Here is a 50,857-nt window from a genome sequence, read left to right on the forward strand (position 1 = left end):
AAACATTGCTTCAAGGGTTAAAAACCTTGCTGCATGATGCCAATCTTCCAGAGAGTTATTGGGCTGAATCTTTGGCCTGTTTTGCTTACAGTTATAATCGGAGGTTATCATCATTGATTGGTTGTACCCCCTATGAGAAGATGTTTGGCAAGAAACCATACATCAAACACATGAGAATTTTTGGTTCTGACATGTGGGTACACACACCACAAAGCTCCAAGTTAGGCAAGCATGGATTGCATGGTATCTTTCTAGGGTATCAGAAAGGTTCTTACAGAGTAATGGTGACCGACTCTAAGACAATTAGGCTCACAAGAAGTGTTGAGTACAATGCCAAGTGGGGGGAGAATGTGGGAATTTTCCAATATTATCCTGATGACAGTGATGAGACTGAGGATAGGCAACAGCCACAGCAACAGCAGCAGCCAGAGCCACAGCTGCCGCAACAACCCACACCCACTGATGAAGGTCCTGAATCTGAGACTGAATCAGATGATTCAGAGGATTTCAAGAGTGCGAAAGCCTCTATGCGACCCTCTGAAGGCTCTGATCAAGAATTGGAGGAACCATTGCTCACAATAGGTCACTTTTCTCCTAAGAAGGAAGAGGAGAGTGTTGAAGACCTACAGCTAATTCGCAGGTCACAAAGAGCCACTAAAGGCAGACCTCCAAAGAGATTTGCTGATGATTTTGCTAAAACAGCAGTAGCAGCTGTTAAAAGCTCCAAGAAGGTATTTGAACCTTCAAGTTTCCAAGAAATCCAGGCTTTGGATTCAAAGGATGCTGAGCCAAGGTTAACTGCCATGAAGGCTGAGTTTGATTCCTTAGAGAGGAACAAAACATGGGAGCTAGTTCCAGTAGTTCCAGGAATGAAACTGCTTGGAAGCAAATGGGTCTTCAAAGTGAAGACAGATCAAAATGGCAAGATAGTCAGACACAAAGCCAGATTGGTTTTTCACAGGTATCAGGTGAAGACTATCACGAGACCTACTCACCCACTGTGAGGTATGAGAGCATTAGGCTTATGCTCAAGCTTGCTGCAGAGGAGAATCTACACGTTTCTCACCACGATGTGAATACAGCATTTTTGTATGGATCTCTAGGTGAATCACTGTATATGCTTCCACCTGATGGTGTACAGGTAAAACAGGGATTTGTTTGTTCTCTGAAGAAATCCCTTTATGGTCTCAAACAAAGTGCTCAACTGAATTATGAAGGTTGTAAGCAAAGCACGAAGCATTTGCAATTGGAATTGCAACATGCTAGGGAATGTGTTCAGAAGGGACTCGTAATGGTGTCCTATATGCCAGGTAATGAAATTCCTGATGATGTATTGTCCAAGGTTGTATCAAGGGATCAACACTGTACCTATGTGCAGAAGTTGGGTTTGTACTGATATTGTACGAACATGCTGCCCGGTGATATTCACAGAAAGGGGGAGGATGTTGGTTTCTGTTTACAACTACACACTTGGGCTAGGTAATCACTTCACTGATTTACCGTTCCCCCTCCAGGTGTATTGTTTTCCCCAACACAGGCGTCTAGACCCTGTGCCACCACTGTGATTGCTTTCTTCGCTGCCACCAACCCATTTCCCTGTTGGTTTCTGTTTCCCTCACTGTGCAGCAAAATGCTTGTCACAAGACAATTGTTTACATTCCACAGTCAGAGTTCTGTTGGGTTCCCGTGGGAATGGGAGACTGGATGTGAAGTACACTGGTTTCCTGTATTTCAGTGTTCTCTCGGTTCTTTGTTTTGAGAGGAGTTGCAAGATGTCTGTTTGTGTGTTCTCGGTATAGTTGAGAAATAAACTTCAGCATGTAGCACAAATACCTGCTTATCCTTTCGTTGCCGGAACGCTCTGCTTGGGCTCAAGATAAGGACGAGCCTGTGCCAGTTTCAGATGGGCTGAAGCTGGTCGAAATCTAACACATGGAGTCCAGACAGTAGTTAACATTAACTAATAATCAAGTTTATTTATAGGCATGAACAAGCTTATGGTTTCAGTTAATTTTTCTTGGCAGAGTCTTAATCTTAGTTCCTTAACTGTCCTATGCATTCCTAACAACTTCAAACTGATTATTCCAACTATCTATCTGGCTCCACCTAACAATTCCTCTCATTCTCTCACCACACAACTCAACCAACCCACAGACTATTCTCCCTCCTCCTTCTTCAACTCCCAACTCTCAACTGACTTTCACACAACTCCCACTCTAACTCTAACCCCTCCTATCAGTTTCTCTCTGGCCAATCACATCACACTCATTTAACCCTTTCCTTATGACCCATCTAGGAGGCAAACGCCACAGGTGCAAACCTATTACACTCAACTTGATTATTGCTCCTGCTCCAGCAATTCCAGGAACTGTATTCATCTGGTTATGAGAGTTTATGGTTTCTACTGCAGCCTCGTTGGCATTTTATGGAACCTTTTGCCCCAGAGAATTGATGGCAAGCTGCAAGTCTTTGGCACTGCTTTTTGGAGATGTGATCACCTGTCAGACTCAAAGGGTTCTCTCCTCCCCCGGCAGCATCAAGGATCAAAGCAGAAACAAGAAAGTTCGTATTTTGTGGGCGTTTTATTCAGCAATTGTAGAGCTAGACAAACAGCTCCGTCTTAACTCCATAGTAACGTTGCTCACTCTGAGCCCTCCCCTTCCTTTCCCAGCAACAGCCTGTGGTTCTATAGGAGGCTTCAGGAGTCCATTGTCCTTGGGTCCTTTGCTCTTGAATTCTGAGTCAGTGACGAGTGCAAGCTTCTATGCTGTCCAGGGAACTCTCTGTTGGCAGTTCTCCAACTCCCCCTCCTTTGCCTAAGACAGGGGTCAGCAAACTTTTTCAGCAAGGGGCCATTCCACTGTCCCTCAGACCTTGTGGGGGACCGGAATATATTTTGGGGAAAAAAATAAATGAATTTCTATGCCATAATAATAATAATAATAATAATAATAATAATAATAATAATTTATTATTTATACCCCGCCCATCTGGCTGGGCTTCCCCAGCCACTCTGGACAGCTTCCAACAAAATATTAAAATACAGCAATGCATCAAACATTAAACGCTTCCCTAAACAGGGCTGCCTTCAGATGTCTTCTAAACGTCTGGTAGTTGTTGTTCTCTTTGACATGTGGTGGGAGGGCATTCCACAGCGCGGGTGCCACTACCGAGAAGGCCCTCCGCCTGGTTCCCTGTAACCTCACTTCTCGCAGTGAGGGAACCGCCAGAAGGCTCTCGGCACTGGACCTCAGTTTCTGGGCAGAACAATGGGGGTGGAGATGCTCCTTAAGATATACTGGACCAAGGCCCAGAGATGCATTTTTAATAAAAGGACACATTCTACTCATGTAAAAACACGCTGATTCCCGGACCATCTGCGGACCGGATTTAGAAGGTGATTGGGCCGGATCCAGCCCCTGGGCCTTAGTTTGCCTACCGACAGCCTAAGATCTCAAAACTTGGCAGCTCAGCATTCTGCTGTAAAACAATCCTGACTCCCTCTTCTCTGGAAACTACATGGGAAGGGGGGCTGATCCCCCCACTCCCACTCCTTCTCCAAGGGAAGCAGAGGAGAAGGAGGGGCCAGTTCCCAAGCCTCTTCTGCAGTCCAGTCCCTGGCATCAGCCCACAGGGGGGCGCATTGGAGGCAGTCTAAGACCAACCAAAGGGGTTTAGGGGCTACTGTTGAGTAAGCCAGTTTCCCACACCCTCTCTTTATAGAGTGGCAACCATTAAGGGATACTTGTTAACTCAGCCTGCAGGCAACTTAATTCATGTTTATCAGTCCCCACTTCTGCAGTATCCTTTGCTGTCTCCTGTTACATGTGCAAAGAATGTTGTTGCTGGTCTTTATGCTTTTAGCATTGCTTATTGTGGAGCTTGCATTTATTTTGCCAAAGTTTGTGTCCTTTCTTCTTCTCCTCATTTGGATGGGGCTTCCATGTTCTGAAGGAAGACTTCTTTCTTCTGATAGCTTCTTTGAATCACAGAATCATAGAATTGTAGAGTTGGAAGGGACCCAGGGGTCACTAACCCCCTGCAGTGCAGGAATGTCAGCTAAAGCATACACTTTGATGTCACTTGTTAAGCATGCTGGCAACTTCTTGGCCCTGGTGGTACCTTTCCTGATCTGTGGTATACATTCTAGCTGAGTGTCTAATATTGTGGTTTGGGGGGGGGGGCTCCCCAGCATTCTGAACATAGTATTTGGCCTTATGCCAGATCAGACCATTGGTCCAGCCAGCTCAGTTTACATGGACTGGGGGTAGATCTACACTCATGGTTTTTAACACTAAAAAAGAGAGTTGAGGAATGGTTCTGATAACCATATGGCCATATGATGTTCTTTTTGAAACGTTAATAATGCATTATTAACATGTGACACCAGAGGGCACTGCAAGGCAACCCTGTCCAGAAGCTCAGTAGACCTTGTGGAAAGGAAGTGAAAGGAAACCATAGGTTTTATAATAGGTTTTTGAGACTTGTCTGTTTTTTGTTTGTTTGTGTTTGTGCTATAACCTGCATTTGGTTGACCAATAAAATCTGACGATGGTAATTATGAGCTTCTGCATGTCATGGAGAAAAAGGATAGAGAATTTGTCTTTTTCACAGCTGCAGCACACTGGGTCAACATCTTCACTGAGCTATCTACTGAGACCCTAAGGTCTTGACCCTGATCAGCCATCACCATTTCAAACCCCATGAGTGTATGTGTGAAATTAAGACTGTTTTACCCCAGCATGCATCACTTTTACACTTGTTTGCATTGAATCCCATTTCCCATTTTACCACCCATTCACTCACTTTGGAGAGGTCCTTTTGGAGCCACTCACAATCTATTTTTCTTTTAACTACATTTTGAACAATTTATATAAATCCGGAGTGGAGTCCCTAAGGTGGTTGGATAGTGTCTTGTATGCCTCCTTCTGGCAACTCCTGCTGCAAGGCTGGTGCTAAATGTATTGGTTTGGTCTTTTTAAAACCACGTCAGTGAGGCCGAGAGGGAGGTCTTGTCGTCTGGGGAGCCCAGGACCTCTATACACACTACCCAGGCTTGAACAATTTAGCAGCATCAGCTAAGCTTACTCCACCCCAGATAGTTTTTTGTTCTATTCCTAGTTTTCTCAAGTTTGTTATTAAACCTTTTTTAAAAAAAAAGTATTACTATGCTTTGAAATAATTTGTAAATAACCTTCCCATTGATTCTGTCTCTATTCTGTTACATGTTCACTCAAACATGCCCATTACATATTAATTCATAATAGGCTTATTTTGCCCTAATCTAATCCAAATATGGTGCTGGAGGAGACTCTTGAGAGTCCCATGGACTGCAAGAAGATAAAGCCTATCCATTCTTAAGGAAATCAGCCCTGAGTGCTCACTGGAAGGACAGATCCTGAAGCTGAGGCTCCAAGACTTTGGCCACCTCATGAGAAGAGAAGACTCCCTGGAAAAGACCCTGATGTTGGAAAAGATGGAGGGCACAAAGAGAAGGGGACAGCAGAGGACGAGATGGTTGGATAGTGTTTTCGAAGCTACCAGCATGAGTTTGACCAAACTGCGGGAGGCAGTGGAAGACAGGAGAGCCTGGTGTGCTCTGGTCCATGGGGTCACGAAGAGTCAGGCACGACTAAATGACTAAACAACAACAACAATCCAAAATAAATAGTATCTCAGAATTGACAAGGGCTTGAATATATTGCAGAAACCTCTAAAAACTAACACCCTATAGACACCTACACTGTGCAAGTATTTCAGCCTTATAAATGCACAGGCATCTTAAATATACAATTGCTCATAACTCGCTATCTAAACACTTTTTTAAAAAACCTGCATAACATTAATTCCACACACCTTCCCATAATTTGTTGAAACTGTGATGGGAATTTTATGGTCTTAGATATATGGTAATGTTCATAACTGCACATAGATAGATCAACACAGGAAGACCATCCTGGAACCATTTTGATTCCTAAACTGACCAAATCCTTTCTCTGCAAGGTTAAACTGGAAAAGCCTCCCCATTGTCTCTTTCCTCACAAATCCTGTCTCAAGGATATGTCTGTTTGAATAAGGTGTGAGCCTGTGACCTGGCCCAGGAAATAAGTATTTTACCACTACAAAAGAATGGCCAGGCTCCCCAGGAAATCCAATCAAGCAACTTGCCAGACAGGAGAAAAACTGTGACAGGAGAAAAACAACATTTAAATTTCGGTGATGTAGGTGGGATGTATCTGAGGGGTGGTCTTAGGTTACACCCCTTCTGTGATGTATGCATAATGTTTCTGGGGGTGGTCTTGATCTAGAGGATGGGAATTTCAAAAGTCTTTATAAGCCCTTCACAGCAATTTTGGGGGTCCTCTTCCTCTCCTGCGTGTGAGGGGAGTACCCTGTTGCAACAGATCAATAAAGATCAAGCTTACTAGCTGCTTTGCTTCTCAATATTCTCTGGTTGGCCTCTGTTATTTTCTCCTACCAATAGGGAACCTATGTAAGGACTCTATATGGGCTCTTGGATACCCCATAAGGGAAAAGGGCATATTTTTATTTACAACAAAACTAAAATAAATTGTGTAATTCTATAACTACTCAAAGTCCTTAATTGCATATTATAATTGCAACACACACTTAGTGACACTTCTGAGCCAATCTTATAATTATACTAGACAATTCCAGAAGCTCCTTGTTCATATTTGTTCATATTTTGTTTAATATTATAACCCACACATTACATGTGATTAAATAAAATTCCAGGAACTCTTTTTTTATTTTAACCCTCCTATTACATTAAAATTCAGATCAGAGTCCATATTATCATGGTAATCCAAATATACTGCTGATCTCCCAGTTTAACTGTATCCTGGTTTAGCTCTCCTAGTTTATCTGCATTATTCAAGCTTTCATAGAGAATCATGGAGATGGAAGAGACTTGAAGGCAGAGCTGGCTCTGCCATTAGGCAGACTGAAGTGATGGCCTTGGGCAGCAGAAGGCCACAAGGGGGCAGTCAGTGCCCCACCACTAGTGCAGAAACTGTGCTGGTATTGGTGTCAATTTCAACCAAAATTGGATGAGATCTTGCAGAGCACACAAGATCTTGTATGATTTTGGTGAGATCTCACCCAAATTAAGCAAACTGTCACCTGAAATTCGTACTTATGTCAGTGCCATTTTTTTGCCAGTGGCAGAGGCAGCAGGGCTGGCAGTGAAGTGGCACCATAATCAGCAGGTATTGGCAGCAGGGCAGGACTTGCTGTTTTGCCTCAAGCAGCGAAATGGGATGCACCACCCCTGCTTGGAGGTTGTTAAGTTCAACATCATTTGGAGAGATAACAGGTCTGAAAATTAACAAAGATAAAACCAAGCTCCTGGTAAAAAACATGAATGATGAGAGTAAAAATAAATGACAAAATATATCAGGTCTAAAGATCAAAAAGAAGGTTAAGTATTTCAGTGTATGGTTAACAGTGAAAAATACAAATCTATATAAAGACAACTATTTGAAAACCTGGGAGGATATGGGGTAGAATAAAACTTTTGTTGCTGGGAGGAGAGTCGACCATAAAGATGAATGTATTACCAAGAATGTTTTTGGTTTTTTTCAATCAGTACCAGTGATCGGCAAGACAGATTGCTTCAAAAAATGGCAAAAAGATATTTCTAAATATATCTGGCAAGGGGAAAAAACAAGAATGAAATATAAAATACTGATAGACACGAAAGATGGAGGAGGTTTTTCCCTGCAGGATATGAGATTATATTATGAAGCATCTTGTCTGTGCTGGTTGAAAAAATGGTTGCTATTGAAGAATCCGCATATTTTAGATTTGGAAGGTCACAATAATATTTTTGGTTTATCTGTGGTATAAAAAAGTGTAAGTATGTAAAGGTTTTACAAACCATATACAGTGGTACCTCGAGTTACATAAGCTTCAGGTTACAGACTCTGCTAACCCAGAAATAGTACCTCAGGTTAAGAACTTTACTTCAGGATGAGAACAGAAATTGTGCTCCAGCGGCGCAGCAGCAACAGGAGGCCCCATTAGCTAAAGTGGTGCTTCAGGTTAAGAACGGACCTCCAGAACGAATTAAGTACTTAATCCGAGGTACCACTGTAATTAGGAAAAAATGTATAGAATATGGGCCAGATATAAAAAATTTATTGGAAACTAAAACACCACTTTGACTTTCACCTTTGAAAGCCATAGCAATGGGTGGGGGGGCATGATGGAAAGTTGGGTGACTTATAGAAATTTATTAAGAGAGGAGGGTGGAGAATTTAAATTAAAAGAGTTTAAGGATTTACCAGGAATGTTAACAACATGGTTACAATAGCATCATGAAATATTTAAAAATGATATGAAGCGGGGGTTGGGGGGACAATTATCACAATTAGAGAGAGACCTGTTAAATTGTAATGTTAAAGCAATGTCTAAAATGTATAAGATGTTATTGGAATAGGAGACAAAGGATGAACAAGTGAAATCTTCAATGATACACTGGGCAAGAGATGTTGGTCATAATATTGAAATGGAAGCATGGGAATGATTACGGAATACGGATATAAAATTTACAGCATGTTATGGTTTAAAAGAAAATTATATGAAAATGCTATATAGATGGTACCTAACACCTAGTAGATTGGCAAAAAAAATGTATAAATCAAAGTCAAATAAGTGTTGGAAATGTAAAGAGAAAGAAGGCACCTTTTTCACATGTAATGGTATTGTAATAAGTTTAAAGCTTGCTAGGAAATAATATACAGTTGTAGCCTGGTTCTCAAACGTAATCCATTCTGGAAGTCCATTCGACTTCTGAAAACATTCAAAAACCATGGTGTGGCCTCCGATTGGCTGCAGGAGCTTCCTGCACTCAAGTGGAAGCCGAATCGGACGTTCAGTTTCCAAAAAACGTTCGAAAACCAGAACACTTACTTCCATTTTTTTGGGTGTTCAGGAGCCAAAACGTACGAGTACCAAGGTGTTTGAGAACCAAGGAACAACTGTATAATTAATTCAAAAAGATGTTTAAGTTAACATTCATAAAGAAACAACAACAACAAAAGAAGCTTTTCTCTTGGGAATTATAGGATTAGAACTACCCAAGCAGTATAGAAATTGATTTATGCATGCGACTACAGTTGCAAGAATGTTATTTACCCCAAAGCAGAAGGATGAAGAGGTCCCGATGAAAGAAAATTTGATACAGAAAAGAATGGTGCATACAGAAATCGTGAAACTTACAGGAAGAATAAGAAATCAAGACAACAATTTTTTTTAGAAAGGAATGGTAGTTGTTTATTGAATATTTATGAACAGGCATCAGATGACCAACGCAAGAGCCCCAGGTCCCGGGGCCCAACGCACCAAGGCAACTCGACGGAGCTCACGGACTGCCAGGTACACCAGTTGCCCCACCCCAACGTAGAGAAAATTTATGTAGAGGTACAGATAGAGGGGACCCCATGCCGCATGGAGCTTGACACAGGTTCAACTCTATCCATAATCTCGGCAAAGACCTTAAGGGGACTGTGTCCTACTGGGGGTCCCAAACTCAGGCCGGCCCCATTCACCCTACGGGACTTCCAGAAACGTAAGGTCCCCACAATGGGGGTGGGGACCTTCAGAGTGCAATACCGAGGGCGGACGCGGCAACTGGACTTGCTCGTGGTCAAGGGCCCCTACATTAGCTTACTGGGATTGGCATGGTTTGGACCGCTGGGGCTAGCCATCACCGGGGTGAACCACACTACCTTACAAGTGGATGTGGACGCCATCTGCAAGGAATTTCCAGGGGTTTTTGATGGGAAATTGGGACAGTATACGGGGCCCCCCATTGCTCTACAGCTTGACCCCACAGTACGACCGGTCAGGCTCAAGGCCCGCCGGGTCCCGTTCGCCCTGAAACCCCGTATAGACAAGGAATTGGACCACCTCGTGGAGCAAGGAGTGCTGGTGCCGGTGCCTAATGCCCCCTGGGAAACCCCAATCGTCACACCCGTCAAGCCTAATGTTTCGGTCTGCATCTGCACAGACTACAAATGTACCATAAACAAGGCCCTCACGGCCCATGCATACCCAGTGCCAGTGGTCAGCCATGTCCTTGCCACCCTGGCTGGGTCGAAAATTTTTGGCAAGCTGGACTTGGCCCAAGCATATCAACAGCTGCCAGTAGATGAGGCCACAGCGGAGGCACAGACGATGGTGACTCACAGAGGAGCGTTCAGGGTAAAGCGGCTGCAATTCGGTGTCAGTGTGGCACCAGGCATATTCCAGAATCTAATGGACTCGCTCCTTAAAGGGATTCCTGGCGTCACCCCCTTCTTCGATGATGTGTTGATTGCCGGGCCCACACCAGAGGAGTTTGAGGACCGCCTCCGCACCGTTCTGCACCGTTTCCAGACGGCGGGTCTCAAGGTGAAGCGGGAAAAATGTCTACTAGGAGTGCCTCAGGTGGACTTTCTGGGATTTATGGTGGATGCAGAAGGGGTCCATCCAACTGGGGACAAGGTACGGGCCATCTGTGATGCCCCAGCACCCAAGAGCAAGACTGAACTTCAGGCCTTCTTGGGACTATTGAACTTTTACCATTCCTTCCTTCCCCACAAGGCGGCGGTAGCAGAGCCCCTACACAGACTCCTGGACAAGCGGGCCCCTTGGGTGTGGGGCCAGCACCAGGAGGCTGCATTCCAGGCAGTCAAGGACTTGCTTGTCTCAAACTCGGTCTTGGCACACTTCGACGAGAGGCTGCCGGTGGTGCTAGCATGCGACGCCTCACCCTATGGCATTGGCGCTGTCCTGGGGCACCAACTCCCGGATGGAAGAGAGGTACCGGTGGCATACTTTTCCCAGACACTCAACGCAACCGAGCGGAACTACTCGCAAATAGACAAGGAGGGTCTGGCAATCGTGAAGGGAGTAAAAAAATTCCATGATTTCTTGTACGGGCGGCCCTTCACCGTGGTGACTGACCACAAGCCGTTGCTTGGCTTGTTTGCCCCCGAAAAGCAGACCCCCCAAGTGCTGTCTCCTCGCGTCCTCAGGTGGTCAATTTTCCTTGCCAGCTACCAGTATGCACTGATTCACCGCCCGGGGAAGGCAATGGGCCATGCGGATGCCCTCAGCAGGCTACCACTACCGGAAACAGGCCCCGACCCAGCACCTGCACAAGAGGTTATGAGCCTGGAGCTGCTTCCCGACCGCCCCATTCAGGCACAAGAAGTTGCACGCCATTCCAAGAAAGATAGGGTCATCTCCCGGGTCCTGGACTGGGTGTGGAGGGGATGGCCCAGCAGCAGCCCTGGGCCAGAATTCTCTGGCTACACAACCCGCAAACATGAACTGTCGGCCCACAAGGGGTGCCTGTTATGGGGAAGCAGGGGCGTTGTTCCCCAGCCCCTCTGCAAAAGGGTCCTCACAGCCCTACACGAGACACACCCAGGGGTAGTAAGAATGAAGGCCCTTGCCAGGAGTTATGTGTGGTGGCCAGGGATCGACGGAGAGATAGAGGCCTGGGTCAAACACTGCCAGGCCTGCCAAGAATCCCGCCCAGATCCCCCAAGGGCCCCAGTCCAGTCCTGGGAGTCCGCCCGAGCACCATGGTCACGCCTGCATGTGGACTTCGCTGGCCCCTTTCAGGGGAAAACATTCTTCATAGTGGTGGACTCCTACACCAAATGGCTGGAAGTCGCACTGGTACCGTCCACTTCCACGTCCGCAGCCATCCGGGTACTACGCAGGCTGTTTGCAACCCACGGGCTCCCGGACACTCTCGTCTCAGACAACGGGACTGCATTTACGTCAGGAGAATTCCAAACCTTCACAGCGCAGAACGCCATCCGCCACATCCGTTCGGCACCATTCCACCCTGCCACCAATGGCCAAGCAGAACGCATGGTGCGGACCACCAAGGACACCCTTCGCCGCATGACGCAAGGGGATTGGGAGTACCGCCTTGCCACATTCCTCCTAGCACAGCACAGCACCCCCAGCTCAATGACTGGCCGGAGCCCTGCTGAACTACTAATGGGTCGGCGCCTTGCAATCAGATTGGACCGCCTTCACCCCGATAGAGCTCAGGATGAGGTAGTGGTGGGGGAAGGCAGGAACCCCCGGACCTTCGAGGCCCAGGACCCAGTGTACGCAAAGAATTTTGGGGCAGGCCCAGCATGGGTACCCGCCACAGTCACCAGGGTCACTGGCCCCGTGTCGTACGAGGTGCTAACGGATGGGGGGCAATGCTGGCGCCGCCACTGCGACCAGATACGGTGACGATTCCCAGGAGAAAACCAGGAGGAGGAAAGGTCAGAGGAGTCCCAAGGGAACAGAGGGGCAGTGAGGCCCATAGACCAGGAGGGGCCAGCAGGAGAGGCAGAATCAGTAAATACAGAGAGGACCCGTGAGGCCGAAAGGACACCGGAACCAGAACCATGACTGAGCGAGCCGGTTGCGCCAGACCAAACAGGCCCATCACAGCCAGCATCCTTGGCACACGAGCCAGAACCTGAACCCCGGACCAGGGAACACCACAGGCCGCAACGCACATGTAGGCCGCCGGCGTACCTCGAGGACTATGAGTGCGACCTCCCGGGCAGGACTGGAACTTAGAGGGGAGGGGTGTTATGTACTGAGTTGAATAGGATCCAAACTGCAGCAGTCTGATTGGTCCTAGAACAATAGGATCCAAATTGCAGCAGTCTGATTGGTCCTAGAACAATAGGATTCAGAATGCAGCAGTCTGATTGGTCCAAGAACAATGCAGCAGTATGATTGGTTGGCAGGAACCACCCAATCATGCTCCAGATATAAGTGAATCCACAACCTGATTGGCTTACAGTAGAATTCCAGAATTAACCAATCATGTGCAGCCCATTGTGCAAATAATGTATATAAAGCAGATACTCTGAGGGGACTGTCATTCATTCCTCCTCACCACTATGAGCTGAATAAAGAGCATGAAATCACTTTGCGACTCTGAGTATATTTCACAAACTGTAAACAGATCAAGACATTGACAGGACTATTTTAAAAAACCTGCAGCTTTTAAAATATATATGAGATATATACTAGAATAGACATATAAAAGAATAAGTTAAGACAATTTGGTGCATGCAGGAATGGACCAAAATAAATGAAAGGAACCGCAGAAAGAGGGGGGGGGAGTTGAAATTGAAAATGTTTAAACTTGGCAAAATAATTGTTGTGATGTATATAAATGAAAATTATAAACTTCTTAGCATCATACATTCACCCCAAAGGCACACTCCTTCAAGCTGCAGTGGCACAAGGGAAAGAATGAGCAAGGCATTTGAGGTAATGCAGCTTTGGTACTGAGACTTGCATCTTGGCTTGAACATGTAGGAAACTCATCTTGGGCATGACAAGGGTGGGGACAGGGTAAACTGCTTAGATGCAGAACTGGGAGTGTGCAGGAGGAGAAAGAGGAAGGCCTGAAGAGTTCTAATAGGCAGGAAACTTGACTGAAGTCTGGGTGAGCCCCAGCTGGCAACCCAGTTAGACTAAAATACCAGTTTGGTGTAGTGATCAGATGAAGCATTTAAGAGCGTGTTTCCATGGTGAAAGCACCACTGGCAGAGTTTAAAGCCCTGACCCATGTCTAGAAAGTGCAGGGCAAAAGTTAAGTGTGGATGAGCCCTCAACCATGAAAGATGACTTTCATGGTTTGTCTTGACTTTAGATCAGACACTCTCAGCATAACCTATTTTGTAAAATGGCAGTCTATTGCAAAGCTGATTTGGATATTTAAGCTGGCACATCCTACCTGAGAACCCCTTGCTATTCTATTGTATGCAACAAATAATTTTTAGGAGACGTGATCGTGTTTTATTGTATCTGCAGTGCCTGATGTTCTTATCATTTTTATTGCTTTTCTTTTTGTTCCCTTTGTGAATGATGTCATGGCCTTTGGCTACGTTTATTGTTTATAAACAATAAAGTTTATGATGATGATAACCTATTTTGCAAGGTTGTTGTGAGAGTAGTGTTGGAGGAGAAATTTGATTCAAATTAATGCAAATTTAGAAATAATTTAAATACAATACATCTCACTCTCCCGAAGGCATCTGTACTCTGTGGCATGTGTGCCCATTTAGTCTGCTTTCAGCTGCTAGTTGCTGATGAGCAACTTCAGCTCCCTGCCCTCAGTTTCTCAGATTATCTTTATCTGTTTAGGGAAGTGTTTAATGTTTGATGTTTTATTGTGTTTTTAATATTTTGCTGGGAGCCGCCCTCAAAGTGGCTGGGGAAACCCAGCCAGATGGGCGGGGTATAAATAATAAGTTGTTGTTGTTGTTGTTGTTGTTGTTAAGTGGATTTGGTTTGGAGAGCCCTTCAGAGGACTGTAAAGTAAGGGCATATGTCCACCCTGCCCTTGCTTCTTTTGCAGTTTCTGTATAAGCATGAACTTTTATCCAACTCAAAGAAAAATCCATTTTTGTGCTTTAAAAAAAATCATTTATTTATATATTTAGCCTTTGCTAAATAACCATGTCTACTTATCATATAGCAGAAGGTAGGGGATAATACATTTTCTATGATAATTTTTCCTCCCTAGAGAGATTGAAATTTAGTTTTGTAGGAAAGTTTTTCTAAGCAAGAAACAATGAGCAGGGGAGACATTAGTCGCCGAAGAAGAAGGTTAAATGTCCAGGCTACTATTAAGTTCCCTTAGCTGGCGACAGTGATAATTTTGGTGAGAAGAGATGTAACATCCTAGTCACTGAGATCCAAAACATAGATAAAACAGGCGTCTACAGCCCATTCTGTTGTGAGGATTAATAATAATCTCTCTACTCATGGAGATCTAGAACATAGATAAAATGGGTGTGAACAAGTCATTCTATTGCTGTGACTACTAACACCTCCTCAGATGTATCAGTTGGAAGCAGATCAAGAAAGATGCTGCAACACTGGAGCATTAACAAAACGTAGGTTTCACTCTCACACAACCCAGACACATTTGATAACTAAAGCAAAATAGGAAGATAAGAAGAACCCCACTGGATCAGACCAACCAGATGTCTAGGGGGCGCCCACAAGCAGGACATGAGCACAACTGCACTCTTCACACTTGGGATACGTAAGCTTGGGTCGCCATTATTCCGTCCTGAGACTTCTCTCTCAATCTGGATCGTATTCAGCAAAAGTCCACAAAGCTCTCATTCATAGATTTATTGAAGAGAATCAAGGCACAAATAGAAATATTAATCATATTCCAATAGGATGAAGTTCTCTTTGGAGTTCATGGGGTTATGTAAGAACAAATGAGTTCACCCTTCTTTCTAGGTATGCAAGCAGTAGACCAGGGGTGTCCAAACTTTTTTCAAAGGGGGCCAGATTTGATGAAGTGAACATGCACGAGGGCTGACCAAAGTTGCTGAGCTTTTTTTAGGACTGAAGAGATTTTTCTTGGGATTTTACACCAAAGTTCTTGAACTTTTTTAGGATTGAAGTTGTTGACCTTCTTTTACGACATCCCCCCAGGAAATTAACTGCCACAGGGGCTGGATTAAACCGACCAGCGGGCTGGATTAAGCCACCAGGCCAGACTTTGGACATGCCTGCACTAGACTGAAACAAAGGAAGAAGGGAGGTATTTTACCGCTCTGAGAGGCAGACCCAATAGGAACTAGAATATTGCTGTGCCTACATTTCTCAACCTGCCTTGAGGTTTAAAAAGTGAGGAAAGGCACTATCTTTTCTAAAAGGGGCAGTGTTGTTATTCCTTCTACCTAATACTAATACACAGATTAATAGCTGACCCTTGTGGGGGGCAGAACAGGCATAATGTTGCTGTTGTGACAGATCTGATGAACTGTGCAGTGCACCATATTACCCAGTTTCATGGAAATGGTTTTAGCTTTAATGGACCGAGGATGTGGACAAAACTCTTGCAGCAGTTCAGCCAACTCCATGCTCTGTTGACCCTTGCCCATCATGGCTTATTCTGGCTAGCCAACAGGGGTTGGCTGGGTGGCTGAGAGTGTGGTTAATGCATCATTAGACAAGAAAGGTAATGGTGTGACTACTCCTTAAAAAGGGGGTCTACAAGAACTACTGCCTAGTCACTACTACCCCTTTTGGAAGCAACGTGCTCGATTCTGACGCCAAACCATTCACATCGATAATCAACAAAGTTGTGTCCTGTTTGATCCCGATATATACTTATTGTCCCGTCCAGTTACTTGTTGCTACTGCAACAATGGGGTCACAGGGCTTTGGCCTGCAAACTCTACTACTGATAGAGAGCCTAAGAGAGTATATGCAATCTCCTACGAGCTGATAAAATAAACCATAGCAGCAATTTTATTCAATAAATAAGCATTCCTTATGTTCTTTGAAAAGCACAAACTGATAAACATCTGGTTTATCCTTGGTGTGTGGAGTGCCTCAGGGTGCGATTCTCTCCCCGATGCTTTTTAACATCTTTATGCGCCCCCTCGCCCAGCTTGTCCGGAGTTTTGGGCTGGGCTGCCATCAGTATGCTGATGACACCCAACTCTATCTGTTGATGGATGGCCATCCTGACTCGGCCCCAGACACACTGATCAGATGCTTGGAAGCTGTGGCTGGATGGTTACGTGGGAGCCGGTTGAAGTTAAATCCTTCGAAGACAGAGGTCCTCTGGCTGGGACGGGACGATATGGGATTGAGGGGGCAACTCCCATCTCTTGCGGGGGTGCAATTAGTGCCAGCTCCGTCCGTCAAGAGTTTGGGTGTAATCTTCGATACCTCCCTCTCTATGGAGGAGCAGATTACAGCTATAACAAAGGCGGCATTTTTTCATCTCCGCCAAGCTAAGCAGTTGGCCCCTTACCTCTCTCGCCCTGACCTAGCCACTGTGATCCATGCGACGGTCCCCTCCAGACTGGATTATTGTAACTCGCTCTACGTGGGGCTGCCCTTGAGACTGACCCAGAAACTCCAGCGGGTGCAGAATGCCGCAGCGAGACTCCTTACAGGGTCCTCGCTGCGAGATCACATTCATCCGGTGCTATACCAGCTGCACTGGCTCCCGGTGGAGTACAGGATCAGGTTTAAGGTGCTGGTTTTAACCTTCAAAGCCCTATACGGCCTAGGACCCTCGTATCTATGGGACCGCCTCTCCTGGTATGCCCCACAGAGGAACTTACGGTCCTCAAATAAAAACATCTTGAAGGTCCCAGGCCTCAGAGAGGTTAGGCTGGCCTCAACTAGAGCCAGGGCTTTTTCGGCTGCGGCTCCAACCTGGTGGAACGCTCTGTCACAAGAGACAAGGGCCCTGCAGGACTTGACATCTTTCCGCAGGGCCTGCAAGACAGAGCTGTTCCACCAGGCCTTTGGTTAGGGCACAGCCTGACTCCCCCCTTTGGCAATCCTTACAATACTTTAGTTTATGGTTGCCATCAATTCTGATTTTAATTAATTCTTATGATGTTTTTATAATGTTGCACTATTTTAGTGTTGTTAGCCGCCCTGAGCCCGGCTTCGGCTGGGGAGGGCGGGATATAAATAAAATTTATTATTATTATTATTATTATGGTTTTAAACATCACAAGAAATCTGTACTGAGTACTTGTGTATGAACAGCAAACAAAGAAGAAGAACTGTATTCGGCAACAGAAATTGATTTAGCAATGTATTATATCGTAGGTCTAATGCAACTTTTGATAGAAGTTCCACCTCAGAGCAGAACCGAGAGATTTATGGTAATAAATAGGCTGCTCAAACTGTGTTGATAGTTTATGATGCACTGCTGCGAGGAATGGCAACGAGTTTATAAGAATGGGGATAGGTTGTCAGTCCCACTTTGTGCTGTTCACTGGATTTTTTCACACCACTTGGCAGCTGGAAGATGAACGCCCCCAACAAATTGCTGAAGAAAATGAAGAGCTCAATTCTTGCAAGCTGCTCCTCCAAGCACACAGAATCCACTGTGGAAGAAGGAAAGGAAAGGCAAGAAGTGAGTATTACCTATGGAGCCTTATTCTCCAGGTACATCTACCATAGACAACAACTAGTTTTGACTCTGGGTAGGCAACACAGGTTGGGAGGTGAAGCTCCTTTGCCACTACCCAAAGTGTTCCATCAGCAGCTCCCCTTGTTATAACTCCTGCTAGCTCCACACCTCCATTTTCAACTTTGGGCTGCCATGGAGGAGGGGAGGCTTGCTTTGGCCCACAAGCTCATAGAATCATAGAGTTGGAAGGGACCACGAGTATCGTCTAATCCAACCTTCATGCAATGCAGGAATTTTTTGCCCAACACGGGGCTCAAACCCACGACCCTAAGATTAAGAGTCTCACAGTCTACAGACTGAGCTATCCACCAGTAAATGACAGACCCCTGGTGTATAGAAATGTGAAAGCAAATCTATATTGATAAACTGGGAGACTTGAGGCCTGAAAACACTATGGGAGACTCATAAGAGTAATTCAGTGCCCAACGATCATGAGCAGCATGACCCCAACGCTATGAGCAGCAAATAATCATGTATTCTTTGGAAATAATAATGTATTCTTTGGAAATAAAAACCTTACAGAAGCATCTGCCTCTATGAAACAACCCAGCAACTATAAAAATAATAATAATAAATCACTGCTACATTTACCTGAACCAAATAGCAGAAATTCTCCCCTGGCCACAAAATTCCCATCCTTGTCCAAAAAATGATTTGGGTTGAATTCTTCAGGCGTCTTCCATTGCTTATTATCAAGAACAGCAGAGTTCAGATCTGGGTTAATAAAAGTTCCCTGAAATGAATGAAAATTGACTTAGAATGCATCCAGGCCAACACTATTCAGGTTGTCCCTCTGTCCCAGTACAAATCTTTGTGCGCTTCTTATATACCCAAGCTTCATCTGCGTGGTAATAAAAAGCATATCCAGGGAGATTGCCAAAAAGCTAGGGAAGAAGAGTCCTGTTGTGAAACCACTATGGAAAATATTTCAGCAAGAATAAACTGAAAACACATTATTCGCTGGTCTGCTTCAAATCCTCATTCTTGAATCTGGCACAGATGCTATGGCCATCAGTGGAACCAAATGAAGAGAGTTCGATGTTAAGGCACTGTTCATGCAGTTATTCTTTTGAAGAATATGGGGCAGGGGGAGAGTTATTTTAAAAAGAATATTAACCCTGGGTCACTTCAATACCTTTTTCAGGGGAAGGGATATTGAATTGCTTGCCCTTCAGTCCTTGCGCTACACAGAAGCTTCTGCATTGCTCCTTACTCATGGAATATGGAATACAACTGTATCAATTTTCCTTACCCTGGGCATGAGAAATCCAAAGATGTTCACATCCTTTGCACATTGCCTGATGATCTTGAATAAGGAGGCATATTTTAAGCGTTGGATCTCGTGAATCACAGCACTGGTGAATGGCATTTTCTTCCAATCTTGATAGCAGACTGACCGAGAGGAACCCAAAACACCTTCCACCTCCTTGTGGACTTTCTCTGATGAAAATGGTGGGAATGGAAGCTTTATTCTGGACACTTTGCTAATATTGCCTGAAATTGTGCTCTCTTTTATGTATTGCTTCTAACAATTACATTAAAGAAACCTGAAAGGCAATTGAGCTACGGGGTGAAGTGGAAAATCCAGGCATCTTAAAAGGAAACTCAGCGGTGCTGAAATACGCTTCAAAATATAGTTGTGTTCCTATGGACATCAGTTCCCTGTAGATGCAGTTGGATTCCACTTTTACAGAACTGACTATAGATAAAACAGGTGTGTTTTTTACATACAGTCCAAAGCTTGGAGAAATTGGAAACATCTCATTTTCACAATACCTGTAGTCAGAAATAGGAGCGGAAGTTGGAAACTAGAGGGAGATTCTGCTACATGGTGTGGGGTTGAAGTGGGGAGAGAGAGAGCTTGAGTGAGGAAAACAGAAGAGTGGATCTTAGTTTACCTATCCTGAGTAAAGTGGAGAGAATTTTTTCCCCATTATCCCAAATCAATGGGCATAGGAGCAGGTCTGTCTGTGTTATGTACTAAGCTTGGATCCTAGAACAATAGGCAAGTAGGATCCTAGAATGCAACAACTGATTGGCCTGCAGGAGAAGACCAATCAGGCTCCAGGAGGGAAGCAGAATCAGCCAATCAGACGGGACTCATTGTGTCAATAATGTATATAAAAGCCTGAGGTTTGAGGGAAAACTCGGTCACTGTTTTACAAGCTGCAATAAAGAGCATGAAATCACTGCAGGACTCCGAATATATTTCAGTCTGGAAACTCCAGAACCAGGGCAAATTGCAGGGGACCTGGCAAAAAGGAAATCTGAGCTATCCCTCTTGTTTGTACATTAAACATGGTTCACTGTTAAGATTCTTAACTCAGCTGTTTCTCCATACAGATGGTTGAAAGTAGATAGAATCTTGTCATTTTTCTTCATATTTCATAAGGCCTCACACCCTTAACCAAAACATTGCTGCATGAAAGGCATCGCACAGGACTCACCTTGGATATCTGGATGAGTTGCCATGAGGAGCAGTGCCCACTGCAGAGTAGTAGCGGTTGTCTCTGTCCCTGCTATAAAGAGGTCAAGTATACACTGGGCCAGGTTCTCCGCATTATAGACAGAGTTGGGGTCACCCTGGCTCTGTTGATGGCAATAGAAAGATGAAAGATTATTTGTAACAAATTGCATCCTGGCCATCCCAGCATGACAGGTGAGCATGAAGAAATCCTTGTGTGCAGTTCTGTACCTTAATTAGTAATCCCACATTGACATTGAAGGGGTGGGTGGGTTAAAAAAAGGACATCTCAGCTATCCTCCTAAAACAGCAGACAGTAAAGCAGCAATTCTTCCCAAACATTTTGAGATTATGAGGAAGTAAGTGTGGAGTAGATTCATGCATATCAAATCTGGGTTGCTGAGGATCTTTATGCACACAACTCCCCCCCCCCCAATGTGCTGGGGAAACAGGGTCTTCTTTTTGCAGAAGCATGGAACAGAGTGGAAGCAGGAAAAATGAAATTTCTTGTGTTTTAGATTACCGTATTTTTCGCACCATAGGGCGCACCGGACCATAGGGTGCACCCAGTTTTTAGGGGGGGGGAATCAAGGAAAAAAATATTTTTCCCCCCCCAGCCCCAAAGAGCAGCGTACAGGCTGCACACAACCTCTCCCTGCCAGAGGGGTTGTGCGCAGCTATGGAAGAAGGCAAGGCAGCGAGCGGGATGGATCCCGCTCGCTGTTTTGGCTTCCCCTTTAGCCCCGTGCAGCCTCTCCTTGCCGGGAGACGCTGCGCAGGGCTAAAGAAGCCATATCCCTGTGCAGCCTCTCCCTGCCGGAGGGGTTGCGCACAAGCCTGCATTCGCTCTATAGGACGCACACACATTTCCCCTCAATTTTTGGAGAGGAAAAACTGCGTCCAATAGAGCGAAAAATACGGTAGTTCCTTGTAAGGTTGACATCAGTGTTTTATTCTCAAAGCCTTTTCTCTGGTTTTGTCTGAACTAACTTTCAATTTGGATCCCCCTGGACCCTATAAAGGGGATTCTGGGATCCATCTTTCTCAACTTCCCCACTAAGCCCACAGAAACCTGTCCCTATGGAGCTCTGCTTAAAGATCCTTCCTCCCTTTAAATTTTTTAGAACTGGTGGGAGTTCTAAGTGGAATTTGAGTTAAATAATAGTTAAATTTGCCGCTGTTTCTCATTTTCTCAACCTTAAGTTCGGTTCTCCACATTTCCTCACTAGTTTGCAAATTTCTTTTTTTTAAAAAAAAAGCTCACATGAAATTCCATCAGCATCTTAGTGCTAATTTCTCTTAATAAATAAGTGTCATTTTGCCTAATGTGCACTTTTCTGACATTTCCCCCCCCCACACTAATATATACATTTACATGCTCACTGTCCTAGTATATGCGTTTTTGTACACATTACTTTGCTGAAGAACTGCACTGTAAGATTCAGAGAAGTGTTGATTTTGAAGTAGGCTGCATTTCAGTTCGCTTAAACCAAGCGTAAACCAAGCCATGGTTTTATGCAAACGGAATCAAATTTCACCCCCATCTCTAAAGGGAAAGTCAAAATTGTAAGAAATAAATTCACATAATCAGAGTGAATAAAAAACATTACCTTTTCTGCAATCTCAGAACATGTTTTAATTTGGAAAGGAGACTAATCTTTAGTCATTTAAATATCATAATTACACAAAGAATGTATTTGAATGCCCTTGACCATTCAAGCACATTTGCCATCAAGCATACGAAAATATTTCTTTTCCTATTACAGTGGTGCCCCGCAAGACGAATGCCTCGCAAGACGGAAAAACTCGCAAGACGAAAGAGTTTTTCGTTTTTTGAGTTGCTTCGCAAGACGAATTTCCCTATGGGCTTGCTTCGCAAGACGAAAACGTCTTGCAAGTTTGTTTCCTTTTTAGGGGGCTTCGCCCTACCAGACATGAGACTGTACTACGAAGCGGCATGCCTATGCTGGATTAAAGAATGGATAAAGTTGGAGGATACAGAGCTATTGGATTTAGAAGGGTATAAGAACAAATTCGGATGGCATGCCTACTTGTGGAAAGATAAGATAAAAGTACATAAGGGATTTTGCAGCCATATCTTTAAGGGACCTCTGATAGAAGTTTGGAACAGATATAAGAACATACTAGAACCAAAAACCCCACACTGGTTATCACCAGTGGAGTTAATAAGTGTAAAGAAAGTCAATATGGGGAAAAAATGGGGTAGGTACGAAGAATTGGTATTGAAGGAAGGAGGGAAGTGGAAAATTAAACCATACGACCAGGTAAAAAGATATACATACGATTGGCTGAGTTACTATCAAATAAATGAAATATTTAAAAAAGAAGTGAAGGAGAGGGGCTATGATGAAAAGACATCGAAATTTCAGAAAGAGATAATAAATTGTGATCGGAAAAATCTGTCAAGTATGTATAAAATATTGTTAGAATGGAATATGAAAGATGAGAAAGTTAAAAAAGTGATGACTCAGTGGACAAAGGACCTCGGATATGATATTCAATTGGAAAAGTGGGAGAAATTGTGGAGAGTGAATATAAAATTTACAGCATGTGTACTGCTAAGGGAGAATATGTTAAAAATGTTATATAGGTGGTATATAACACCCGTTAAACTAGCCAAGATGTATAAAACAGATAACAAATGTTGGAAATGTAGACAAAAAGAAGGGACGTTCTATCACCAATGGTGGGAATGTGGGAAGATTAAAAGCTTTTGGGACGAAGTCTATAATGAAATCAAAAAGATTTTAAGCTATACATTTGTAAAGAAACCCGAAGCTTTTCTACTAGGTATGGTTGGAAAAGATATCAAAAGAAAGGATTGTAAAATCTTCCAATATGTGGTAACAGCAGCTAGAATGGTGATAGCGCAGAAGTGGAAGCAGGAAGAAAGCCCAACGTTAACAGAGTGGAGATTAAAATTGACGGAATATGCGGAGTTAGATAAATTAACAGGGAAAATTAGATATATGAAGGATCAAAAATTTATAGATGACTGGGGAAAATTTGCGGACTATCTGGAGAACAAATGTTTAGTAAACACAACACTAGCAGGATTTAAAGAGGCACTGTAAAACACTAAGAAGTATTGCTTATGGAAAACAATGTTTGAAAGATGGTACTAATGGCAGTACGAAAGACTGGAATGCGTTATTAAGAGATAAATACGAATGAATGTCAAGGACGTTGAAGGAAGTCCAAAAGAATGAGATGTATGAAACAAGGATTTAATGTATATACATGGAAAGATTAATAAAAAATTTTTAAAATGCAAAAAAAAAAAAAAAAAAAAAGTTTGTTTCCTTTTTCCTATGGGAAACCGTTTCAATGCATTCCTATGGGAAACCGTGCTTCGCAAGACGAAAAAACTCGCACAACGAATTAATTTCGTCTTGCGAGGCACCACTGTATTTTCAATGCATGCACATGTGGGGTTTGTAATCCACTTTACTAGCTAACAATAATCTCTGGGAAGTGCCATTGAGGGGGGAATGAATGCAAATATTATCAGCAACCCAGAAAATCCTGGTGGTTGCCTTACAATCCTTGCAGGGAATGTAATGGCTCTTTGAATTAACCATGTTCACATACAAAACAGATACTTACTTTCTCCATTTGAAGTAGATAGAAATCAGTGAAATCCTGTGGCTCACGTAGGAGATGGTGTTCTTTATGCTTCTTCATCTCCTCCTTTGCAAATAAAAGCACAAACTCCCTAGAGGACAGAGCCTTCTTGTGTGCCCCTGGAAGATGCTTCAGGACCCAAGGGAACATTTCACGGAGCTTTGAAGAATATAAAAACAAAATCCAGTAATTACCATGAAGAAGCCCAATAACATGTTCCATGACCCAACTTCTTTTGGACGCCTGTTTGGTATCATGGTTGAGATCAGCCTTTCCTAACCTGCTGACATCCTGGTATCTTGGAGCTCAGTGAGTGAAACACCTTTTTCTGATTCCCATATCCACTAATTTACTCTAGTAGAAGTTGTAAATGAAAATTTGACATCGGAACAAATCACCCTCTCCCATATTTCTGGTACAATAGTAGTTGTGGGAACACTGGTATTTGTGGCTTTCCCAAAACATGCAAATTATATTTATTAATAATATATAAGAGCAGGATTTTATTCTACAGGATTCCCATTGCATTTGGGCAGTACCAGCACTAACCCAAAATATCTTTATGGCTGTCTAACGAACATACAGAGAACCTAATCCATTTACTCTGGATTAATTCAGGATTATGAGGATGTAGGGCTGCCTAATATGGAAGGTATCACAGCTTCCCTCCCTACCAGCAGTCTTCCTGCCCATCTTCCACCTCCAAGGGAAAAGAATCAATGGAGTACTATCCATTTCCTAATCTCTGGGTGAGGAACACACAGCAGAATGTGATGTTATCCTTCTCCTTTTATCACTTTCCCAGAAGTTCACCTGCAGTATTGCAAAGCAATAAACTTGGTTTAGCAGATGGAGGAGGATGACATTACTTTTGGGGATGTCTCCTCCGCACTAAAGACAGGCGAGGCCTCTGGATGCACTATGGCATTTCTTGTCTCTGAGCTCCTCCCATCAGTCATTCCTCCTCTGGTCACTGCTGTGGATACATGACCTGACGGTCTCCAAGCACTGTGGTCATTTGCAAGGAATTCCTACAAAGGGTGTGTGTGAGAGTGATGTTGCTAGCCTTCATGTCTGATGTTTGCAGATATCTTTGTAGCACAGAGTTGGTCTGCCAGATGGCCTGGTGCCTGAAGCCAGCTCCCCACAGAGCACATCCCTTGGGATTCTGCCATCTACGTACATGACCAAGCCAGTGCAGATAGACGTCGCCAAGACAGGAGTGCAAGCATGCTGGGAATGTGGGCTTCAGATGCAGAGTATGTGTTGTTGTTGTTTAGTCGTTTAGTCGTATCCAACTCTTCATGACCCCATGGACCAGAGCACGCCAGGCACTCTTGTCTTCCACTGCCTCCCACAGTTTGGTCAAACTCATGCTTGTAGCTTTGAGAACACTGTCCAACCATCTCGTCCTCTGTCGTCCCCTTCTCCTTGTGCCCTCCATCTTTCCCAGCATCAGGGTCTTTTCCAGGTGAAGTATTGGAGCCTCAGCTTCAGGATCTGTCCTTCCAGTGAGCACTATTCAATATTTATTCAATATTTAATATTAAATATGTATTTAAAATATTTATTATATATTTATATTAAAATATTTATTAATCAATATTTATTCTTGCCGTCTCATTTTTGACCACATCCAGCTTACCAAGGTTCATGGTTCTTACATTCCAGGTTCCTATGCAATATTTTTCTTTAAAGCATTGGACTTTCCTTTCACTTCCAGACATATCCGCAACTGAGCGACCTTTCAGCTGTGGCCCAGCTGTTTCATCAGCTCTGAATCTACTTGTACTTGTCCTCTGCTCTTCCTCAGTAGCATGTTGGATGCCTTCTGAGGGGCTCATCTTCCAGCGTCATAACTTTTATATGCCTGTTGTCTTTGTCCATTGAGTTTTCTTGGCAGGGATACTGGAGTGGCTTGCCGGTTCCTACTACAGGTGGATCACGTTTGGTCAAAACTCTCCACTATGACCTGTCCATCTTGGGTGGCCCTGCATGGCATAGCTCATAGCTTCTCTGAGTTGTTCAAGCCCCTTCGCCACGGCACGGCAGTGATCCATGAAGGAGAAACTGGAATGCGTACGTAGCCTAAGAATGATCACTAGTTAAAATTAACCCCATCTTTCCTTGAAAGAACCTAGTGTATGGCTCTCCACTTTTTTCATAATATCTCTGTGAAATGGGTTAGACTGATGAATAGTGTTTGCCCCAAGGGGCATTTCAGGTCAGGTTCATCTGTGACCAACCACAGTGTCTCTCTGAATGCTAGCAGGAGGCATGGGCTCTGGGGACACCTGTGTGACTCAGCTGGAAAGAAAAAGTCTACTTACAGCATAAATGAAGCTACCTCCACATTTTAAGGCAAGATCAATAGCTTCAGTAAGCTTCTGGAAATTTTTGTCTTCAGCACAATACCGATGTCCAAAAGCCATAGCGCATACCACATTGCACACTGAATTAGTGATGGGTAGCAAAGGGTCAAATGGCTGCCCTGCAAGTGAAGATTTTTGCAGCTATATGAAGTGAAAACATCAATCCTGTTCTCATGATAATACTAAGAGTAAAAATTTCATAGTGGGACTAAAGAAGCAATTTTCTTAACATATTAAAAAGCAACTAAAATGCATCAAATTCTGCTCCAAAATATGCATAGATTGCAAAGGAAACAAAGCAAAACCTGCAGACTAAGATATCTGCCAGCATAATCATTTTTATGATTATTATAATCATGCTAGTCATTTTAATGGTGCTTTTAATGGTTTTATATTGCTGTACACTGCCCTGACACTTTTTGTGAGGGTGGTGTTAATATAAATACTCATATGAACAAATAAAATCATCTAGTAGTATCACATACCTTTTACATTGGCAAAGGTGCCCACAAGCTGATGGGCCTCCTCTTTTATATAGTGCTCCAACCCTTGCTTCCTCATCGCCAGCTTCTTCATAACAGACTGCCCAATCTGTCTCTGCTGCTTCCAGATGCGTTCATTGGAAAATACAAGATCTGAGACCATTAAAAGTATTGTATGAAATGCCTCTTAGAGATACTATATTCAAGCCAACTATTCATGGAATACAAAGACCCAAAACTCTCTGTCATTTGTGGAGTTTACGACATAAGGACTAGCTGTTCTAAACAAAGTAGATACAGTACTCAGCTGCACCTTTGAACGCTTGGTTTCTGCTGTCAATGTCTACCACCAAGGCTGTAACATTCACCTGTGGGGATTCACCTGGCTTTCGTTTTGGAATTATAATTTGGAAAGCATGCATCTGGTGATGACTGTGGCGTCACTTGCAGGATTCTCACCCTAGCTGCACTTGACTTGCAAGTTACGAAAGCACAGTGTCTTCCCCCAGCCCTGGTTTGTTTGGCAGCTATAGATGTTCCTCAAACAAGACTAGCCACAGAAATGCATACTCTGATAACCTCTTGTTTGGATCACTGCAGTGAGATCTGCTTGGAAATTGCAGCTAGTGAAATAGGCAGCTTGGCTAGGAGTCACTATAATAATAATAAATTATAATAAATTATATAAATTATCATAAACTAGTCAGAGCCATGTCACATCTGTTGTGAAAGAATTGCATCAGCTACCAAAACATATCTGATCCAAAAGCCAGGTGTTACGAATAATCTAGAAAGCACTGAATAATCTAGAGAACTTTCTCTGTATAGTCCTGCCCTTTTGTGTTGCTCTCATTCAGATGCCAGTAGAAAACATGGCTTTTTGTGAAGGCTTTTGGTAACTAATATTCAGCTGAGAAATGTTCGCGATTTTGGGCTGGGTGTTATTATTTTTGTTGTTTAATTGATATTGTAGCTGATTGTGACCTGCCCTGAGATCTTCTGATTATGGGTGGAATATAAACAAACAAAAAAAACCCCTTCAGTTGTTAGGGATTCTATCACAGGACTGGCTTAAGGAAGCATTTCCCAACTTGTAGGTCATGACCCACTTTTGTTTGTTTGTTTTTTTAAATGATATTTATTAGAGGTTTGAAAGTTACAGAAAAAAGAAGAAAGAAACAATAAAAATTAAACAAAACAAAACAATACCTTACAATACATAAAAAAAACAAAAAACAAAAAACAAAAAACAATACAGAAAAACAACCAGAAAAACATTTAAAAACGCATCCAATATTTCCGTGTCTTTACCTTTCATTTACTTGTTTCATCGACCTCCTCACACCTCCCTTTTTTGTATTCTAGTTCAATTAGCTATTTCAGCAAATCCTTTCCATCTTTCTCAATTTTTGTTCTATAATTTATCTTAAGACAATCTAACCTTAATTTTTCCACTTTGGTCCATTAACAATCTATTTTTACTTAATTCTTTATAACATTTCTGCTAAAGCCATATAACTTCATTCCAGCATCCTTCTAACATTCATTAATTTTGCAATATTTCTGTAAATATACTTTGAATTTTTTCCAATCTTCTTCCACCGACTCTTCTCCCTGGTCTCGGATTCTGCCAGTCATTTCTGCCAATTCCATGTAGTCCATCAGCTTCATCTGCCATTCTTCCCGGGTGGGTAGATCTTGTGTCTTCCAATGCTTTGCAATAAGTATTCTTGCTGCTGTTGTAGCATACATAAAGAAAGTTCTATTCTTCTTTGGCACCAATTGGCCGACCATGCCCATGAGAAAGGCCTCTGGTTTCTTCAGGAAGGTATATTTAAATACCTTTTTCATGTCATTATAAATCATCTCCCAGAAATTCTTAATCCTTGGGCATGTCCACCAAAGGTGAAAGAATGTACCTTCAGTCTCATTACATTTCCAGCATTTATTATCGGGCAAATGGTAGATTTTTGCAAGCTTGACTGGTGTTATGTATACCACCTGTAAATCATTTTCATTAGATTCTCTTTTAAGGCACTACATGCCGTAAACTTCATACCTGTGGTCCATAACTGTTCCCAGTCAGCCATCATTATGTTATGTCCAACATCTTGTGCCCATTTAATCATAGCAGATTTCACCGTTTCATCCTGAGTATTCCATTTCAACAGCAAGTTATACATTCTTGACAGATTCTTAACTTTGGGGTCTAACAATTCTGTTTCCAATTTTGATTCTTCCACCTGGAAGCATAGTTTTTTGTCCAAATGGTCATGACCCACTTTTGTATTTGGGTCATGCCCTTTATAAATGAACCCCATATAATTACTTTTAATATTTAACAGGTATGATGACTACTACCTATACCTTGCAATTAAACCTCTTACAACCTTCAACAGAACATCAGGAAGGCTCAGGTCTTACATTTTAACACTTGGGAACTGCTCTCTTAAGATGTCTCTGGAGAGAAGACCAGTAGAAAAAGAACCCTTCTTCCTTGGAACAACTTACCCTTTTCATTTGCTACAGCTCTAAGGAAAGGCATCACAGGTTGCTCCGTGTTTCCATTTTGTTTTGTCCGCTGCCATTTGGATCAAAAGAGAGGAGAGAGATTAGTCACACAGTTCTTTCAGGTTAATTTGTGAACTTCAGGTTCTCTCACCTAGTCTGTGTCTTCCAGTTCTCTTTATTCATGGCACCGAAGTAGGATACATAATGGTAATCTGATTTTTGATACAGTGCATATCCATGCATGCTTGTAGGCCTGTTCCATCATACTCTTGCAAGGTTATTGTCAGTTTCTGCATGGCTTTATTCAAAAAGCAAAGGCTTTTCAATGGACAACTGCCCCAAGTTTTCATATCCTTATTGTGTCTGCTAACCAGCTAGTCTGTTAATGTGGGCTGGGTGTTTTTAACTGGAAGGCAGAATAAGATGAAACGGTGGGAAAATTCATGTTTGGTGGTGGTTGTTTTTAACAAATTCAGATCATACCTTTCTAAAGCAGATTTGCCGCAAAGGTCAAAATATATGGCAACCATTTGTATTTGTTTAATTTGCACAAGTAGGCAAATAGTAGATTGGGAAGTGGAAATCAAATCAAATCAAACTGTCAAATCAATCTAAATCTGGCACACTCCTATTAGTTATAACAACAACAACAACAACACACTGACGATCCCAGTTCTGGATGTCCTGCCATCTCATCCAATGGAAATGGAAATAAAACCAGAAGGAAGAATGATTGTAGCAACATTCAGGGTTAAAGCAAATTACAAGTTGTTCCAGTTGGAGCTGCTTGCAAAGAATGTAGTTGCTCCCATAGCATTAAAAGACACAGCAAAATGAAGGGATATACCAGTAATCAATTCACTTCAGTTGTGCCCGGGCTTGAAATCTAACTTGGAATATGAGCATTGTCTCACTTGGCATGGAGTATCACCTCCAACTTCTCAATTCAGCTTCAGTCTGTTTGACCTCATCCCTTCACCCAGGGCTTCCAGAGATTGTTTGAGAACGAGGCAGCCACACCTAAGTGCTTCAAATCTGGAGGCGACGTAGATAGCCACTCCTCTTTTTGCCTGGCCCCACTAGCCCCACTTTTGCCTGATCCATCCAGCCACTCCTATCACCACCTGTATACCTGGACTGCTAGTAGGTTGTGAAGTTGTCTGGCTGCTCTTTAAATAATTTGAATTTCCCCTCCATCCCTAATCATCACGCTCCCCTACTTTTGCTAACAAGACATTCCTCAGTGGGCTGCTGGCCATTTCCCCACATTTCCCCCTTCAAACCACTGTTTTGTACAAGCCTGGTATATCAGAAAACTATCTCGGGGGGGGGGACTGTCTGTGTACACACAGGTGAACAAATCCATGTGTACATGCCCACAATGCACCTCAAGTTTCCAGAACTGAAGGAGGGTGGGCTACTGGTGGGGCCAAGCGAGACACACACTGCTTTTTAGCATACTGTTTTGCACAAGTCTGATATATCAGAAAACTTTCATCTCCTGCCCCCCCTTCATAAAAAAGGTCTGTGCACAGGTAATCAGCTACCTGCATACATGCCTAAAAGGGACCTCAGGTTTCTAGAATTCAGGGAGGGTGGGGAAGTACTAACTGAGGGGAGGGAACAAGAACATACAGTGTGAATATATGCATTAAGAAGAGCTCGTGAGCTGTGCCAGAGGATCTGCTGAAAGGAGAAGTATGAAGACTTGGTTTGATGGCATAGCAGCATCATGCATAAAGTGATGTTGCAAACGGATGGGACAGCACCCAGAGATGCCTCTGCTCTTTGTTTTATGCTGCCTACTTTGGTAACACATTTGATGTTTCAGCCAGCTGTGTGGTAGGTTTCTAATGGGTGTGCCTGGTAACATCACTAACTGGTAATCCATCTCCCTTTGGGGCCAACTGCTAGCAGCTGCTTGAGTAATGCTGGTGCAGCAACATTTTGAAACAGATAAATGAATCAGCACATATGTTTATGAGCTTATATGCCTCCTAGCTGGAAATTAAAGGGAACACATCGTTGTGGCTCCACTGGATATGCTTCTGAGTTGAAACAAACACACTGATCACTAGCTCCTGATAAATTGCTTAGCTTTTTTCTTCCCTCTTCTGAGTTTTCTGAGCCACTCTCATTGTACAACCTCATGTTTCAATCCTAGCATGCCTACATAGCTAACCTTTCCTGTACCTTTAATTTTTTTGAGCAAGAGGGGGTTTGCCCATTTGGCATTGGTCATTCATACTGTGAATCAGATTTTAAAGTACCGGTATTTGCGCATTTCACTTTTTATCTGGGAAGCTGTAAAAAGAAGAAGCCTATTTATTCTCCAGTCTGAACTAAGCTATCAGATTTTCTGTCCCTGAATCTACCCACAAGTGTGTGAGAGTGCACTGGCCTCTGAAGACACTTCAGAGGTCTTTCTGTAACTCAAAGATGCTAACAAGAAGTCAGTTCTTGAGTGTCCCAGACACTTTCAAAATGCCTTTCAGGTTAAATTCGTTAAGAGTACCCAGCCCTGGCGAGATGCTTTTCTTTGATGACTTTCCAATGGGCAGAGTGTTGGATTGGGGAGAAGCAGGTAGAAAGCACAATTCTGCCCCAAAGCTCACTGAGTAACCTTGGGCTAGTCTCTAGCTCTCAGCCCAACCGCAGGGTTGGTGTGAAAATAACATGAGTGCTTAAACTAACTGCCTTTGAACATCCGCTACGTCCTGGAAGACTGCACCCTTAGTCTCCTAGATATCACATACTAATTTCGCAAGTAAAATTCATGCCAGAAGGTTTCACAAAGACCATAGTTAACCACAGTTACCACGAGAAGAAAATAATTCATGCTTCACTTCATGAATTCTCCTTCTCAGCCAGTTATTTAGAAAGAAGTACCTTAGTGAATGTCTCTTGATAGAGCCTGATCGCAGTCCGCCACATGCTTCCAATGGCAGGAAGTGGAAGGGGCCCTGGAGGGAAGCGTCTGCGTGACCACCAGAGCTGTTTCAGGAAGTACAGAATCAAAAGACCCACCAGCAGAGCAATCAAAAATAATCGTATGCCAAACATTTCCCTGCCTTCTCTCTCTCACTCTGTCACTTGTCTCCGTCTAGCACTTCTGGCTGTGTAGGATGCTCCTTCTCTGTTGGCTTTTAATTTACATAGACATATACTTGCAACACCCTTTTATACAGGACAATAAGGCTAATGGTCTGAGACCATATAATAATAGTGTTGGAATTAAGCCTTCCAGGAATTAATTCAATGTGAACCATTTATTTTTATTGCACCACCAGTATGGTTAATTATAGTATGTGGAACTGTAATAATTGAAGGGAAGAGAATAACATGAAAGGCTGTCATCAGCCAACTGTGATCTATCACGGGGCCAAATTTGTGCAGGAATATTCTGAAATTTTTATTATGTGTATAAAGTATATATGATGTTTCTATAAAGTATATATGAGGTCTTTGCATTCAACGTTATAAACTATATTCCAACTCACAGGTGTAAATTTCAGGGGGGGGGCTGCAAATCCACCCTTGAATTTCCCTCAGGGAGCTCAGCCCCACCCCCAGGCAGCAGCTACTAAGAAGCATACTACTAAGTGTGCACGAAAGCTCATACCAATAACAAACTTAGTTGGTTTCTAAGGTGCTACTGGAAGGAATTTTTTTATTTTGTTAAGAAGCATATTGTTAGACTCACACAATGAACTTGGTTAGAACAGCGGCTGCAGCAGCACAGTACTACCCCCATCTCTCTGTTGTGTCATACTTCAATTTCCATGGTCATCCAGGGGCACCGATTCTGCTTTCCAGTATTTGTTTATCTGCTTGTTTATTAAGAATTTATACTCTGCCTCACAAGATGGCTTGGCCCTTAAACTTGGCTCCAGGCCTGGCCCACCAATGAGGCAGAGTGGTGACACCGTCTTGGGCGTCGGAAGTCCCAGAGGCAAGGCAGTGTCCCCCTGCCCACCCTGCCGCCTCAATCACTGGTGAAGTGGCGGCAGCATCGGTGCTGATTTCTGGTGAGATCTCACGAGATTTTGTCAAAATGTCGCTGGAAATCTGCACCAATGCTGGCACTGCTTCTTCACCAGCAGTGGAGGCAAGTCGGGTGGTAAAGTGGTGGCAGGGTGGGGCAGCTCGATCCGTTATGCCTCAAGCAGCAAAACCGGATGTGCCAGCTCTGCCTGACTCCATTCCCTTTATGTGGAGAAACAGACTGCAAGGCCTCAGTGGGGCCCAACAGACTGAAAACTGAAAAGCAGTCTGAACTAGGTAAGTCAAGAGCCTCCATAATATTATAGAATCGTAGAATCTTAGAATTGGAAGGGACCCAAGGGCCACCCAGTCCAATCCCCTGTAATGCAGGAATGTCAACTACAGCATCCATGACAGATGGCCACCCAACCTCTGCTTAAAAACCTCCAAGGAAGGAGAGTCCACAACCTCTCAAGGAAGTCTGTTCCACTGTCGAAGAGCTCTTACTATCAGAAACTTCTTCCTGATGTTTAGTCAGAATCTCCTTTCTTGTAATTTGAATCCATTAGTTTGAGTCCTACCCCCCAGAGCAGGAGAGAAAAAAGCTTGTTCCCTCTTCCATGTGACAGCCCTCAAGATATTTGAAGATAGCTATCATATCTGTTCTCACATTTTAAATATAAACAAAATATTTAACTTATTTCACAGGGACGATAACAATTTTATTACAGTTGAGGGGTTGGGTGTGTCTCAATCACCATGGAAAAAAGCAGAGACTATGTGATTTTAATGATTGTTTATATTACTGTAAGCTTTTGTAGATCAGAGCCTACCTCCAGAGAGAGAGAGGGAGAGAGTTCCAAAAGATGACAACAGATTTCTCAATAAAAAGAAACAGACCATCATAAACAAACTATTTTTGGAACAAAAAAAATATTCCTTCCAGTAGCACCTTAGAGACCAACTAAGTTTGTTATTGGTATGAGCTTTCGTGTGCATGCACACTTCTTCAGATACACTGAAACAGAAGTCACCAGACCCTTATATATAGTGTGAGGGTGGGGAGGGGTGTTACCCAGAAGGGTGGTGGGAATGGTTGATTAGCTGATAGGTGTGGCAAACCTGTTGACCACTGTTAACGACTGCAATTTGGTCTTACAAGAAAAAGCAAGGGGTGAGATGGCTAAAAATAGCTTTATCATGTATAATGAGATAAGAATCCAATGTCACTATTCAGACCAGGTCTCTCCATGGTTTTAAGTTTGGTAATACAGTAAGCTGCAATTCAGCAACTTCTCTTTCCAGTCTATTTCTATTTTTGGGTTATTCTTTTTAGTCATACGCCATGTTGAAGCTAAGCTCTTTTGAGCTTGTTCTTAGTGGCTTTAAGCTCTGTAATTGAAATCTACCCAGCCTGATTCATCACTCATGCATCTGAGGAAGTACCGGTAGGTTCTGGCTTACGAAAACTTTTACTTTAAAAAAGAAAAAAAGAATAAATACAGTTTGCCTTTAGAAGTGCCACAGATTCCTTGTTTGTTTGTTTTCCTGATACCATGGACTAGGAATAAGATTTGTTAGACTGATGCTTTCACTAGTGAAAGTACGCCCATAACATCCTGCAGTAGAGACTTGAATGCAGACCTGAATGCAGCGCCAGGAGAAATCCGCTCACCTTAGCTGGTAGGCAGTGTTATGGCCCAAGCATGGGCCCAGCGGTGATCCGGCGAATGGCAAGGGTTGCATGGCCTGCCTGCTTGCGACTGGACAGTGCCAGCAGGTTTAGGGTGGGCTATCCCAGGGGTGGGCCCAGGCAGCCAATCAGCACCATCTGGGGGGTTAAATTGCAAGCCTGGCTCTCCTCACTTTGCCTTCTTTCACCAGATCTCCCACCCTTTAATTTTGCTTCAGTTTACACTTTGACCTTGCTATGGACCACATCAGCTGCCATATTCAGGGCCAGGCAGGAATTTTTCCGCTTGGCAATTTGGCACTGGCCATTTGGTTTTCGCCTACCTCATAGCAATCATCACAACTTTGTGAGGTTAGGTATTGGGTAAGCCTTGGTCTTGGGTGGAGGGGAGATTGTAACCTCTGCCTGCCCCTCCATGGTTAAAGGTATCCTCTTAAAGGGATCTGTGAGCAGGAGCTTCTATTTGATGTCCAGGTGGGGGCTAGGGCCATACCATTCCTTCAGTGGGTACCCTTTGGGGGGTACCTCTATTTAATGTAGGTCATAGGGGGCCCCTGTGGTGGTTTACTCTTAGATGTGTGGGATGTAAAACTTACAGCAGCCAAGTACAACATTCCTGCAGTGGACATGTTAGGGGATGCTTTGTACCTCTCAGGAGAAAACCTCCTGTTTCCTCCTGAGCTGGGACAGACTTCCACTACATATGACTTGAAGAGGGAGTGGTCTGTTGTACTAGCATGGAGGAGCACACAGCCTCCATGTTCTGATCAGTGTGTGTTCTCCATTTTGTATGTTGCTGTGTGTTTGGAGAAGTGACTGCTTAGCCGCAGTCACTTGGGACTCACTTCTTTATGGAATAGTTCTACTTGTTATGTAACCTAAGCCTGCTTTCAGGGATATGTCTGTGAACCAGAATGAATCTGTGAGTAAGCTACTTTTATATTAACGTTAATCAGATTCTTGTGTTTATTCTTTTGAAGAGGAATTAGAAAGGGTTTTACCTTGAAGGAATATTTAATAGTAAGCCTAAGATGAGTCAGCAACAAGCTGATCGCTGCGTAATTTTAAAAGGGGGATGTTTGGATCTCTGCTAGAATATGGAACATGCTAGCACAAGTTAGGAAGGATATCATTAAATAATATATCCTTTCCTGCCTCCCTAATCATCCCCACAAGATGCAGTGAAATCCCCACAAACAGATGTGGTGAAATAATTTGGCTTCACCCAATGCTTATGCCAAACCACATATGTAACCAATAAAAGTTGTGGCCTATTCAAACCCATAAACCTATAGTTCATGCTGCGTGTCTTGTGTTATTATTCACCCTATAGGGAACTGCTGGGTCATGGGTTCTTGGCATGCAAATCTCTACTACTTATTCCATGGCAGGAAACTTAGCAAAGGGAGAGGGGGAGTCTTCAAAAACTATGGCTCCTGATGTGAAGGGAAAACCAGGACAACAGTACCAAGATATTTGTGGGGAAAGCTGTAAGTGGATCTTTAGTAATTTGGTAACAAAGCATACTGTGACATCTTTTGGTCTGCAGCAAATAGCATGAATGTTCATCTTCAAAACACATCAAGAGACAAGGATGCATGCAAAAAAATTGTTCAAAATAGACATAAACAGATCTCTCAGGAAATTGATCTTAATGTTATAGCTAATGACCTTATTGAGAGAGCACCAATGAGGGAAAAAAATCATTCAATACAGAATAAGTCTGCATTTACAGAATAATATCTGTAAATTGGAAACGTACAGTGGTATCTCGGGTTAAGTACTTAATTCGTTTCGGAGGTCCGTTCTTAAGCTGAAACTGTTCTTAACCTAAAGCATCACTTTAGCTAATGGGGCCTTCTGCCGCCACGCCGCCGGAGCACAATTTCTGTTCTCATCCTGAAGCAAAGTTCTTAACCCGAGGTACTATTTCTGGGTTAGCGGAGTCTGTAACCTGAAGCGTATGTAACCTGAAGCGTATGTAACCCAAGGTACCACTGTACTGGGTTTTGCAAACCCTGTGTAGCTTGTTTGGATTGTTACATTATACAGCAATCATGCGTAAAACAAGGTGAGTCAAAGTAGTGAAATTACAGGTTTTCCACTAATCATTCAAATGAATGTTGCCTCTGGTGGGGGCGAAGTTAAGGGAAATTGGGAGGGATATCGGGATTTTTTTTTTTCTGGATATGAGCAAGGAGGTGCTTGCAGGAGGAGAGGAAGGGGGATGATGGGATTATTTGACAGTTTTTTGAGAATTTTCAAAAAAATCGTTAGTGTTAATTAAAAGTGAAAGGTTGTATTTCAGCTGTCTGTGTATCATTCATTCAAGCCAAATGTGTTTTACAAGTTGAATCTACACAGCAGAAATAAACACCACTGAGTTTGATTGTATTTACTTCCAGGTAAACATAATTGCCCATTCATGGTTGGGGAGCCCTAAGCACAGAAGCAAAACATGTCTCTCCCCAAGCTCTCTCAGCATTTCTCCCTTCTGGCTCACTGAGAAGCATCTCCCCAGCCCACCTTGTCACCTGGATGCAGCTAACTGCAACCTACCTCATCCCTTTGAAGTGAAGCAACACAGCAAAGTGGCCATCTGATCACCATCAAGAACTCATCTGACTGGTGCCCCAACCTTCCCCAAACTCATAACTGGAATGGGTTTTAATAGGCAAGAGAGAATAATTGCAATTTATCCCTCCAGGCACCCACCTGTGTGAGTTGAAGAGAGTTTCAAAATCCCATTCTTGGCAGCAAATTTTAAAGCATAGGAATTAGACTGTGAGCCTTTGTTTTGAGCAGCTCCAGCTATGAAGTTGGCTCCCCTTTCTTACCCCACTTATTAAAGTAGCAGGCAACAACTTGGAAAGTAAGTTTTAAAGTATAACTCACGTATAATCTTGCACTGGTTCACAGCAATGGAGAACAGGCGGGGGTGGGGATGGCGTGCATCCTGGGGGCATGGTGCGCCACCCAGAGGGTTGTGGCATGAGTCCTGGGGGTGTTCTGCACCACCTGTAGGGGTGTGGCGCCCAGCGCGGGGGGGGGCACCATGGCGCCCCACTGGGATCGTGCTGCCAGGGGCAGTGCGTTCTCCCGCACTCCTCTTCCTCCACTGGGTTTTCCAGTGGACCCAGGGCAGGGCTTGGCAGGTTTTATAAGGACTGCTGCTGCTGCTGCTTTTTAATTTTTTTCTTTAGTGTTTCAGTTGGGTTGTAAGGGCATTTGGTGGGATGTGCCTGGGAGGAGAGGAGTGGGGGAGAGCAGGGGGAGACCTAATTACAGTGGTTCTGGGTAGGGGGAGGGATGGCTTGGGAGGAGGGGCAGGCCAGGTAAGGGGCACACGGCACAGGCAGTTAGTGACTGTGCCATGTGCCAGCCCTTCCTCCAACCTGGGGAATTGTGGTTTTCATATCAGCCAGACCTCAGGTTTGCGGCTGTCGCTGTTGAATGCCAGGTCGGCCCAGAATGAAATCTCCCTCATCCATGACCTGATTATGAACGAGGGGGGTGATCTGGCGTGTATCACTGAAACCTGGGTGGGTGAACAGGGTGGAGTTGGTCTCACCCTGCCCACCTGGGTACTCAGTGCAACATCAGGCCAGACTCGAGACTCGTGAAGGGGAAGTTGCTGTGGTCTATAGAGATTCTCTATCTCCAGGCTCTCTGACCAGTTGGGGGGGTGTTAGAAATTGGTCTTGAGACCCTCAAAATAAAATCTGAACAAAATTGGTGAAGTAGCAAAGAGTTTATTGATTACAAAATGTTCTTGCAAGACCAGGTGTCTTAAGTAAGCACACCCAAAATTGACAAAGCATAACTTTATATTCCCTGTAACCGGAGTACAGGTTCCCTCCTTTGTCTCCCCATTGGCTGGGTACTACAAGGTTTACAGCCTATCATGACCACCTAATTACCCTACTGAAATATACTCAGAGTCGCAAAGTGATTTCATGCTCTTTATTCAGCTCATAGTGGTGAGGAGGAATGAATGAATGTCCCCTCAAGTATCTGCTTTATATACATTATTTACACAATGGGCTGCACATGATTGGTTAATTCTGGAATTCTACTGTAAGCCAATCAGGTTGTGGATTCACTTCTATCTGGAGCATGATTGGGTGGTTCCTGCCAACCAATCATACTGCTGCATTGTTCTAGGACCAATCAGACTGCTGCATTCTGAATCCTATTGTTCTAGGACCAATCAGACTGCTGCAATTCGGATCCTATTGTTCTAGGACCAATCAGACTGCTGCAGTTTGGATCCTATTCAACTCCGTACATAACACCTACTAACATTCTCGCCCCTGTTGACATCTCCCAGTACTCTGATTTTGATGCCCACCCCTCTTGTTTACCTTCGTCCTTATTTGGTCTATGTTCCTATGCATTTACATACTAAAGCAAGTGACAGAGCCACATCCTGACCACTAGTTGTCTCCGTTACAGGTGTAAGCAAGTTCTATACCTGCTGAAGCCTATGAATAAACCATATTCCAGCTGCAAGCTGTCTTATTTATGAGCACCCTAACCTCAAGCTGTTCTAACTATGAACAGTCTAGACTGCCGCATTATTGCTTATGTGAAAAAGCAACATTATAATTTCTCACAGGAGGGAAGCTAGAGTGTGTGTTCCTGGTGTGGTGTTCCCAAAGCAAAGGAAGGATTAGACTCTGATCATGAAAATACACACACAGGCTTGAACCAGGAAGACTCTGGAAGGAGTGCGTCCTGTCCACCCTCCGGCCCAGGTCGTTTTATTCACAAAAGAACTTTTTACACCGTGTTCGTAAGATTTAGGCTGTCAGCACCCTTTCCTCTCTGCAGGGTCAGGGGACCTATTAGGAAGGCTGATGGATCCAGTGGGATTCCAAACGGCTCTGGGGGGGGGGGGTTCCGGCTGATATGACTGGCGCCCCTGTTGAAGCCCGGGCCAATCTCTGGAACACCCAAATGGTTCTGGCTATTGAGGCGATCGCCCCTGAGCACCCTCTCCCACTTTGTGGACTCTGATTGGCCTCCTGGTATACTCCAGAGCTTAGGGCAAGGAAACAAACTGGGAGACAGCTTGAACACAAGTAGAGGAAAGATCCAAATGGATGCAACTGAACAAGGGCTCATTATCGAGCCTACCTAGTGGCAGTGAAGGCATCAAAAAAGGCATACTTTGCTGCCTTCATTGCATCCTTGTTATGCCATCTGGCAGAGCAATTACAGGTTATATGGGGCCTTTTACAAGCTGGCCCAAAGGAGGTGATAGAACCAACAGTAGCTCACTGTGACTTGTTTGCAAAGCATTTTTAAGATAAAATTGCTTGCATCCACCAAGACGTTGACTCTGCTGTTATAGCAGATGAATCTCATGGGGTGTCCATATGGGGTGTAATCCACTGGGAGCAGTCAAATTCAACATTCCTTTTTTATGCTTTATTGAACTTAACAGAAAGTAACATAGTAACCAAAACAAAGTTGTTTCTCTATAACACAATATTATAAAAATTTGTTACAGTTTGTCACCATCTTCGTAAGGTTCCATTGACTTCCTGTCAACTCCATAAATCTTCAAGTACTTATTTGCTTAATGCACTGTTTATCTAAGTTATTGCTATTAAACATTAAGAGATTTATATTTTCTTACATATATCTATTGTAATGCTGAAGTTATTCAAAGGCTGTCACAGATGTTATACTACTACAGTAGGATTTAAGATAGTTTTTAGACATGCCCCATTTTTAATAAACCTTTGATCTCTCTATTCTCTAATTTTCCCTGTTAATTTAGCCAATTCTGTATATTCCATTAATTGTTTGTTGCCATTCCAACTTAGATGGTACTTTCCCTCCTTTCCAGTTTGAGGCTATCAGGATTCTTGATGCCACAATGGTGTATAAAAATATTTCCCTTGCATTCTTGGGTATGTCAGAACCTGAGATTCCCAGAAGAAAGGTCTCTGGGTTTTTTAAGAACGAAACTTCAAACATTCTTCTAAGTTCTGTATAGACTACGTTCCAGAACTCACTAATTTTTTTGCATGTCCACCGCATATGCAATGTCGTTCCTACTGCTTCTCCACATCTCCAACATTTATTTGTAACGTAGGGTTTTTTGTTATTTTGTTATTTTTTAAATTTATTTTTATATTTTTTTATTTTTTAAATAGAGAGAGACAGACAGAGAGAGAGAGAGAGAGAGACTGTGTCAGACCAACACGGCTACCTACCTGAATTTAGGAGACGATACATTTTAGAAAGAGTTTTCACATTTGAGTTTATCAGATCTGTTTCTAGTCTGGAGGGTTCTGCCACAAATCCCTTTTTTCAATCTGCTTTGAATGTCTCATACAGCTGGTGTGGTATTGAAGCCAATCTGACAAATACTCTCTTATTTCATCAATTTTTTTAAGTTTCAATTGGTTCTCTTCCTCCTTTAATAATAGTTTATATGCTGGCCAATTTTCTCTCATGTTCTTTCTTTTTACGGCCATCACTTCTAGAGGTGATATCTACCACAATTTTGGGTTCCAACAGTTCTTTATATTTCGCCCAGACCGCATAAAGTGATTTTCTTATGATATGCTTTAAGCAGTTCTTGTGAATCTTGACTTTGTAGTATCCTAAGTACGCATGCCAGCAGTATCAGTTGCCATGGCCTTCTAAATCTCAAAGGTCTGGGTCTTGTAATACACACCGCTCCCTAATCCAAGTAAAACAGGTCATCTCATAATATAATATTATATGTGGCAGGGAACCCTCCCCCTTTCCTTAATGTCAACCAATAATTTATGTTTAATTCTTGGTCTTTTTCCCTGCCAGATGAATTTGGAAATATCCCTTTGCCATTTTTGGAGGCAGTCTGCCTTTACCTTATATGCTTTTTCCCTTAGAGTTATTTCTTTTATGTTTTTATCTTCTCTTATTTTTTTGTTCAACACCTCCATAACCAAAATAAATATCACTGGGGATAGTGGACATCCTTGTCTTATTCCTTTTCTTATTACACATTCTTCTGTGATGTTACCATTGATAATTATTTTTGCACGTTGGTCTGAATAAATAGCCTCGATTCCTTTACAAAACTGTTTGCCAAATTCCATTTGTTGTAACACTTGTTTCATAAATTTCCAGGATATGTTATCAAACGCTTTTTCTGCATCCACTAGCATTAATACTGCTGGCTTATCAATTCTGGTTTCCAGGTATTCCAAAACTTTGATAACATTTCTAATGTTATTTTGCATCTGGTGTCCCGGGAAGAAGCCAGCCTGGTCCTTAAAAATCTTTTTCAGCCTTTCTGTGATTATGTCCGCAAATATTTTGTAGTCATTGTTTAGAAGAGCAATTGGCCTATAATTAGACATATTTGTCAGGTCAGTTCCCTGTTTAGGGATTAAGGTTATGAAGCTCTCTGACCGTGATTTTGTGAGGTTTTCATTTTTTTAGTATATCATTCACTGTATCCTTCAGCGGTTGGAATAAATATTCTTCATGTTTTTTGTAATAGCTTGCTGGAAGGCCGTCCGGGCCCAGCGTCTTCCCTATTTTTGTTCTTTTAATGGCTTGTTCTGCTTCCATTGCTGTGATTGAAGAGTTTAAGGAAATAATTTTCTCCTTTGGTATTTTTGGGAGTTTGTTTTGTTTCAGGTATTCTTCTATTTCTTCATTGCATTCTGATCCTTCTTTATATAATTTCCTGTAGAAGTTCACAAAATTTCTATTTATTTCCTTTGGGTCATCAATTATGTTATCTTCAATTTTAATTTTATTTATGATTCTTTCATTTTGTTTCTTTTTAAGTTGTCAGGCTAATAATTTTCCAGGTTTGTTGGCAAACTCAAAACTCCTGTGCCTTAGCCACTTAATTGTCCATTTGATTTCTTGATTAATGGTCATCGAAAATTGTGTCTGTAATAGTTTTATGTTTTATTTAATTTGTTCATTGTCCGGCTTGCTAAATAGTTCTTTTTCATTTCTTCCAATTTCTTCCCATATCTCCATTTTTCTCTTTAATTTTCTTTTGATGAGCGTTCTGTTGTATGAAGACTCCTCTTAGCACAGTTTTAATGTCTGTTCCTTGGTTCAAGTTATATTCAAAAAATTATTTTAATGCTACCCTTGCTTTTTGAAGGACAATTTCATCATTTAGCAAACTCTCATTTAGTCTCCATCTGCTCACTCTTTTCTCCACTCCTTTCATCCATACCCATATCGGGTTATGGTCTGAGATTGTTCTTGGCTGGATTTCCACCTTATTTACATTTATTAATAGCTCTTTCAAGGTCCAAATGGTGTCTATTTGTCCCAGTGAATTATTAGGTTCAGAGAAATGTGTGAATTCCTTTCTAGTAGGGTATTTAAATCTTCATATATCATTCATATATCTTTACAAGAGGGGGTGGTCCCTGCCTGTTTGAAGGAGGCAGTGGCAAAACCACTCCTTAAGAAACTTTCCCTGGATTCAGAAAACCTAACCAACTACTGGCCAGTTGCTAATCTCCCTTTCCTGAGCAAGGTTCTGGAGCAAGTGGTTGCAGACCAGATCCAGGCGCTTTTGGAAGAAACTGATTTTCTGGATCCATTTCAATCGGAGTTTAGGCCTAGTTTTGGCACAGAAACTGCTTGGGTTGCCCTGTATGATGACCTCTGTCAAGAGAGAGAGAAGGGAAACATGTCCTTGTTAATTCTTCTCAATCTCTCAGCAGGTTTTGAAACCATCAATCATGGTATACTTCTGGACTGACTCTCTGAACTAGGGGTGGGTGGCACTGCTTTGCTGTGGTTCCAGTCCTACTTGGTTTGTCATTCCCAGAGGGTGTTACTTGGGGAATGCTTTTTAGTCCCATGGGACCTTCAGTGTGGGGTTCTGCAGGGCTCAAACCTACCCCCCCATGTTGTTTAACATCTACATGAAACTGCTGGGTGGAGTTAACCTGAGGTTTGGAGTACATTGTCAGCAGTATGCTGATGACACTCAGCTCTATTTCTCCTTTACATATGTAGATGAGGCAGTGGAAGTGATGGACAAGGCTCAGGTGGCCTCAGTGGCCCGGAGTGCTTTCCATCAGCTTCGGCTAGTGGCCCAGCTACACCCCTATCTGGACAAGAATAGCCTAACTACTGTTGCCGATGCTCTTGTAACCTCAAGGTTAGATTTCTGCAATGTGTTATACATAGGGCTGCATCTGAAGACAGTACGGAAACTTCAGCTAGTGCAGAATTCAGCAGCCTGGTTGCTCACTGGAGCAAGACAGTTTGAGCATATTACACCGATCCTGGTCCGACTGCACTGGCTACAAATTAGTTTCTGGGCCCAATTTTGACCCATAAAGCCTTAAACGGCTCAGGACCGCAATACCACAAGGACTTCCGTTTTCCATATGACTCTACCCGGACCCTCAGATCATCTTTTTGAGGCCCTTCTTCGTGTGCCTCCTCCTCAAGAGGTCTGGAAGGTGGCAACACGAGAATGGGTCTTTTCTGCAGTGGCTCCCCATCTGTGGAATGCTCTCCCCAGGGAAATTCGCCTGGTGCCTTCATTATACAGGTTTAGGCGCCAGACGAAAACGTTCTGTGAGGGAACTGACACCGGAGACCAGCAGAGAGAGAAGTCGCCCCGATAGTGCAGGAGAGGGAACCAGCAAGAAGAGAGAGAGAGGGTTTCCGAGGGGGAAGGGAATCAAGGTGACACCAAGAAGGAAGGAGGGGATGAGAGCGCTTTGAAGGGAAGGCTCAGGGACACTTCCAGTGAGATCAGCGGGGAGAGTGCCGGACCACCACTGGGCACACCTACTCTGCGCAGAAGCCTTCCGCGCAGAGAGGCTAGGCGGAGACTGGCTGTCAAGGAATTCTTATGTTGGAAAAAATTTAGGAAACACCCACCAACGGATTCTGCCAGCGACTGAAGCAGACGCACAGGAGTGCGCTTCAGTTAGGGAAAGGTTTAAACAAAAACAGTTTAGGGAAGTCGGTGACTGACACACAAGCAACTACAATTCCCATTACACATTCCTTTTTAACCAGGCCTTTGGTTGATTTGATTGACATCCTATGCCGTTTTAAAATGTGGTTCTTTTTTTTTTTCTTTTTGAGGGGGGTGTTATTGGGTGGTTTTTTAATTTTGATTATATATATTTTGGTTTTGTACTGTGAACCGTCAAGACCTCCAGGTATAGGGGGCGGTATATAAATTCAATAAATTAATAATAATAATAATAATAATTTATTTTTTTAAGGAAGAATTTTCTGGTGCTAAGAGCTGTTTGACAGTAGAAAAGTCTTCCTCAGAATATGGTAGATTCTGCTTCCTTGGATTTTAAAGCAGAGGTTAGATGGCCATCTGTCACGGATGCTTTGTTTGAGATTCTGCATTACAGGGGGTTGTACTCAAAGGCCCTCGGGGTCCTTTCCAGCTCTACAATTCTATGATTCTATTGCTCTCACTCTGCCTGCTTCTAGCCCAGCTCACATAACTCAGCTGTGGCTTTCATCTTTCTTTCTACCAGCCATGTGAGGGAGGGGCCCATTCATTTGCCCTCTGGCTCAGAGCGGCGTCCTTTGTCAGACTAACAACCACACTTAGGTGGTAACTATGACCATTCTCTCACAAAGCCACTTCTGGCTTGCCCAGGAGGTGGGGTTGCGGGCTTCACGCCCACCCCACGTGAGTGGGGGCTGGTTGCAGCCCCCGCGAGAGCAGGGGAATCCCGGCCAGGTCTGCCCCCCCAGCCAGCCAATCAGCTGGCGGGGGCGTGGCCTGCCCTATTTAGGGCCGGCGCAGAGGGGGCTCGCCCTCTTTTCGTCGGCTAGCCCTCACGTTTTGCATACCAGTTGATTGCTTCAAGAATCCTTCGGAGTGCTCTCGTTACCTCGTGGAACGTTTTCAGGAACACTTCGGAGCACTCTTGTTTCACCTTCCGGAGAATCTTTTCAGCAAGCATTAGCCTTCACGAAGTGGCTACTGCTGCTTACTTTTAGAGCTGAAATCACTCTCGGGGAATCCTTTTATCCCTACTCGCTCGCGTGCTTTGACGCACCGCAAGTTAAATAGAGCTGAAATCGCTTGGGGTTTCGGGGGGGGGCTTATTCTCGTAGGTCTCCTGCCGCTGGAGTACGGATCACCCATCGCTTTTGCAAGCCCTCCACAGCAGCGTGAGCTACCCAGCCATGCGTGCATCGCAAGTCAGGCGATTTCCAGCGTATCTGAAGGCAGCAGTGGTAATGTACTGAAATTTGGGGGGAGTTTGCAGGGAGCGTGGTCACACTTTGCCCGTGTGCTTGGGGGATCTGTTTGTGCTGCTTCGACATAGAAATTTTCTGTTCGCAAAGGGGGAGGTATAGCGGAGCCGTTCAAGGATGCAGTGCTTGCCTTTATTCCTTACCTTATTTATGACCGTGGGACTCAGCGGGCACCTTTAGCGCCCCCCCAGCCCACTAAGGAACCCAGAAACGGGCTCCGAAGTGAAGAGGGGGAAGTGGCGCGGTGCTGTGAGTCGATTGCTTTTTCTGCGGAGCGAAGCCGCACAGCCGTTGCCGGAGAGCACTGCCTTTTTCCTGGGTCAATTTGGCATCGAAAATAACTAACCGTGAGTACTGGAACGCTAAATACCTGGATTTTAAACAAGAATTGGCGAAACAAAAGGAACTTGGAGAAAAAGGAACTTGGACTCTAAAATTTACCCTAATTTGGTACTGAAACGGAAAGGGCTAAACAGGAAGTCACCCTTCCGTTCTCTTGTAGTTATAACAAAGCAAAGACAACGTAAACTAGAGCCTTAAAAATCACTTTTAAAGGATCGCCTCTCATCATTCAGAATTGTGGAACCCTCCTTCGGAAGCAGGAGAAGAAGGGGGACGTTTACTGAGTTTTTTAAACCTGCGGAAATAAAGTTAAAGTAAAGTAATTTTCCACTGTCCTGACCCTGGAGCGGGGTGTCAGATTTGATGATTGAAGCTCATTGACCAGAAACAAATGCTTTGACAGATAGTTAAAAGGAGGGAAATATTGTGATTCCATTGTTTCCTTTCGTCTTTCAAAAGAACAAATATGGACAAAATATCTTAAAGAAGAAACTCTGTTGCTATGGTTTCCAAGGAAAAGGACAATCTGAAGTTTCCCCCCCTAGAGGGGAACTATGAAATTGTAACTAAATCCTGGGAACTTGCGGCTGTTACTGATTACAACTGTGGGAAAGAATTCTGTGACCTTGCAGGACAATGCCTTCAGAAGCACTGTTGGGTGCTTTCTGTAAAATAAGTGCCCTATTGGATCAGTTAAGTCAGAAGAAGGACTTTATGACTAATGCGGCCAGAACCTTCGAACAGGTAATGGGGAATCATATGGAGCCCACCGGGGAACCAAAACAGGAGCGTGCCATGACAGAACAACTGAAAGAAGAGGACCTTGCTGAATCTGGGACGCCAGGGATGGAGGGACTTTTGGCCCAGCAGGAAAATGAGCCTTTGGATCTTATAAATGAACTTGGAAAAAACCAGATTTGGAAAGATAAAGTTTGGATTGAACTGGAAATGGGGGGTTAGACTTTCCGAGTCTGGTAATGGGCCATCAGAGGTTTGGAGTTGTTGGGACTTTCAATTTTGGAGGGAATTTGAAATATGTTTTTAAACATCACATGGAGCTTAGTCTGGACTGTGAGAAAAGGGCTGATTTGCTGAAAAGGGTCAAAAACACTATTAAGCTGGAGTTCCCGCGAGTGAAAGGAAAATATGAAGAAGGGCTGCGAAAGGGACATGGAAGAGATTTAAAGGCCTCGGATATAAGAGCACCAGGTTAATGTGCCAGATTAATGGGACAAAAAAAGACTGACGGGACCGGGGGGAGGGGACGGTGGAAGAAGATTGGATTGCTTTTATTTTATTGTATCTTTTTTATATTATTACTACTAGAAATGTTTTATGAATTTTGGGAAAATGTTGAGATGAAATTACTTGGCTCTTGTAAAAGTGTCTAAAGAATCTGGCAAAAAGGTAATGGTTATGAGAAGTTGGCAGAAAAGATTTAAGTTTTAAGCTCTAAGGTCGTTTTTATAAGACAAGATGATAATAGAGTAAGGTAACGTAATGATAAAATATTATGAATTATGGAAAGGATTTGCTGTGACAATTATTAATTAAGATACAAGAGATGGGAGGAGGAGGAGGTCATGGAAAGAAGGTAACGGAAATTGGAGAATTTGAAAGTGATGGTTTTATTTTCTCTTTTTCTTTTTGTGTTTTTGTCTTTTTTTGTCTTTTTTGTAATTTTGTCTTTTTTCTGTGTAATTTTAATTTTTTTGTGTTTCAATAAATATTATTTTTTAAAAAACAAAAGGAGTCGGCACCGTTGCCTAGTGACCAGCTTGTCCCAGTCGCCATCTTATTTGGACCACGTGGCTCCCGTTGCGGCCGCCATCTTAGGATAGGCAGTCACCCGTGGGAAGGCTTCCTTTTTAGGTAGCCTTTAATAAATTGCTTGCGGTGCCTATAACCCCCCCCCCCCCTGTTTAGCGTGCTTCCCTTAGGGTGGGTTCTGACTACGTTTGGATAGATACCGGTCGCCACTTAAAGGAACCACCACGTGGTTGGATCACTGTTGTACAGGCATCTTAACGTGGGAGTATTTCTCCTTAAAACTTCCGTTTCAGTAGCTGTTTGCAACTTATCACACTTTTAAAACTTTTATAGGGATTTAATCAAAGTGCTTCTGCGCTCCAAGGTTACATTTGATCTGAATTATAATTAATCAATTGATTTAATTAAAGTGCTTGGCTCGATAAAACAAATTGTCTGGCAATTACCTCACAAGTGATCTTATCTCTCTGTTGCATTTAGATAAATTCTAATTTGGTTCGTAGGTAAATTTAAAGGGTGATTTAAGGAGCAATTTAAATCTGCAAGGTGCTGCATAAGGCAATTCAGCCTTCACTGCTTTACTGCTTTATTACTTTAGAAGAAGAAGAAGAAGAAGAGTTTGGATTTGATATCCCGCCTTTCACTCCCCTTCAGGAGTCTCAAAGCTGCTAACATTCTCCTTTCCCTTCCTCCCCCACAACAAACACTCTGTGAGGTGAGTGGGGCTGAGAGACTTCACAGAAGTGTGACTGGCCCAAGGTCACCCAGCAGCTGCATGTGGAGGAGCGGGGAATCGAACCCGGTTCACCAGATTACGAGACTAGCGCTCTTAACCACTACACCACACTGGCTCTTTGTTGATATTATTTTACTTTGCTTTATTTTACTTCGATTTTATTTTGATTTATTTTACTTTGCTTATATTACTTTACTGCTTGACTGCTTGATTGTTTTCCTGCTATAGATTGCCGGGTGACAATCTATAGTATATAAGTGAAGGTCTTGGGATAGCTCACGCATTCCCTATTTCCCTCTCCTCTCTGGTACTGCAATTACAGTTTCAATAAAAGTTCTATAAAAGTATAATCAAGTGAAAGGTTCTAATTGAAGTTAATTGTCTAATCAAAATAATCAAATAGATAAATAAATAACTTAAATAAACAACTAATAGATCAAAATTTTGTTGCAGAGTTAATTGACTAATCAAATACGCAAAGAAGCAAATAAATAAATAAATATTTACAGAGATCAAATTTCGTTGCAGAGGATTCATTAAATCTAAAGCCAGCTTGAGTTCATACCAGTGCAGACAACACTGAACTACTGTTAAATTGCTTATTGCTAGACACAGCTGGCAGGGTTGGCAATTTTGGTTTGCATTAAAACTTACCAGTGCAGACAATACTGAGCTACGCTACTGTTGCCTGCCGCTCTCAAATATAAACCAATCTACATAGAATCATAGAATAGAATCATAGAATCATAGAGTTGGAAGAGACCACAAGGGCCATCGAGTCCAACCCCCTGCCAAGCAGGAAACACCATCAGAGCACTCCTGACATATGGTTGTCAAGCCTCTGCTTAAAGACCTCCAAAGTAGGAGACTCCACCACACTCCTTGGCAGCAAATTCCACTGTCAAACAGCTCTTACTGTCAGGAAGTTCTTCCTAATGTTTAGGTGGAATCTTCTTTCTTGTAGTTTGGATCCATTGCTCCGTGTCCGCTTCTCTGGAGCAGCAGAAAACAACCTTTCTCCCTCCTCTATGTGACATCCTTTTATATATTTGAACATGGCTATCATATCACCCCTTAACCTCCTCTTCTCCAGGCTAAACATGCCCAGCTCCCTTAGCCGTTCCTCACAAGGCATCGTTTCCAGGCCTTTGACCATTTTGGTTGCCCTCCTCTGGACACGTTCCAGTTTGTCAGTGTCCTTCTTGAACTGTGGTGCCCAGAACTGGACACAGTACTCCAGGTGAGGTCTGACCAGAGCAGAATACAGTGGCACTATTACTTCCCTTGATCTAGATGCTATACTCCTATTGATGCAGCCCAGAAACGTGCCACTGTTTGGTTTAAGCTAGGGTATCAATAGCAGTTATGTCGGCTCAAGGTAACCTGAAAAATGCTGTTGTATCCGGGGGTCCCAGCCATTTATAATACCAAGTAACCCGCAGGCGTTGGCGCAGTTTTTCACAGCTTTTCAGGAATTTTACAAGCAAAGCAAGTCTACAGGCCAAGTGACACCCACAACAGGGGCAGCAGCATCAATGACGGTTAACACTATATCGGGGGAGTCTCCCACCGAGGCACGTCGACTAGGAGCTCCCCCAGGTCAC

At 43.3% G+C, this 50,857-nt stretch overlaps 1 protein-coding gene across 2 annotated transcripts; it reads right to left on the reverse strand.

Moving 5' to 3' along the window:
• Positions 1-17,622: 17,622 nt before the first annotated feature.
• On the reverse strand, positions 17,623-32,646 carry LOC309533194 (cytochrome P450 2J6-like). Of its 2 annotated transcripts, none has more exons than XM_082224444.1 (9): positions 32,380-32,646; positions 29,491-29,560; positions 26,983-27,132; positions 26,456-26,616; positions 24,108-24,284; positions 20,464-20,605; positions 19,269-19,456; positions 18,608-18,749; positions 17,623-17,930 (listed from the first exon to the last, which is right to left on the reverse strand). In XM_082224444.1, exons 1-9 carry the CDS (start codon positions 32,551-32,553, stop codon positions 17,740-17,742), a joined length of 1,395 nt encoding a protein of 464 aa, XP_082080570.1. In that variant the 5' UTR covers positions 32,554-32,646; the 3' UTR covers positions 17,623-17,739. The 2 variants fall into 2 exon arrangements, with proteins under 2 accessions (XP_082080570.1, XP_082080571.1); XM_082224445.1 differs by lacking the exon at positions 32,380-32,646 and adding an exon at positions 30,152-30,196.
• Between the last annotated feature and the right edge of the window lie 18,211 nt (positions 32,647-50,857).

The sequence above is a fragment of the Podarcis vaucheri genome (assembly GCF_965113315.1).
Source record: "Podarcis vaucheri genome assembly, chromosome: 5".
Taxonomy (NCBI): Eukaryota; Metazoa; Chordata; class Lepidosauria; order Squamata; family Lacertidae; genus Podarcis; species Podarcis vaucheri.

Excerpts from the sequence above, each read along its gene's own strand:
- LOC309533194 (XM_082224444.1), bottom strand. The coding sequence starts at position 32,553 with ATGTTTGGCATACGATTATTTTTGATTGCTCTGCTGGTGGGTCTTTTG. Across the intron at positions 20,606-24,107 it reads ATCTACTTCAAATGGAGAAA|AGCCAGGGTGACCCCAACTC; the intron begins GTAAGTATCTGT and ends TGCCATCAACAG. Across the intron at positions 18,750-19,268 it reads TTGGATTTCTCATGCCCAGG|GGAACTTTTATTAACCCAGA; the intron begins GTAAGGAAAATT and ends CATTCATTTCAG.